At 37.5% G+C, this 55552-nt stretch overlaps 1 protein-coding gene across 8 annotated transcripts; it reads left to right on the top strand.

Annotated features, from left to right (window-relative positions):
- Positions 1 to 16032: 16032 nt before the first annotated feature.
- LOC130974376 (NAC domain-containing protein 83-like) lies at positions 16033 to 37629 on the top strand. Of its 8 annotated transcripts, none has more exons than XM_057899238.1 (4): positions 16033 to 16546; positions 16616 to 17162; positions 22348 to 22837; positions 22921 to 23220. In XM_057899238.1, exons 1-3 carry the CDS (start codon positions 16360 to 16362, stop codon positions 22610 to 22612), a joined length of 999 nt encoding a protein of 332 aa, XP_057755221.1. In that variant the 5' UTR covers positions 16033 to 16359; the 3' UTR covers positions 22613 to 22837; positions 22921 to 23220. The 8 variants fall into 8 exon arrangements, with proteins under 8 accessions (XP_057755221.1, XP_057755222.1, XP_057755223.1 ...); XM_057899239.1 differs by lacking the exons at positions 22348 to 22837; positions 22921 to 23220 and adding exons at positions 17348 to 17385; positions 17481 to 17808 and having other exon boundaries at positions 16039 to 16546; XM_057899240.1 differs by lacking the exons at positions 22348 to 22837; positions 22921 to 23220 and adding an exon at positions 37461 to 37629 and having other exon boundaries at positions 16040 to 16546.
- Positions 37630 to 55552: the final 17923 nt, after the last annotated feature.

Genomic DNA, 55552 nt, shown 5'->3' with positions numbered 1-55552 from the left:
TAGAAAACCCTAGAAAATCCTAGAAAAACCCTCGAAAACCCTAGAAAACCCTAAAAAACTCTCGAAAACCCTAGAAAACCATAAGAAAACCATAGAAAACCCTATAAATCCAAAGAAAACCCTAGAAAATCCTAGAAAAATCCTCGAAAATCCTAGAAAATCGTAGAAAACTATAGAAAACACAAGAAAACTCCTAGAAAACCCTAAAAAACCCTCAGAACTCCCTAGAAAATCCTAAAAAACCCTCAGAAATCCCTAGAAATCCCTAAAATATCTAAGAAAATCATAGAAAATCCTTGAAAATCCCTAAAACCAAAGAAAAACCTAGAAAAACCCTAGAAAATCTTAGAAAATCCTAGGAAAACCCTCGAAAATCATAGAAAATCTTAAAAAACTCTCGAAAATCCAAGAAAATATTAGAAAAACCCTAAAATACCCTCGAAAACCCTAGAAAAACCCTAGAAAAACCTAGAAAACCCTAGGAAATCCTAGAAAACCCTAGAAAATCCTAGAAGAGCGTAGAAAATCATAAAAAACCCTAGAAAACTCCTAGAAAAACCTAGAAAATCCTAGAATACCCTCAGAAAATCCTAGAAAACCCAAGAAAACCCTAGAAAACCTTAGAAAATCCGAGAAAAACTCTCGAAAACCATAGAAAACCCTACAAAACCCTCAAATCCTAGAAAATACTAGAAAAATCCTAAAAAACCCTCAAAAACCCTAGAAAAACCCTAGAAAATCCCAATAAACCCTAGAAAACCCTAGAAAACCCTAGAAAATTCTAGAAAACCCTCGAAAACCATAGAAAACCCTAAAAAACCCTTGAAAACCCTAAAAAATACTAGAAAAACCCTAAAAAACCCTCGAAAACCCTAGAAAAACCATAAAAAATCCTAGAAAACCCTTCAAAAACCCTAGAAAATCCTAGAAAAACTCTCGAAAACCATAGAAAACCCTAAAAAACTCTGGAAAATCCTAGAAAACCCTAAGAAAACCATAGAAAACCCTATAAATCCAAAGAAAATTCTAGAAAACCCTAGAAAAACCCTCGAAAATCCTTGAAAGTCGTAGAAAACCATAGAAAACACAAAAAAACTCCTAGAAAAATCTAAAAAACCCTCAGAAATCCCTAGAAAACCCTAAAAACCCCTCAGAAATCCTTAGAAATCTCTAAAAAATCCAAGAAAATCATAGAAAATCCTTGAAAATCCTAGAAAACCCAAGAAAAACCTAGAAAAACCCTAGAAAATTTTAAAAAATCCTAGAAAAACCCTCGAAAATCATAGAAAACCCTAAAAAACTCTCAAAAATCCTACAAAATACTAGAAAAACCCAAAAAACCCACGAAAACCCTAGAAAAACCTAGGAAACCTTCGAAAACCCTAGAAAATCCTAGAAAATCCTAGAAAATCCTAGAAAATCTTAGAAAATCCTAGAAAATCTTAGAAAAGTCTAGAAAACCATAGAAAAACCTTGAAAACCCTAGAAAACCCAAAAAAACACTGGAAAGCCTTAGAAAATCCGAGAAAAACCCTCGAAAACCAAAGAAAACCCTAAAAAACCCACGAAAATCCTTGAAAATACTAGAAAAACCCTAAAAAACCCTAGAAAAACCATAAAAAACTTTAAAAACCCGTAGAAAATCCTAGAAAAATCCTCGAAAACCATAGAAAATCCTAGAAAACCCTAGAAAACCCTAGAAAAACCCTAGAAAATCCTAGAAACGCGAAGAGAACCCAAGAAAACCCTAGAAAACCCTAAGAAACCCTAGAAAACCCTAGAAAACCTTAGAAATTCCTAAAAAAACCCTCGAAAACCATAGAAAACCCTAAAAAACTCTCGAAAATCCTAGAAAATACTAGAAAAACCCTTAAAAACCCTCGAAAAACCTAGAAAAACCCTAGAAAAACCTAGAAAACCCTAGAAAAACCCTCGAAAATCCTAGTAAACCCTAGAAAAACCTAAAAAATCCTCGAAAACCATAGAAAACCCTTGAAAACCCTAGAAACTACTAGAAAAACCCTAAAAAACCCTCGAAAACCCTAGAAAATCCTAGAAAACCCTAGAAAAACCCTCAAAAACCCTAGAAAATCTTAGAAAACCCTAGAAAATCCTAGAAAAACCCTCGAAAACTATAGAAAACCCTAAAAAAATCTCGAAAACCCTAGAAAACCCTAAGAAAACTATAGAAATCCCTATAAATCCAAAGAAAACCCTAGAAAATCCTAGAAAAACCTTCGAAAATCCTAGAGAGTCGTAGAAAACCATAGAAAACACAAGAAAACTCCTAGAAAAACCTAAAAAACCCTTAAAAATCCCTAGGAAACCCTAAAAACCCCTCAGAAATCCCTAGAAATCCCTAAAAAATCCAAGAAAATCATAGAAAATCCTAGAAAACCCAAGAAAAACCTAGAAAAACCCTAGAAAATCTTAGAAAATCCTAGAAAATTCCTCGAAAACCATAGAGAATCCTAAAAAACTCTCAAAAATCCTAGAAAATACTAGAAAATACTAGAAAAACCCTAAAAAACCCTCGAAAACCCTAAAAAAACCTAGGAAACCCTAGAAAACCCTATAGAACCCTAGAAAAACCATCGAAAACCCTAAACAATCCTGGAAAACCCTAGAAAACCCTAGAAAATCCTGGAAAACCCTAGAAAACCCTCGAAAAGCCTAGAAAATCCTAGAAAACCCTCGAAAACCCTAAAAAATACTAAAAAAATCCTAAAAAAAACCCTCGAAAACCTTAGAAAAACCCTAGAAAATCCTAGAAAACCCTAGAAAAACCCTCAAAAACCCTAGAGAGTCCTAGAAAACCCTAGAAAATTTTAGAAAAACCCTCGAAAACCATAGAAAACCCTAAAAAACTCTCGAAAACCCTAGAAAACCATAAGAAAACCATAGAAAACCCTATAAATCAAAAGAAAACCCTAGAAAATCCTAGAAAAATCCTCGAAAATCCTAGAAAATTGTAGAAAACTATAGAAAACACAAGAAAACTCCTAGAAAAACCTAAAAAACCCTCAGAAATCCCTAGAAAATCTAAAAAACCCTTAGAAATCCCTAGAAATTCCTAAAAAATCTAAGAAAATCATAGAAAATCCTTGAAAATCCCTAAAACCAAAGAAAAACCTAGAAAAACCCTAGAAAATCTTAGAAAATCCTAGGAAAACCCTCGAAAATCATAGAAAATCTTAAAAACTCTCGAAAATCCAAGAAAATATTAGAAAAACCCTAAAAACCCTCGAAAACCCTAGAAAAACACTAGAAAAACCTAGAAAACCCTATGAAATCCTAGAAAACCCTAGAAAATCCTAGAAAAACCCTAGAAAATCCTAGAAGAGCATAGAAAATCATAGAAAACCCTAGAAAACTCTTAGAAAAACCTAGAAAATCCTAGAATACCGTCAGAAAACACTAGAAAATCCAAGAAAACCCTAGAAAACCTTAGAAAATCCGAGAAAAACTCTCGAAAACCATAGAAAACCCTACAAAACTCTCAAATCCTAGAAAATACTAGAAAAACCCTCAAAAACCCTAGAAAAACCCTAGAAAATTCCAATAAACCCTAGAAAACCCTAGAAAACCCTAGAAAATCCTAGAAAACCCTCGAAAACCATAGAAAACCCTAAAAAACCCTTGAAAACCCTAAAAAATACTAGAAAACCCTAAAAAACACTCGAAAACCCTAGAAAAACCATAAAAAATCCTAGAAAACCCTTCAAAAACCCTAGAAAATCCTAGAAAAACCCTCGAAAATCATAGAAAACCCTAAGAAAACCATAGAAAACCCTATAAATCCAAAGAAAACCCTAGAAAACCCTAAGAAAACCCTAAGAAAACCATAGAAAACCCTATAAATCCAAAGAAAACCCTAGAAAACCCTAGAAAAACCCTCGAAAATCCTAGAAAGTCGTAGAAAACCATAGAAAACACTAAAACTCCTAGAAAAACCAAAAAAACCCTCAGAAATTCTTAGAAAACACTAAAAACCCCTCAGAAATCCTTAGAAATCTCTAAAAAATCCAAGAAAATCATAGAAAATCCTTGAAAATCCTAGAAAACCCAAGAAAAACCTAGAAAAACCCTAGAAAATTTTAGAAAATCCTAGAAAAACCCTCGAAAATCATAGAAAACCCTAAAAAACTCCCAAAAATCCTAGAAAATACTAGAAAAACCCTAAAAACCCACGAAAACCCTAGAAAAACCCTAGAAAAACCTAGGAAACCCTCGAAAACCCTAGAAAATCCTAGAAAATCCTAGAAAACCCTAGAAAATCCTAGAAAAACCCTAGAAAATCTTAGAAAAGTCTAGAAAACCATAGAAAAACCTTGAAAACCCTAGAAAACCCAAAAAAACACTAGAAAGCCTTAGAAAATCCGAGAAAAACCCTCGAAAACCAAAGAAAACCCTAAAAAACCCACGAAAATTCTTGAAAATACTAGAAAAACCCTAAAAAACCCTCAAAAACCCTAGAAAAACCATAGAAAACTTTAAAAACCCCTAGAAAATCCTAGAAAAATCCTCGAAAATCATAGAAAATCATAGAAAACCCTAGAAAACCTAGAAAACCCTAGAAAAACCCTAGAAAATCCTAGAAAAGCGAAGAGAACCCAAGAAAACCCTAGAAAACCCTAAGAAACCCTAGAAAACTTTAGAAATTCCTAAAAAACCCTCGAAAACCATAGAAAAACCTCGAAAAACCTAGAAAAACCTCGAGAATCCTAGAAAACCCTAGAAAAATCTCGAAAACCCTAGAAAATCCTAGAAAACCCTAGAAATCCCTATAAAAATATTAGAAAACCCGCGAAAACCATAGAAAACCCTAGAAAATACTAGAAAAACCCTAAAAAACCCTCGAAAACCCTAGAAAAATCCTAGAAAATCCTAGAAAACCCAAGAAAAACCCTCAAAAACCCTAGAAAATCCTAGAAAACCCTAGAAAAACCTAGAAAATCCTAGAAAACCCTAGAAAAACCCTAGAAAATCCTAGAAAAGCGTAGAAAACACTAGAAAACACTAAAAAACGTTAGAAAACCGTAGAAAAACCCTAGAAAATCTTAGAAAATCCTAGAAAAACCCTCGAAAACTATAGAAAACCATAAAAAACTCTCGAAAATCCTAGAAAATACTAGAAAAACCCTAAAAAACCCTCGAAAACCCTAGAAAAATTCTAGAAAAACCTAGAAAACCCTAGAAAAACTTTCGAAAATCTGAGTAAACCCTAGAAAACCCTAGAAAACCTTAGAAAATCCTAGAAAACCCTAGAAAATCATAGAAAACCCTAAAAAACCCTTGAAAACCCTAGAAAATACTAGAAAAACCCTAAAAAATCCTCAAAAACCCTAGAAAAACCCTCAAAAACCCTAGAAAATCTTAGAAAACCCTAGAAAATCCTAGAAAAACCCTCGAAAACCATAGAAAACCTTAAAAAACTCATGAAAACCCTAGAAAACCCTAAGAAAATTATAGAAAACCCTATAAATCTAAAGAAAACCCTAGAAAAACCTTTGAAAATCCTAGAAAGTCGTAGAAAACCATAGAAAACACAAGAAAACTCCTAGAAAAACCTAAAAAACCCTTAGAAATCCCTAGAAAACCCTAAAAACCCCTCAGAAATCCCTAGAAATCCCTAAAAAATCCAAGAAGATCATAGAAAATCCTTGAAAATCCTAGAAAACCCAAGAAAAACCTAGAAAAACCCTAGAAAATCTTAGAAAATCCTAGAAAATCTCTCGAAAACCATAGAAAACCTAAAAAACTCTCAAAAATCCTAGAAAATACTAGAAAAACCCTAAAAAACCCTCGAAAACCCTAGAAAAACCCTAGAAAAACCTAGGACACCCTAGAAAATCCTATAGAACCCTAGAAAAACCCTCGAAAACCCAAGAAAATCCTGAAAAACCCTAGAAAATTCTAAAAAATCCTAGAAAACCCTCAGAAATTCGTAAAAAACCCAAGAAAATCGAAAACCCTTGAAAATCCTAGAAAACTCAAGAAAACCCTAGAAAAACCCTAGAAAACCTTAGAAAATCCTAGAAAAACCCTCGAAAACCATAGAAAACCCTAAAAAACTCTCGAAAATCCTAGAAAATACTAGAAAAATCCTAAAAAACCCTCAAAAACCCTAAAAAACTTTCGACAACCCTAAGAAACCCTAGAAAAACCTAGAAAACCCTAGAAAAACTTAGAAAATCCTAGAAAATCCTAAAAAACCCTAGAAAATCCTAGAAAACTCCTAGAAAAACCTTGAAAATCCTAGAATACTCCTAGAAATCTCTAGAAAACCCTAGAAAGCCTCAGAAAATCTGAGAAAAATTCTCAAAAACCAAAGAAAACCCTAAAAAACCATCAAAAATCCTTGAAAATACTAGAAAAACCCTAAAAACCCTCGAAAACCCTAGAAAACCCTAGAAAAAACCCTCAAAAACCCTAGAAAATCCTAGAAAACCCTAGAAAACCCTAGAAAAACCCTAGAAAATCCTAGAAAAGCGTAGAAAACCCTAGAAAACCCTAGAAAATCCTAGAAAAACCCTAGAAAACCTTAGAAAATCCTAAAAAAACCTCGAAAACCATAGAAAACCCTAACAAACTCTCGAAAATCCTAGAAAATTCTAGAAAAACCATAAAAAACCCTCGAAAACCCTATAAAAACCCTAGAAAACCCTATAAAATTCTAGAAAAATCCTCGAAAACCATAGAAAACCATAAAAAACTCTCGAAAATCCTAGAAAATACTAGAAAAACCCTGAAAAACCCCTCGAAAACCCTAAAAACCCTAGAAAACCCTAGAAAAACCCTCGAAAACCCTAGAAAACCCTAGAAAACCCTAGAAAACCCTAAAAAATCCTAGAAAACCCTCGAAAACCATAAAAAACCCTAAAAAACCCTCGAAAAAACTAGAAAAACCCTAGAAAATTCTAAAAAACCCTAGAAAAACCCTCAAAAACCCTAGAAAATCTAGAAAATCCTATAAAACCCTAGAAAAAACCCTAGAAAACCCTAGAAAAACCCTAGAAAATTCTAGAAAAGCGTAGAAAACCCTAAAAAATACTAAAAAAACTTAGAAAACCGTAGAAAAACCCTAGAAAACCTTAGAAAATTCTAGAAAAACCCTCGAAAACTATAGAAAACCATAAAAAACTCTCGAAAATGCTAGAAAATACTAGAAAAATCCTAAAAAACCCTCGGAAACCCTAGAAAATCCTAGTAAACCCTAGAAAACCCTAGAAAATCCTAGAAAACCCTCGAAAACCATCGAAAACCCTAAAGAACTCTCGAAAGTCCTAAAAAACCCTAAGAAAACCATAGAAAACCCTATAAATCCAAAGAAAACCCTAGAAAATCCTAGAACAACCCTCGAAAATCCTAGAAAGTCATAGAAAACCATAGAAAACACAAGAAAACGCCTAGAAAAACCTAAAAAACCTTCAGAAATCCCTAGAAAACCCTCAGAAATTCCTAGAAATCCCTAAAAAATCCAAGAAAATCATAAAAATCTTTGAAAATCCTAGAAAACCTGAGAAAAACCTAGAAAAACCATAGAAAATCTTAGAAAACCCTAAAAAACTCTCGAAAATCCTAGAAAATACTAGAAAAACCCTAAAAAACCCTCGAAAACCCTAGAAAAACCCTAGAAAAACCTAGGAAACCCTAGAAAAACCCTCGAAAATCCTAGAAAACCCTAGAAAATCCTAAAAAACCCTCGAAAACCATAGAAAACCCTAAAAAACCCATGAAAAGCCTAGAAAATACTAGAAAAACCCTAAAAAAACCCTCGAAAACCCTAGAAAATACTAGAAAACCCTAGAAAACCCTACAAAAACCCTCAAAAACCCTAGAAAATCCTAGAAAACCCTAGAAAAACGTAGAAAACCCTAGAAAATCCTAGAAAACCCTAGAAAATCCTAGAAAAACCCTAGAAAATCCTAGAAAATCATAGAAAACCCTAGAAAACTCCTAGAAAAACCTAGAAAATCCTAGAATACCCTCAGAAAACCATAGAAAACCCAAGAAAACCCTAGAAAACCTTAGAAAATCCGAGAAAAACCCTCGAAAACCATAGAAAATCCTACAAAACCCTCGAAAATCCTAGAAAATACTAGAAAAACCCTAAAAAACCTAGAAAAATCCTAGAAAATCCCAGTAAACCCTAGAAAACCCTAGAAAATCCTAGAAAACCCTCGAAAACCATAGAAAACCCTAAAAAATCCTTGAAAACCCTAAAAAATACTAGAAAAACCCTAAAAAACCCTCGAAAACCCTAGAAAAACCCTAGAAAATCCTAGAAAACCCTAGAAAAACCTTCAAAAACCCTAGAAGATCCTAGAAAAACCCTCGAAAATAATAGAAAACCTTAAAAAACTCTTGAAAACCGTAGAAAACCCTATAAATCCATAGAAAACCCTAGAAAAATCCCTAGAAAATCCTAGAAAAGCGTAGAAAACCCTAGAAAACTCTTAGAAAACCCTCAGAAATCCCTAAAAAACGCAAGAAAATCTTCGAAAACCCTTGAAAATCCTATAAAACCCAAGAAAACCCTAGAAAAACCATAGAAAACCTTAGAAAATCCTAGAAAAACTCTCGAAAACCATAGAAAACTCTACAAAAACTTTCGAAAATCCTAGAAAATACTAGAAAAATTCTAAAAAACCCTCGAAAACCCGAAAAAACCTTCGACAACCCTAAGAAACCCTACAAAACCCTAGAAAAACCCTCGGAAACCCTAGAAAATCCTAGAAAATCCTAGAAAAACCCTAGAAAATCCTAGAAAAACCCTAGAAAACCATAGAAAACCCTAGAAAACTCTTAGAAAAACCTTGAAAATCCTAGAATACCCCCAGAAATCCCTAGAAAACCCTAGAAAGCCTCAGAATATCTGAGAAAAACCCTAAAAAACCAAAGAAAACCCTAAAAAACCATCAAAAATCCTTGAAAATACTAGAAAAACCCTAAAAAACCCTCGAAAACCCTAGAAAACCCTAGAAAAACCCTCGAAAACCCCAGAAAATCCTAGAAAATCCTAGAAAAACTCTTGAAAACCCTAATAAACCCTAGAAAACCTTGAAAAATCCTAGAAAATCCTAGAAAAATTCTAGAAAAACCCTAAAAAATCATAGAAAACCATAGAAAATCCTAGAAAAATCTAAAAAAACCAAGAAAACACTAGAAAAACCTAGAAAACCCTAGAAAAACACTAGAAAACCCTAAAAAATACTAGAAAATCTTAGAAAAACCATAGAAAATCCTAAATAATCCTAGAAAACCCTAAAAAATCGTAGAAAAACCTAGAAAACCCTAGAAAATCCCTCTAAAACCCTAAAAAACTTGAGAAAACCCTAAGAAAATCCTAAAAACCCTAGAAGATCCTAGAAAACCCTAGAAAACCTAAGAAAAACCCTAAAAAATCCTAGAAAACTCTAGAAAATCCTAGAAAAACCCTAGAAAACCCTAAGAAAACTCTAGAAAAATCTAGAAAACCCTAGAAAAACCTTCGAAATACCTAGAAAACCTAGAAAATCCAAGAAAGTCCTAAGAAAACACTAGAAAATCGTAGAAAAATCTAGAAAACCAGAGAAAAATCCTCGAAAACTCTAAAAAACCTATAAAATCCTAGAAAAATCATAGAAAATCCTAAAAAATCCTAGAGAACCCTAGAAAATCCTAGAAAAACCAAGAAAATCCTAGAAAATGCTAGAAAATTTTTAAAAAACCCTAGAAAACCGTAGAAAACCTTAAGAAAACCCTAGAAAATCATAGAAAAATATAGAGAACCCTAGAAAAACCCTCAAAAACCCTAATAAACCCTAGAAAGCCTTGAAAAATCCTAGAAAATCCTAGAAAAATTTCAGAAAAACCCTAAAAAATCATAGAAAACTGTAGAAAATCCTAGAAAAATCTAGAAAACCCAAGAAAACACTAAAAAAACCTAGAAAACCCTAGAAAAATTCTAGAAAACCCTAAAAAACCCTAGAAAATCTTAGAAAAACCATAGAAAATCCTAAAAAATCTTAGAAAATCCTAAAAAATCCTAGAAAAACCTAGAAAACCCTAAAAAATTCCTCAAAAACCCTAAAAAAATCCTAGAAAACCTGAGAAAACCCTAAGAAAACCCTAGAAAATCCTAGAAAAACCTATAAAACCCTAGAAAAACACTAGAAAACCCTAAAAAACTCTAAATAATCCTAGAAAAGCGATAGAAAATCCAAAAAAAATCCTAGAAAACCCTAAAAAATCTTAGAAAAACCTAGAAAACCCTAGAAAATTCCTCAAAAACCCTAAAAACCCTAGAAAACATGAGAAAATTCTAAGAAAACCTTAAAAAAAATCCTAGAAGATCCTAGAAAATCCTAGAAAACCCAAGAAAAACCCTAAAAAAATCCTAGAAAACTCTAGAAAATCCTAGAAAAATATTAAAAAATCCTAAGAAAACCCTAGAAAATTCTAAAAAAACCTAAAAAACTATTTAAAAACCCTTGAAAACCCTAAAAAATTCTAGAAAACCTAAGAAAACTCTAAGAAAATGCTAGAAATCTCTAAAAATCCTTAGAAAACCCTAAAAAATTATAGAAAATCCTAAGAAAAACCCTAAAAACTCTAGAAAAATATATAAAATTCTAAAGAAATCCTAGAAAACCCTAGAAAAAGTCTAGAAAATCCTAAAAAATTCTAAAAAACTAGAAAATCTTAGAAAACCCCTAGAAATCCTAGAAAATACTAGAAAACACTGGAAAACACCAAGAAACCCTAGAAAAACCCTCAAAAATTCTAGAAAACCCTAGAAAATCCAAGAAAAACCCTAGAAAAACAAAGAAAATCCTAAAAAAACCCTAGAAAACCCTAAAAAATACTAAAAACCATAGAAAATCTTAAAAAATCTTAGAAAAACACTAGAAAACTCTAGAAAAACCTCAGAAAACGCTAGAAAATCCTAGAAAACCTTAAAATACCCTAGAAAACCCTAGAAAATTCTAGAAAACCCAAGAAAACCCTAGAGAAAAATCCTAGAAAATTATATAAAATTCTAGAAAAATCTAAAAAATCCTATAAATCACAAAAAAAACCCTAAAAAATCTTAGAAACCCCTAGAAAATCCTAGAAAAACCCTAGAAAACCCTAAGAAAATCCTAAAAAATCCTAGAAAAACCTAAAAAACCATTTAAAAATCCTCAGAAACCTTAAAAAATCCTAAAAAATTTAAGAAAACCCTAAGAAAACCCTAGAAATTCCTAGAAATCCGTAGAAACCCTAAAAAATCATAGAAAACCCTAAGAAAACCCTAGAAAAACATAGAAAATCCTAAAGAAATTCTAGAAAACTCTAGAAAAAGCCTAGAAAACGCTAAAAAATTCTAAAAAACTTAAAAAATCCTAAAAAATCCTACAAAAATCCTAAAAAATTCTAGAAAACACTGAAAAACACCAAGAAAATCCTAGAAAAACCTAGAAAATCCTAGAAAAACCCTAAAAAATCCTAGAAAACCCTAGAAGAACATAGCTGAGCCTATTACTTCCATTTTTCACACTTCATTGACAATTTTCTGGACATTCTCTTCCCTACACCAGCATTCCTGGTATTTTGTGAACCTGATTTTGTGAGCCTATGCACCACTGCATTCGAAAACTTCAGCTTGCATCCCATCCCGACTAAATCGTGGTCAAGCCTCTCCTTTACTAGACCATTATATATCGTTGGAAAGCTTTGGAGGTTGGCTTTCTAATGTCACTAAAACTGTGTCATTTGGACCTCTACAGCTCAATTTATGCTCGTTGGAGTGTGAAGAGGTCAGGGTTGACAACATCCATGAATTCTCTTTGTATTTGTCTTTAATTCTTGGTTCCTCCATGTGCTGTTACTTCTGTTTTTGTAACATTTCCCTACAAGAATCATGAAACCAAGAAAATCAAAGCACTAATAGAATAGCCTTGAAAATCATATAATTACCAAACAAAAATCATAACTTTTCTATAAAAAATGCCAATGAAAAGTGCTTAAGATGCTTACGCATCAGGGTAGCAAACAAGCCAAAACCCGCTAGACCGGCCCGCATAATTCGTTTAAAAAAGCGGGCCAGGCTACAAATTTGAGATCTCCGTAATAAAAAAATCTGTTTAACTCGCACCACCTAACCCATGAGTTTTGGCGGGTTTCGGAGGATAGGGCGGGCTTACTTGCCAGGTCGCCATTTTATTTTTAAAAATCTAAAAAAATACCCAGACCCATATTAATTAAATTTAGAATATTACTTTTGTTAACTAAATACCCATTTTGGTCTCTGAGATTCACGCGATTACTCATTTTGGTCCTTGAAATTTAAAATTACCTATATTGGTCCTCCAGATTCAAGTTCGAGCACGAATGTGGTCCCTTGACTATTTTCGGCGATGATAAGGCAAACGAAGTGCTAAGATGACACCCTCCCTATCACGCTAGTTGCTGCAACGGTTAGCTGATGTGACGAGAGTTGTATTTGTATCCAATTTAGTCACTGAAATCCTAATTATCTTATTATTTATTTGAGTTATAATGACAAAGTTTCAATAAGGGGGACTAAATTGGATACAAATACAACTCTCGCCATATCAACTAGTCGTTACAGCGTCCAACGTGACAGGAAAGGTGTCATTTCAGCACTCCATTTGCCTAATCATCACCGGAAAGAGTCGAGGGACCATATTGGTGCCCAAACTTGAATCTGGAGGACCAGTATAGATAATTTTAAATTTCGAAAACCAAAATGAGTAATCGCATAGATCTCAGGGACTAAAATAGAGTATTAGTCTACTTTTATTCTTGTATTTAGAATGTTTGTCTGTTTTATTTTAAGTTATAATTTGAACTATATTTGATTGATTAGAGATTTGGACAATATTTAGTTATATATTTTGGATAATTGAAAAATGTCAATTCTATTATTTTTCTTAAAAAAAACTTGATTAATGATTACGTATATTAGATATTTAAAATTATAAAGACTTTAGTTATTGTGAATTTAAAAATTATATATTTATTAAAATATTTATAAAATTATATATTTTATTAATATTTAATAATTTTAATAATTTTTTCAAGAAAAAAAGAAAAAAATTGGCAGGCTTAACCTGCTAATCCGTTAATCCCCCATTAGGCAGAGCGAGATAGAAAATTAGAATCACCTCACTAAGCAAGGTGAGATGGGGTAGCTCACTGGATGACAGGTTTTTAGTGGGATGGAGCGGAGTAACCCATTTGCCACCTTTATTTGGTATACAACTACTCATCATAATACATTTTTTTGTTTTAAGATTTATTTAATTTAATTTCTCTTGAGATGGGCTAATTATTTGGGTTAAATACTTTTTTTTGCTTGTAAAAGTTTATTATTTTTTATGACAAAAAATGAAAAAAATTCCTTTTATTTTGAAGATATATTAAATTTAATTTTTTTGTAATTTTATTGTATAAAGTACACATGTATTTAAAATACTAATATAGATAAATTATAATACATATAATTTAAATAGGAGTGAATTACCAATCTGTCCCCTGTTTATTTCGCAGAATGATAAAGCAACCCTTGACGAATAAAGCAATCCACTTCGCTTCCTGTCCCATACTTCCGTGACATAAGGCGGTCTCTATGGGTGAATCTCCGGTAACTATGAACGGAAAACGCTGAGCTGTCACGGTGAGCGTGTGTTAGCTTGCTGATGTGGATGGATGCTGCAGACGTGGACACCTCAAATGGTCAGAGGGTTAATTGTCCCCATCCACGTCAACCAAAACAAACTCTCTCTTCCATCTTCGCTCAACTGTTATGCTGTAATGGAAGAACCGCTACCACCTCCCACTTCCGCCATCTCCAACCAACCTCCCGCATGGGATCCAATTGCTGTTGTCATTTTTTATCACCAATGGTGTTGCAATGAGTAGCACTAGGAATACCTCAAACCTGAATTGGCTCAGCTCCATTGCCACTACGTTTGTTATTGTGTTTATCATCGTAGTTGAATTTGTTCACGGTAAAGTCTCAAACCTGACGTCATTCTTCTCTATGGGGATGAAGGGAGTGTTCAATGCTGCTGCGGTTGTGTATTGGTCTTATACAGGCTTCGACATGGTGGCAACTATGGCTGAGGATGGTGGAGGTTGGTTGGGGATGGCGGAGGTGGGCGGTGGTGGCGGTTTCTCCATTCCAGCATAGCAGTTGAGCGAAGATGGAAGGAGGTCGTTTTGGTTGACGTGAATGGGGACAATTAACTCCCTGACCATTTGAGGTGGTTGGAGATAATTAACCCCCTGATATTTGAGATGTCCACGTCTGGAACATTCATCCACATCAGCAAGCTAACACACGCTTACCGTGACAGCTCAGCGTTTTCCGTTCATAGTTACCAGAGATTCACCCACAAGGATCGTCTTGTGTCACGAAAGTATGGGACATAGATCGAAGTGAATTACTTTATTCGTCAGGGTTTACTTTGTCATTCTACGAAATAGACAGAGGTCGGGTTGGTAGTCCACTCTTTAAATAGATATATGTTAAAAGATATATTGAGGTTAAAAGGAAAAAAAACTTTAAAAAGATTAAAATTCTTAAATTCTTAATAAATTTAATCTGAATTAAAAATTATAAAGTGCAAAAAATTTTAGTCCAATACTATTATTATAATACAAGAGTAATATAATTTAATATTCTAATTGATATAATAAAATATAATTTTTTTATTAGTATTTATATTTTTGTATGTTTATTTATTATTTTATTGTAATTTAATTATTTTAATTAAACTACAATAAATTAATTAAATTACTAAACTAATAAATAAATGGTTGTAATAGTTCGATCACATATTTAGTTTGATTAATTCTATGATATTTATAAATTGTTGTATAAATTTTATCTAACTGATTCTATAATATTTATAAATTGTTGCATAAATTTTGTCTAACTAATTTTTTATAATAATTTTTTATTTTTTAAAAATAATTATTTTTATATTTTTTAAATTAAATACTAATTTTTAATTCTTTTTTAATAAATTAGACCTCAACTCTTTTTTAATCAATTAGACCTCATTTTTAGGCACAAATTCACCCTTCAGTTTTGCTATGTTCACTAGAAAAGAAGCTGCTACTGAAAAAATTCCTTTGCCTTTTGGGCTGGTGGTCAGGTCACTTCCAGGCTCCAGCTGGAACCCATGACATAAGCTGACTTCACCAATTGCCTCACTTTCAATTTAACAACACCATTTAATTATCTATTTTTTAATATATATATATATATATATATATATTTTTTAATCTCAGCTCTGAAATAACCAACATAATCCACAAGAAACAATGAAATAAATACAGGCGAATTGAAAACTGACATAAAATTCCACCCCTCTTTTATTTATTTTTTATATATATATTCTTTGGGTTCTGTCTGTGTTGACTGTTTAGAAAGAACGAGCGGTGTTGTTTGGATAAAATCGAAACTGATTGGTGCTGGCATCTTGGGTTGGAACTAACTAACCAGTCTTGTTTCGTTGTGCAATAACCAATAAGTGAATAGTTTTCGCAAAAGCCAAATGAATAATATAAACCATGGTTAATATAATGTCAAACCAAAAGGGAGGTTGAGTCTGGTTTACGCCAAATGTGTCGTCTTATTCTTCCCCCTCCTTCCTTGCTTGCTTGCTTCTTGTCAGACCCATTACTATAAAAGAAGGCACACTTCACCCGTTTCCATGCCATTTTGCTTTCTTTATCCTTTCCTTCCAATCTAATAATAATAATAATAATAATAATAATAATAATAATAATAATAGATTAAAATTATTTTTAATATGAAGATGAATATAATATTTTAATTAAATATTAATATTTAAAATATATATAATTATATAAGATAATTTTATTTTCGTATAATAAAAAGAGCAATGTTAGGAGGCCAGCAATTTTTGTAATTGTTAGCCATCAACTAGCCATCAATGATGATTTGATGGTGTGAGATTGGTGTGAAATTTCATCCAATAGCTCACCTTCCTCTGCTGGTTACATGCTGGCCAAAATTCAATAAAACTGCTGGCCCCTAGACTTTTCCAAAAAAAACAATGTTAGGGGCCAGCAATTTTTGTAATACTAACCTGTTTTTTTGTTTTAATTTTTCTTTTCTGTCTTTCTCTCTTCCTTTTCCTTGCCCTCCTTTTGTGCTTTTGTTATATTCTTCCTCTTTTCTTCTTTTGCTTGTGGCTCTCTACTTTGATGGGCTAACATAGGGAATTGGAGGCTGCACGAGTGCCTTCAGTCTCTTCGCTGTTTGTCACCCAAGCGGACAAACATAAATACATAGTCTTACCACTGACCATTTTGGGGAGCATAGAACAGAAAAGGATGGAGGGGAGAGGAAATAGTTTTGTGAAGAATGGGGAGCTGAGATTGCCTCCAGGATTCCGGTTTCACCCGACGGATGAAGAGCTGGTGGCTCAATACTTAAAGCGCAAGGTCTTCTCCTGCCCGTTGCCGGCCTCTTTCATTCCTGAGGTTGATATTTGCAAGTCCGATCCATGGGATTTACCAGGTATGACTAGTTGACAACTCTTTAAATTTTATTTCTCAAGCCTGTTTTCCTCATGTACACATACATCAGGTGATTTGGAGCAAGAGAGGTACTTCTTCAGCACGAGGGAGGCCAAATACCCCAACGGGAACCGATCCAACAGAGCCACTAACTCGGGCTACTGGAAGGCCACGGGCTTGGACAAACACATCGCAACTTCAAAAGGCCACCAACTTATTGGCATGAAGAAGACTCTCGTCTTTTACAGAGGCAAGCCTCCTTATGGATCAAGAACAGATTGGATCATGCACGAGTATCGCCTTGTCTCCCACTCCCACCTGCTTCCCATGCAAAATTGGGTTCTCTGTCGCATATTCTTCAAGAGGAGAGCACCGGCTAATGCTAAGAATGTTCTACTGGATCACAATTCCCATTCGGCATCAGCATCAGAGGCCTTCACCATCAGCCATGTGGGCAGCAACTCTAAGGTGGTTTTCTACGATTTCTTGGCACAGAACAGGGCTGATTTGAACCGCGTGCCCCCTCCTGCTTCTTCGACCTCTGGCACCAGTGGAATCACCACCGAATCCGATGAGCATGAAGACAGCAGTAGCTGCAACAGCTTTCCTTTTATCAGGTGAAAACAACCTTAAATATAATTTTACTTGTTACTCTTGTCTTAGTAATTGGCTAGCTAGCTAGTGCACTTCCACACATGAACTGTGTGCACGCTGCGCTCTGCCTCTATCTTTCCCTTTTCTGTTTAGGTGTAACTAATTAATTAATTAACTATCGCCTCTTCCCTTGATGGAATGGATGTAGCAAGCATCAATCCCGCAGGAAACCGACCGGCATTAAAGGTAGTCTAAATCTGAATTTGAAGAGTATCCCGTTCTACTCATACTAGTATGCAATACAATTCTAAACTCTTCCATTTTTCCGTCTTTTCTTCTAGTTGGTACTAGTAATGCTCTCACCATGCATTGTTCTTTCACCCTACGGAATAAAAAGAAAAGAAAAGAAAATCAGTCTACTGATTTCCCTTTTGAAGAAGGTGCTTTTACAGAGAAAAAGTGGGAGGAAAGAAAAAGATGAAAAACAGGGAGAAAAAGAGGGTGGAACCGATTGTGGAATCTAACGATTGTGTTTTAACATTTAAGGAGAACGACCAAATAACGAATAAGAGCATATTATCTTTGCGAAATCAGCATCCCACTTGTTAATTGCACTTATTCCCCTTTCCCTATGGGTTAACTTTGCCGAAAGGGAAAATAAAAAATTGAATAAATGACCAAATTAATTTTAAAAAATTACTTATTTTTTAAATTAAAATTAGTCAATGAAAGAATTTTTATTTAAATTTATTTTTTAAAAATTTTAAATTAGTCATGATTAATTTTTTTGTTATTTTATTTATTAATAGTGTTAAAATTTATTAATGTGATATATTAAGTGATATTCTAAATTCTTAACACACATTTGAATTTTATTTGACTATTAATATTATTAGTTTTAACTATATATTGAGATGTTATTTAATTATCACATTGGTAAATTTTAACACAATTAATAAATAAAATAATAAAAAAATTAACATAATTAATTTAAAATATTATTTTTTTTAAATTATTTTAGAAAATAATTTAACTGTTTACTCGTAAAAAATTACAAGCAAAGTCGATTCTTTATGGATCCAACTTGTGGTAATTGATGTTCATATACGTCTCCAATTAGCCGCCACTCCCTCGGTTAAAAAAAAATCGGTGCGAAAAATTACTCTTCAAAGACGACAAGCTTATTGGTTAAGCTTCTACATCATTGTGTTAATCGTGCAATAGGTGCCCGGTGGATTATGTTAGCATCTAAAATGCAAATATATAATGGTAAAATAAGAAACTAGTTGTACCGAGTGAACAACGGTAACCATGTATAATACGTGTGTAATTGACACTGAAAATAAGAGTAAATTTTCATAATAGTCTTTAAAATTTGTATGAATATTTAATGTAGTTTTTAAGATTTTAAATTTTTTATAATAGTCCTTTAGATAGAGTTCTGAATATTTATAGTGATCTTTGAACATCTTTTTAGTCATGAGTTATTAACGGAGCGCTTACGTGACGTCGTTTTGTCACGTTGGATGGCACCAAAACATCGTCGTTTTGGTTTGACGCTTTTGTGTGTAAAAACAACGCTATTTAAATGACATGTAGTATGACAAACAGTTTTGTCTCCAACACAAACACTTCACTCGTCTCTTCTTCTTCCACCCTCCCACTTTATCTTCGTCTCTTCATCAATGCCGTTGCCATAGGGTTTTGTTTGCTGGGTTGAAAAGTTGAGAGAAGAACTAATCCGACTGAAGACTCTTTTAGTTGTTCCTCTCCTCCACCAGAAGCACGAGGTTCTGACATCGTGATCAGACTCAAGGTAACCTTTTTTTTTTATCTTGGATTTTCAATATAGTGTTGTTTCTTCATGATATGCAAGTTGTTAGTGTGGTTGAGATTTTCTCGTTTTGTTGTCATTGTAGTATCTAGGATTTAAAGGTTGGTTGAAATTTTGTGGTATTGCTCTATTTTACCCTAATGAAACAGGGATATGATAAACGATATATATAGAATTGAAAAAATATGTGTTCTTATGGTGTTGATTTTGCTTTTTTTATCATGCATTAGTAGGTCAATAAAATCTACTTGTATTAAGTGAAAATTTTGAATTTCTTGCAGATAGAAGAGAGGTTGGACATCATGTTTCATCATGGGGTGACTTCAAAAAAAATGCAGAAGAGATAATGGTATATTTTTCAAACAACAAAGCATGTTTAGGTGATCTAGACGCCGATACTCTAGATATCTTTTACATACGAAACTACTATAAGAAGCTTGGGTACAATGATATAAAGCATTGTTCATGGCATGTTCCTGAAAAAAGCTTGGAGAATGGGTTGAGAAATGTAAACAATGACAAGAAAATAAGAGAGATAGTGAATCTGTACCCAATATGCATTGCGAATTCAGCTCTAACGAAAACAAGACATCTCCAAGGAAAACACAACCATCACACTCAAAAATCAAAGTTCACACCACATCCAAAGTCACACAGCCACCACCAGTGTCAAGGACTCCAAACTAGCCCAAGATGTCTACACACAACACTAATCCTCCTAAGACAACTAACCCTCCCAAGACAACCAATCCCCCCAAGGCAACAAAGCCCACCAAATTTGTCCAGCCCATCAAAACCATCTAGCACACTAAACCTACCAAATCCACCAGAATCAGCCAGCCCACCAAGGCCAGCCAGTGCACTAAATCAAATAAGTCCAACAAGCAAAAACTATCCAACAAATTCAGTATATCCAGGAGACCCTATACAAGGTCTGCTGCTAGAGAATTCAAGAACAAAGTCTTTAACAATAAAATTTTCTTTGAAGTGTATCCTAACTCCTCTGATAGTGAAGAAGATAGCCTGTTTAGACCAGGCCCTGATGAAGAAAGTTTCTCTAATTCTAATGCTGCAGAAAATGATGTCAAGACTGAGAATAGGATTAGAAGAAACAAGGTACAGACAAACACGCAATCCAGAAATGTTAATCCACTGTCTAAAGGAAAGGAGAAGATATTGCTTGAAGACGATGGTTTGGTTCAGGAGGTGAGCGATGATGAAGTTGATCTTGGATTTGTCAGTGGTTTTGCTTGTCGGTGGTTTTACTGAAGGTGCAGAGGATGGACTCGACCTAGCTGTTGACTCAGATGGCACCAATTCTTGGCACTCGGAGGAGATGAAGACTCCTCCAAATTCAGAAGATGAATTGGAAGAAGGATATGATTCTGAAGAGGCATGTCCTATGTTTAGAAATGGTGCAAGGTTTGGGGAGCTGCATCTTGAGGTTGGCATAAGTTCGGAACCAAATGGGAATTTAGAGAAGTTGTGAGGGAATATACAATTCAAGAGGATAGGAGTATAAAGCTAGTTAGGAATGATAACATAAGGTGTAGGACAGTTTGTAAGGTTAAACAGTGTCATGAGTGGCATATGCATCAAGAGACCATGAGAACATGTGTTGGTAAATTAAAACCTTTAACGATGATCACACATGTCCAAGAGAGAACAAAAATAGGATTGCCAATAGGAACTAGGTCTGCAGCAAGCTTGTAAAGGTGAGAAAATATGCTAATTTTAGATACTGCGAGGCTACAACTTATTTCAAGATACGATTTGATTTGACACGAAACAAGAAATCAGTCTCAAGGGCCTTGATGGATGCTAGAAGTGTGGTGTATGGTGATAAAAAAGAGTAATATAGAATGGTTCGCGATTTATGGTATGACCTTGTTAAAAATCAATCCCGATTTTACTGTGCAAATATGTACCACACCATAACTAGATGGTAAAGTTTCATTTGATAACATGTATGTATGCTTAAGTGGCTGTAAAAACAGGTTCAAGGCTAGCTGCCGTCCGTTGATAGGCTTGGATGGTGCATTCTTGAAGACACAGTTTGGTGGACAGATTTTGTCAGCAGTCGGGTTAAATGCAAATCATCATATCTATGTAATAGCTTGGGCTATTGTTAGAGTGGAGAATACAAAGACCTGAAAATAGTTTCTTGAGTTACTACATCAAGATTTGGGCTACTACAAAGATAATGGCTAGTGCTTCATATCATATATGCAAAAGGTATGGAAACATGGTACATTTTGTACTAATTTGATTCTATGATATATTGATGCTTATAGGTTCCATTTGATATGTGATTGTACTTGTGCTGTTACATTTAGATTGCTATTAGTGTGACGATATGAATGGTTAGTGTGACTAGTTAGGGACTGTTATGGTTTATTATATATTGAATGTCAGGGACTTTTATGTGTATACTGGATGAATGTTAGGGACTTCTATGGGGAGAATAAGTAAATGTTAGGGACTTTTATGGTTATTGACTTGAAAGTTAGGGATCTATATGTGCATATTAGATGAATGGTTAGATATGTAAACATGTGATGATGTGTAAACTATTCTATGAAACTGGCAGGGACTAATATTGGCGGTGTAAGAGGTGATGCCTAATGTGCATCACCGTTTTTGCGTTTGGAATTTATGAAAAAATTTTAATAAGTATTGGACGGACTATAACTAAGGGTCTTTTGTGAGAATATGCAAGGTCAACGACTTATCAAGAGTTCAGGGATGGAATGGACAAGATAAAAAGACTAAATGAGGATGCATGGGCATATTTAGATAAGTGGCCAATGGATGCTTGGACCAGAAGCTTATTCAGTCATAAATCGAAGTTGGATAGCATATGTAACAATGCATGTAAGGTGTTCAATGCTAAGATCAAGGATGCAAGAGTTAAGCCCATTATAACATTGCTAGAGGAGGTAAGAAAGTTCTTTATGCGGACCATATCCAAGAACAAGGTAAAATTAAACAATAACACTGGAAAGCTCACACCGGTTATAAGAGTAGACTGGAGAAAGTGAGAAAAAAGTCTAAGAATTGGAAGCCCATTTGGACCGGAGATAACGAATACGAAAAGTTTGAGGTGCATGGACACTCAACTAACCATGTCGTGGACATAGGAAAAAGATTATGTACCTGCCAATTTTGGATACTTACAGGTAAGTTGATTATGTATAACAATTATGTTTGTATCCCAAGTAATTACATTAACGCTATATGACTAAGATGCATGGTTGATTTGATTGTTTGGCCTATGCAGGTATTTCGTGTATGCATGTGTGTGCTACCTTTTCTCATGTTAACAAGCAACCAGATAATTTCTGTCACATATGGATAACGATGAAATCATACAGGAAAACATATAATCATCACATTCATTCAATTCATGGTCAACCATTATGGGAGCAAGCAGAGGAATACAACAGACCACATGCACCTAAAATCAAGAAGAAACCTGGAAAACTCAAGATGAAGAGAAGGATGGATGCAGATGAGAAGAGTGGAGTAGGAACTAAAAAGCCTAAAGTTGATACAAAACTATTGAGTAACAGTGGAGATAATATACATCTAAAAAGGCAGTTGGAGACCTTTACCTGCAACTTCTGTGGTGAAAAATGACATACAAAGAGAGGTTACAAAAAGAAGAGGGTGGCTGATGCTATCGCTGCTACCGAACCGGCTGAGAAGAAGAAAAAAGATGGAAAAGATCCTACATCTGAGCGGCAAGTTGAACAGCCTCAAGATGATGGTGACCAAGGTGATGGGAAAAGCAATCATGTTGCACAACCAGTGGAGATAGAGATATCTTAGCCAATAGCTTCTAAGGCAGAAGATTCTCAATAGGTAGCTTAATATTTATATCATTAGGCTTTTGTAATTTAAGTAGACTGCTCATTTATGTGTAATACCAATTTTTATTCATATAGGATCCTGGTATGAAAAGGCATTCAAAGTTGTCACCAAGAAGAAGATCTTCTCTACTGGCAACCTCTCCAACAGTGAATCCCTTGCAGGGTGCATCTTCAGGAACATCAACAAAATTTGTCAATTTGATGAAGTTCGTCTCAACTCCAGGATTTAAGTCTCTAAGAAAAAAGAATTAAAGACTTTAGATAAATTTGTATAGGGCCTTCTGTTTTGTGTTATTAGGCTTTTTCACTAGACAATGACTAAATGGTGAATTGTGATCTTTTATGTTTTGTTGTGATGTCTTCCTTTTAAGGCAACTACATTTAGCAGCTTCATGTTACTTGGTTGCCCTTTATCTTTGTCACTGGCTGTTTTTTGCTAAACAATGAAATTTATCTTAATACACTTATGCTTTGTGGTTTTGAATCACTTTTATTGCCTTCTTCATCATTTACTGTTTTTAGTTCATTTCATGAACAAATATAAAAACAATAAATTTATAGTTAACATTGTTTTCATTCCATCAACAAACACCTTTTTTATATCTATTACTCATCCAATGAGTACAGAAAATCCACCACCAACTCATTCATCATTTATAATACAGGATAACCATCAACACTATCAATACAGACACAACTAACACCAACAACTGGGTAATCACTTTTTGCATCCAGACATCTTCCTCCAACCTCCAAAGCCTCCAATCAAAGCTCACTTTCACTTGATGATCATCACCAAAAGATTCTGATTTATCAACATGTGCATCATACCAATATCTGCCCACACAAACGCCCACACCATCTCTTTCCACTTGTCTGTAACTAAAAAACGATATAACATGTTCAAACTTCAGACAACAAGAGAAGAACAGTGAGGTAAGGACAATCATAACAACATAAGTAATTTTTCTAACTTACATTATAATTGGGACAACCATAAAATGGCTTGTTTGGATTTGAATCTGTCCCAGACCACCTGAGAACCGGTCGACAACCACAATTGCACCATTATGGCAGCCCCGATCTTCTGCTCTTGCTTGGCGTTCTCGTCCGGTTCCAACTAGATGGGGAATGAATAGAGCTTCCACCTACAGTGCTACCACCACCCATCATCGACATGAACAAGAACAACAACCAGAAGAATGAGAAGAGAACGATGAATAAGAAGAAGAGATAAACTTTCTGAAAATTTGGGAATTTAGGGTTAAATATAGAGGAAGGGACCAGTGTGGGTATAAATTGGAATGGTGCCAGCTAAGCTAGCCGTTGGAGCCATCCAGCGTGGCAAAATGATGCCACGTAAGCGCTCCGGTGATGACTTATCACAAAAATATGCCCAAGAACCACTATGAGTGCTCGAAGCTCTATCTGGGGGACTACTATAGAAAAATTGAGATCTTGAGAACTACATTGAGTATTCACGTGAATTTCAAGAACTATTATGGGGATTTACTATGAAAATAGAAATAAAGTGTAACCCTCCTTTGATCTTAGGGAAAAAATTCCTTATAAAAGCAACCGCGAAACATGAATCTCTAACTAGATTTCTTCCTAAAATATCAGCTCAATATACCTCGTAAGTGGTAAGTCTACAACAAGTTTCTAACGAGACTGGAATTCAATATCATGTTTGTTGGTTCAAAGATTAATACTAAAATTTAGTTTTTATCCTCAAAGTTTTAGTATTTCAGTACCTCCAAAAAAAGGGACACAGGAGATTGAAATTTTTGAAAATGAAGACTGAAACTTTAATAACATTTTATACCTAAAATACACTCATTTTAATTAATTAATTTTAACTTTATTCTTTGTGCAAATTAAATTAGAACTTTATTCTTATTTTAGTCTATATCTCTCAATCTCTATTTCTCAGTCTCAATCTCTCAATTTCTATCTCTCTTGCAAATGCTACCTTATACGACACATGTTATTTACTAATTAGTAATGTAATCCTTCATTTATTTGGGAGCTACTCTCGACCTTTCACTCTTTCTTCTTGGCTCATTACTTCTTGGTATTGCTACAACTAAAAACTCTTTACTTGGTATAATTTCAACTCATCCTTAAATGGGTCTTGAACCCCAGCTCTTCCCCTTTTTTCCCCTAACAAGTTTGCAACTATCTCCTTCTCCACTCAGGTTGTCTTGATATGTATTTCAAATATTTGTGATATAAAGAGATCAAGTATTATTTAGTAATTATTAGTTTATATTTTTAAAATATTCAATTTAGTTTAATATATTTTGATTTTGTTTATTTAGTTACTAAATTGAATTTATGTTATGAGTTTATGATTCTTCTTTATTTTAAGTTTTTAACCTAATAAAAGATTATAAATTCCTCATAAATTCTTGTAGTCGTTATTAGTGATTAGAGGTGTGAAACTTCCTTTTGGTTTCATAATGAAACCATGATGTGGACAAGTGAGGTTGAATGAGTAGATTCGTGATGAAACCATAATGAGAATAAGTAAGGTTGAGTGAGTTCCTCTCTTATTGTATTGAAAAATTGGGTAGAAGGTTGAAGAGTCTAGAAATGGCAATGGGTCTCCAGGGGGTGGGGACATGCCCGCCACCCCCGCCTTCAATATCACTCCCCATCCCTATGATGGGTAACGGGGACCCGTCCCCGCCGAGGAATCAAATATCCACGGATTTTTTAAAATATAAAAAAATAGAAAAAATAGAAAGAATTTAAAACTGCTCTTGTGTGGATGAACTTTCAAAGTATATCTCGCCTTAAAGGAAATCAAATTTGTCTCTTCATCTCCAAAGGATGTATACTTCGACAAGAAGAACACGGAAGGTGTGTACCTGCAAAAGACACTCCGACGCTCAAGTCAGTAAATGTTTAAGAGGTATGAGAATTCTATGATTATAGAATGTTAAACATGAAACAGAACTTATCATGTGTGTCTCTAAGACTAGATATTGAAGGTTCCTTTTATAAGGATAGAATTAATAAATGATATTCATGTTATGACCGTTTGGTCATTAAGATGGAAATTGTTCTGAGGGTTACCTGAAACTGTAGGTCGATCTCGGATGAGATTTGTGGTGGTGGTCGGAGCTGACGTGTCTGACTTGTTGGACTTGACGGTGCAGCTGATCCTTCGTCACCGGAGGGTGGTGGTACCTGCAAGAGACTCGATCCGATGCTTAAGTTAGCATGAGCTTTAAGCAGGTTTTTAGTAGAATCAGAGTATGAGTTATACCTGGGTGCTCTAGTGTATTTATAATAGTGTGGAATGACTTTTCATAAGATAAGATAGTTATCTTATCTTATCTTTAAGTGAAGTCATCTTATCTTTAAGGGGAACCACTTTTATCTTTCTAGGCTTTAGTTGCCTTTAGATTTGGGCTGGGTTCCTTCGTTTGGGCCTTCTTTGGGCTTCTCTAGTGGTTTGGCCGAACTCCTTTGAGAAGAGGTCGGGTAATCCTGACCTGAAGAGGTCGATCGACTTGTCTTTAATCAGCCCGGGTCGTACATCTCGACCCAGGGCAAGAACAGTGCCCCTACTTGAGCTCGGTCTTTCCTTTAAGGTCGTGTCTTTGCCAGACTTTGACCCCTTTTTTGGGAAAGTCGAGCTTGAGCATTTTGTCAATTTTGTTGTAGAGCTTCGATTTAGTAGCTTGGATGTAGAGCGTTTTGTCTCACTTCTTTTTAACTGGAACGCGCATTTTACATTTTCTTTGAAACGTGCGAAGGTTTAAATACTCATTAACTCTTTGCCGTTTCCTTTTACTTCCCTCTTTGTATCTTCATTTGAATTTCACAACCTCTCCTTTCAGTTTCCCTTCTCCGTGCTTATCGTAACTTTTCCCTTTCTCTTTGCTCTTCTGTTTCTGCACTTTTGCGTTTTTCCCTTGCTTTGAAGAGGCGATCATTTGGCGTTGGTTGCTCCAATCTTTGATCAGTTATCGTCCCCTCCTCGTTGTAGGTTGGTTTTTCTTTCTTCTCACTCTCTTTTTTACTTTTTACGTCTGTTTTTTTTTTCTCTTGCGCTTGCTTGAGCCAAAAAGGCTTGACTTTGCTTTGGATTTGTGTTGGAGAGTTTGAATCTTTCTGTGTTGTCATGTATGATCGTGGCTCTAATGCGTGTTTTGATGCTGTCTTCGACTTGTTTGTTTGTTTCAATCTCTTTTATCTAACTTTTTCATGCGTAGGTCTCTTTCTGTTTGTGGATTTGGAATAATGAATCTGTTTGATTTGAAAAAGGTTGCACCTTTGATGATTTCTACTTTGCATGTTTGATGTCGATAGTTCCCTTTGCTGATAAACTGTGAAAAGATGGTAACTTTGATGTCTTTTTGTGATTTTTGACTTTCTCTCCGGAGTGTCGCTGTTGAAGAAGGGTTGTCTTCTTGTTGGTAGATGTCGGAGCGTAGACTATAGATTTTTCCTAAATCTTTACCCTGTTACTGCCTCCAAAGGATGCCCCTGGACTTTGGTGTTAGTCCTGGGGTCTCCTTTCGTTGCTGTCTTTGACTTCTAACAGTTGTATACTTTAGTTTGAGTTATATCCATATTTGTCCGAGCTGTGTTCTTGATTTGCCCGAGCTGTTGATTAGTAACCCGTTTTTCTTTTTCTTACTGTAGGACTAGTTGACCCATGTCTTCTCACAAAAATATTGTCGAGACGTCTTCCAAAGTTCCCGAGGGCATGTCTGACTGGCTGGACTCCCTCGTCTTGATGTGTGTTTCGGTGGTTAATTCTGAATACTGCGTGCAGCTTAGGAAACATCACAGGATTTGTAGTAGTAGAGATTAGGAGAAGAACTATGAGTTGGTAGCGCCTGACCCTGACGAGAGGGTTTGTTTCCCTTCTCTGACCCAAGGGGAACGTCCCTTTTTCTTTGCTTATGACTACTTTTTTAACCAAATGAACATTATCATTCTTTTTTCCTCCTTCGAGACCGACTTGTTGTGGTCCTGTAATGTAGTTCCATCCCAACTCCATCCGAACTCATGGGGCTTCATTAAGATTTTTCAGTTGTTGTGTCAGGAATTAAATGTCAAGCCTTCTCAAACCCTCTTTCTTTTCCTCTTTGTTTTGACTAAACCTGGGATTTCTGCCAAAAAGAAGGCTTCCTGGGTTTCTTTCCGGTCCGCCCAAGGAAAGAAAGTGTTTTCTATGTATGGCGAGTCCTTTAGGGACTTTAAGAACTATTATTTCAAGGTCCGAATTGTTGATGGTGCTCGGCCTTTTTTCTTAGAGCCGAATAATGAACCTGCTTTCCCCTTATGTTGGCAGAAGAATGTTGTAGTATCTAGGTATTCGTGGGAGATGCTAGATGAGGTCAAGCAGGCCTTTGTGAATGTGTTGGAGGAGACTTGGGGGCAACTTTCTCATCTCGACACAAAGAAGTTTTTAGGGAACCCCTCACTTCTCCAAGATGAACTAGGTAGTTTGCCGATTTCTTTTGAGTTCTTCTTTGTTTATTTGTTTGTTTTGCTGATCTGTACCTTTCTTTTTCGTGACTTGATTTTGCTGGCTTCTTTTTTAGAGATGTTGAAGAATGCAGATTCTATGAAGGCCTTTAAGAAGGCGAGGAAAGCGACCGCGGCTCAGAACATTTCGGCCCGGGCTGCAGGGGAAGGTTCTTCTCAGGTTCCCCCTAAGAAATTGACTTCTGGCAGTCCTGGGCCAAGGAAGGTTATCCCTACACCTCAGGTCTATTTGGTTGATCCTCCTCGATCAACTTCTGGTGCTACCTCTTCTCCCACTGCTGGCCTTCCACCAAAAAGACAGAAAACTATTGAACCTTTTGATTTGGATGCCCCCGACTTTGATGTTGTGGGGTTTATCGATCATTAAATTGCTCCTTATAGTGTTATTCCTACGGATGATGTATCCATTCTTCGCCATCTAGACTTTATCACCCGAAGTAGCGTTAAGATGGCACACATGGGAGCGGCCTTATCCCGGACTGCTCAGGATGTTTCGGTTCATGCGACGAAGGCTTTTATGAAGAAGGCCAAGTCGGAGTATGATAGGATCAAAGGTTTGAAGGAGGAACTTGAGGTAAAGGTGGCAAAGCTGGAGAAAGATTTGGAAAAGGAGAAGACTCGGGCTACTGATGTCGTGGCTTCTACAACTCTGGCCGAGGAGATGGCGCAAAAACATAAGGAGAGCTATGTCCGGATTTATGGTGAGTTGATGGAGGTCAGGGAGAGGTTGGAATCTGTTCAAGCTGATTATACCGAGCTCCAAGGCCATCTCGTGGGTAGTGTGACTACCGCCTATGAGAATTTGAAGGCTCAGGTTCGAGTTCTTGCTCCTGAGCTCGACCTGACTCTCTTCAGTTTGGACAATATTGTGGAGAATGGTAAGATCGTCCCTGCCCCAGATGAAGATGATGACGATGTAGACCATCCTCCTGCGCCATCAGCCAAAGCCTCTGTTGCCCCGACTTCTCCAACTCCTGCAGCTGAGGTCGGCCATCCCGAGTCGGATCCTGATGTTCAGATCCTGAACCGGCCGGATGGGACCATTGATGCTGTCCCACTCGCGACTTATCCTCCTTCGCCTTGAGATGTCGCCACTGGGGAATCTTTGAATCCTTTGTAGTTTCTGTTTTGTTTTTGTATCTCTGTGGCCCAGCCTATGGGTCTTTGAACTCTAGTCTTTGTAGTTGTTTTGATTTTGACATTTTAGTTGCTTTTGTTAGCAACTTTATTTAGAAAAACAAATGCTTTTGAACTCTTGAGGTCGTCTTTCGGGTGGCCTTCTTGAGTCTTTATTATTAGTAGCTCTTGTTTCTTCCTAGTATGTTTGTTTGCAACTTTTTGGCACTTCTGGGAATCTTTAGAGTGTTGGAGTCTTGCTGTCCGACCTCTTTTGATTTCTTTTGTGTTTGTTTGTTTGCTACTTTGGCCGAAGTGACCTTTGAGGCTAGCTTCATTCGACTATTCTTTTTAGTATTCTCATGGAATACTTGTACATTGATTTTGGTGAGGTCGTGGCTTTTTGGATCGAGTTGTGTCCCTTCTAGCGCACGCCTTCTGTTGGTCGGTTTCTTTTGTCGAACATTCTTGAGTTATTTTTAGTAATCCATTTTTAGTCGGACCTTGCCTTGTCTCTTTTTATGGATTACTTTTTATAACTTTGTAGCTTTAATCGGCTTGGGCCGACTTCTTCAAGTCGGTCACCTTCCAAGTTATTTCTAGTAATCCAATTTTAGGGCTGGCCAGGCCTCTTTTCTATGGATTACTTTTTCATAACTTTTGTCGCTTTGATCAGTCCGGTCCGACTTCTTCATGTCGGTCCGTCTTACGTTATTTTTAGCAATCCATTTTTTCTCAGACCTCGTCAGGCCTCTTTCTATGGATCACTTTTTATAACTTTTTGTCGTTTTGGTCGATTGGTCTGACTTCTTCATGTTGGTCCGCTCAAAGTTATTTTTAGTAATCCCTTTTTATGGGTTACTTTTTATAACTTCTTGCATTAATTTGTTTTTACCGCTTTTTTATCTTTGCCGATTTTGTAGAAATCGGGCGGTGAGTTTGGTTCTCACTTGGCCGCCTTTGTCGGAGTCGGGCGGTGAATTTGGTTTTTGCCTTGCCGACCTTTGTCAAAATTCGGACGATGAATTCGATTTTCATCGTGGTCGGGTGGTGAATTTTTTTTCACCTTGCCGACCTGTAACTTCGTAATCGGGCGATGAATTTTTGCGTTCAGATTAATGCGTCTTGGTAGAGAGGCTTTGTAGAGAATCTGAAAAGTTTTATTCAAATAGAAAAATATACATGTAGGCAAAAAATATATACGTGTGGGTGTTTACCCTTCTAAGTCAGGTAACTTTGCAGATCTTGGCTTGATGCCTCGTTAAAAAATCTTTTCAGGAAAAAGAGTGCATCTTGTCCTAAGATCTTTTTAGTACCTCCTAGCTATAATACCTTCTTAGGTTGCAGGCATGCCATGACCTTGATAGCTCTCGCCCCTCGAGTTTGGACACCCTATAGTAGCCTTTTCCTAGTACCTCCGTGACTCGGTAGGGTCCTTTCCAGTTAGCTGCTAGCTTTCCTTCTCCTGGTCGACCTGTTCCGATGTCATTTTGGATTAGGATGAGATCGTTGTTGGCAAAACTTCGCCGAACTACTTTCTGATTGTATCTTGAGGTCATTCGACGTTTTAAAGCTTCCTCCCTGATCCGAGCTCTCTCTCGAATTTTTGGAAGTAGGTCGAACTTTTCCTTTTGATTTTGGGAGTTGACCTCTTCGTTGTAGTGGATCATCTTGGGGGATCCTTTCTCGATCTCTACTGGGATCATTGCCTCCATTCCATAAGCTAATCAAAAGGGTGATTCCCTTGTTGTGGAGTGTGGAGTTGTCCGATATGCCCATAGGACTTGTGGGAGCTCTTTAGCTCATGCTCCTTTTGCGTCCTGTTGTCTCCGTTTTAGCCCGGCTAGTATGATTTTGTTGGCAGCTTCTGCTTGTCCATTAGCCTGGGGGTGTTCTACGGATGTGAATTGGTGTTTTATTTTCAAGTCAGCTACCAACTTCCTGAAACCCGCATCTGTGAATTACGTTCTTCTCTGAGACCTCTCTCATACTTAATACACTTCCACTCCTCATATTCTGCAAGATTTCCTTTGCATACCTTCGAAAATTGACCCAAGTCCTCGAATATCTGGGTGTACTCAGCCATTGTCATGCTTTCCTGCCTCAACTGCAGTAATTCCAACTCTTTGGCAGTGCAGCCGGATGGAGGAAAATACTTCTTGTAGAACTCAGTACGGAAGTCAGCCCAAGTGATCGCAGTGCTTCCTTGTTTCAACAACTAGCTCACTCCCTGCCACCAATGATATGTATCCCCCTTCAGCATGTAAGTGGCGAACTCCACTTGTTGTCCTTCAGGGACATGTTGCACCTACAGAGCCCGTTCTATGGCACGAAACCAATCATCTACCCCGGTCGGGTTGATGGTTCCAGAGAATTTGGGTGGATTAACTTTAAGAAAATATGCCGAAATCTTTAGCCTATTCCCTTCGGGTATGCTGTTTTCCAATCCATTTCCATAACCATTCCCATTACATTCCCCTGCTGTCATTCCATTCTTTCCACTGCTTTGTTGGTTGCAGCGACGGAATCGCATACAGCTGCAGCCATTGCATTTATAGATTCTAATAAGGTGGCCAGGTCAAATGCTGGCTCGGAACTAGGATTCGATTGATGAGGGCTACGTTTATTTGCAGACATTGAGGTTTTATTAACACCAAACGATCAACGTTAAGGAGATCAATATTAATATATCCAGTTTAAGTGCTAACATTTTCAAAATGAATGCTCACAGACCTTCATGCAAAATGTGTCTCAGAGATACCCTAGCAGCATGGAAATACACAAGCAGAGCATGCAGTGAAGCATGGTCAGTCCATCTCCAGGCTCTATCAAGGACGAACTGCTCTGATACCATTTGTAACGATCTAGCTTCTAGCACGTCATGACCAATGCTAGCCGTCAGGAGTTACTACACGGCTTTCTCTAGAGACTCTAGACCTTATATTAAATATATACATATGAGCCTGTAGTGCTAGTCGAGATTGCGTGTCAGATATATAGATATAACAAAATAGATAATGGTTAAATAGATAATATATACATGATGCATAGAAAATATAGAAAACATAGTAATATCATACATATATGCCCGAAGGCTCATTTAGTACATCATAATTCACACCAGATTATGTCGTTGCTTATTCATTAAAATATTTACAGACTCCATATTTATACTAACAGGCCTCGACTTACAAGAGTCACTCTAGTCTGGGACCCATTCTAACTTGTTTATATAGGTATTTAGAAAAGCACCTAGCCCTCTAAAAGTCTATACAAAGCGAGGGCAAAGACAACTACTATCACTGCTACTATTATAACTACTACTGGTCATCAATCCCTAGTACCTAAAGAAACACGAAAGTAATGTGTGGAAGTAAGAGAATTCACTCTAATCCTCTGGTAATGCTACTGCTGCTCGCTAGTCCCTAGGCTGGAAACTCAAAGAAGATCTCGTCGGCTTGCATCTGCGGAATGGAAAAGTAAGAGGTGAGAACCTAAGGTTTCCAGCAGGGTACTACACAGGAATCCTATGGGGTTCCACAGCCTAAGTCTAAGACTTCACGCAGTTAGGTCGGTAAGTCACACAAACAAGTACAAGCACAAGTATATAGAAGAATAGTAACTAAGCACGAAATACAAGAAGCAGAGATAAAATACAATCACATGTACAAGTAAGCAATCACAAACGTAGAGAATGCAGCAAATAAGTATGATGCATGTCTGGTCCTATGCAGGCCATGAGCTCATGCGTCGGTTGACTACCCGCAACCCGATGTTACCTAGGAACTAGTCCTAGATATAGTTTCCCGATTGCGTCCGTTCTTGTATACGTGTCGATGTGTTTAAGCATACTACCAGTCCGTGACAACAGGCAATCGTCGCAAAGCTTGACACCATAATATACGCACAAAGAGAAAACATAGTTTTAGCAATCAGCGGGTAAATACCCGCCTCCAAACAACCTCTAGCACCTTGGGGTTTACAATTCTTTTTCCGCGGCACATCTCAATAAACTTTATTTCTAAGGGACTTCTCTACCCTTCTTTTTAAATAAAACTTTTGTCCGGTCATTTCTTAAAATATCACAGTCTTGTCACATATTTTACCATTTTGTCCTTGAAATTTTTGTACATTTCAAATTTTACCCTTTTTGTATATAACTTCGTTTTTCTAGTTTTCTTTAGACTTTAAGTGACACTTTCACCACTAGTGTTATTACTTCACCATTTTACCCTCATACTTTTTTCTAATAGAACTTTCTTCTTCATTGAGTTAATTAACCATTTTTAATTTGACTTTATGCCTAAAATTACTAATAATATGCCTCTAAGTACTATAGTTTTACCGTTTAACCTGATTTAGCGTCAAAATATTACTGGGTTAATCCTAATATTTTTCTATGATCAAATTATTCATAGTACTTTTAATTAATGCCAATTCTACCCTTAGGGACCTAAAAGATCATTTTATCTTTTATTAATTTATTTACTTATTCTAGTTATCACTTTTTACCATTTTACTTCTAATTTTTACTAAAGCTTTTATTTAGGCCAGAAAATTTATTGTAATTAAAATTTGATCCAATTAATTCATATAATTAATAAGTTACCCCTAATGATACTAAGTTCAGAATTTTATTTATTTTTTATTTAAATTACATTTTTAACTCTCTTTTTATCCAAAAATGACCGACCATAACACCCTTTTCACTATTACACCTTTGTTCTATAGGATTAAAATATATTTTATAACCTCTTTTTAACCCTTATACACGTGAACTTCATAATCATTTAGTGGTTGAATTTTTAGGGGTACAATTTTTTATTTTTATCCACTTTTAGTAACTTTTAAAGCTGGAAACTTAAACCCCAAGTGCTCCAAATATTTTCAGTGGTTTCATAATATTTCTAGAGGTAAATAAGTTTCATATATCATTCAAATAATATTCCAGAATAGAGAAGCATCACTGAATTTTCAGAATTAAGAATCAAGCACAAAATCACAACAAAATGGCTCATATGAAGACCGAAAACAAGCACAAACATAGTCTAACTAATCCTAACCCTTACCTCTTATATAATTCAGTTATTAAACCTTTCACACACTTTAAAATGTGTACACAATGGAAGAAGCACAGCTAACGATGGTGCAATTTTGTTTTTGGCCGAAAGTGTCGCAAAAACGTCAAAATTCAACCACTTTGAGCTCGAAACTCCTTAACTCTTTAGGTGTGCTCCATGGGTACTTAAAGAGGAGTTCTCTATACATAAAGGAGAGTAAGGATTTATTATGGTTACTATTTATTTTTAAAAGAAAAAGAAAAGGTGAAAGAACAAGAGTTTACCTAGCCGAATTCGGTATAAACGCAAAGATTGGCGAAAATGGACAAGAGTTTGTGATTGTATGATTTGAGTCCTTTAAGAACACTTGAAGAATAGTGTATGAATGGTGAGATAAAAGGCTAAAAACTCAGGTAGTGTGTGCATAATTTTTTCTCTTTCTCTCTCAAGAATTTTGTCAAAAGAGTGTAAAAATGTGTAAAGTGATTTGTGAATTTTGTGGCAAATGCTTCCTTAAATAAAAAAGAAAAGTCTTAGTGAATTTATAATGGTAAAAGGGGCTGGAATTTTCGTGATCAAGGGCTGAGCTTCAATGAATAAGGGACGTGAAAACGAGGAAGCTTGGTCAGCGCTTACGTGTCGAGCTTATCTACGATTAACCGCAGTTAGTTACTTGAGGTTAAAAACACAGCAGAGAGGGATGAAAGGTTGAGATAGTCTCGTCCCAGAGGTTGAGAAGGAGATACAAGTTACTTGGATGCCAAGTAAGAAGATTTGAGGTCTCTAGGAGTCGTTTGCGGAATACTAGTCAGAAATCCGGTTCAGAGTAAATTTTACCGTGTGATAAAATAATTAATGATTACTATTTATTCTTAAAGGAGTAAATCATGAATGGATGGCTAATATAAATTTTGAGGCACATTTATTTGGGTATAAATTATTTTGACCATTGATTCCGAGGTTTTCGATTACTAGAGTTCTTCTCGACGCACGCAAAATCGTCATTAAAAGTGAATTCCCGGCTCAAAAAGTCTCTAGTGAGGAAAATAAACCAATGATAAGCTAATATTTGTTATTTACTAGTCAAACTTGACTTAGGAGTATTAATTACCCTCATAAAGTCAATTTTGACTATATTATTGGCCTTTTTTCTTTTCAATTTTTCATTCTTTTTTATTTTTATTTCTTTTCTCTTTTTTTTTTAAATTTTTATTTTTTTTTTACCATTGGGCCAACCTCACTATTTCTTATTGGGTCATGATTCAAAATTTTGCGAAATAAATTTTAAAATAGGCAGAAAAGTTTGTTTACCGAAAAACCGGGTTTTTACACTTGCAACGAAGTTATTTCCTCTAACCGAGAAGAAATTCTAAGCCGACGGGTTTTGCTACATCAATATGTGCTGATAATTTCTGCATAATTCAAAACTTTTTCTCTTCCTTCTTGTCATCTTTTGCTGCTTCTTCTTTTTTATCTTCTTATTTCATTTTCTCATAATTCTTTTCGAATTCAGCTTCGCAACTTCCTTCACTTTTCGCGACGATCTTGAGAGATTTTTGAGAGCTTTTGATCCTTGTTTGAATTTTGAGCGTTACGATTTTGATTGAGTGAGAAGAATCGTTTGCGATATTCAAGAGTTAGAGAAGCGTATGTTTGCACGTAATCTATATTAAGAATTGTTTTTGTTAAGTTTGGACCAACTTGTATGAACTTGTATATCAAAAAGACTTGTATGTGTAGCAGTTCTCTAATCAGAATTTGTTAATAATTTGGTTTTAAAAAAATAAAATTAATTGAATTTGAAGAAATAAATAAACAAAGTTTTTAAGGAAAATAAAAATCTATGTTATATTGAGAAGTTATATTTAAATTAAATATAATTTTCAATTCTAATTTTTTTAAATTCCAATCAAATATATCTAATTTAAACCATCAAATTTTAATTTTTAACATATATATTTAGAATTGTATTTATTAGTTTAAATAAATTAATATTTAATTCTAAATTACAATTTAGTATATCTTTTATAATAGTAAACCATTAATTAAACTATAAAAATTTATTCCTACTAACTATAGTCTGCTTTACCCACACACATATATGTAAAGCCAAAAAAATTACGATCGAGTAAATTCCATCTTTGGCTATCAATTATAATATGTACACCCGATTTTCGTGCCCCACAAAAAATTGAATTTTGAATAATAGTATTGTTATAATTTTTTTAGAATTATTATTGTTTTGTAATTTGTTTATGAGAAATTTCTATGTGTATATATGTGTATATACAAGAGAATTCAAAATCAACTTACAAATTTAAATTCCTAAAAAGTCAAAATTAGGTTTGTAAAATAGTCTCTTTTATCTGTTAGGCTAATTTAAATATGTTAAAAATTATATTTTAATTATACTAAACAATATAATGGTGTGTGCTTGAACTTTTATCTTTTATAATATTTAAAAAATTTATTCACTAAATTACTTATTTCTTTAATTACATTTATGCGTTTTTATTTATTAATATATTTTAATATTTTTAATTTTATTTGATTTTTTTAAAAAAATTATTATGTTTTAAACATATTTTTAATTTGAACAGACTTCATAAAAGGTCAAATTTTACTATTTAGTACTAGAAAATTTTATAATAAATTACAAGTCAGACTCATGTTAATAAATTTTAGGTGAATATTATGATATTTAAAAAGTGGTGTTTATTTATTAAAAAAAATTAAAATTATTATTTAATTTAAAAAATATAAAAATAAATAATTTTTAAAAAATCAAAATTTATTATAAAAAAATAAATTAGACAAAATTTAAACAAAAATTCATAGACACCATAAAATTAGCCTAAATTTTATTGTAGGCCTGACTTATAAAACTTGAGTTGACCTTATCTTTTTTCGCCATTAAAAATGTTGAAGGGAATGGATGAAGGGTGGGCGAGGGAATAAAGGTGGGGGACCAGTTGCCTCCAAAACGACGGGCAGCCACGTAGCACTGAGGGTCGGTGACAAAATGGTACATTTAAGTGAGGCCCCATTTCAAGATTTCCTCAATCTTCTTGTCTTTCTATTTGCCTAGTTGGATCTGGTGAGTTTTAATGTGCACTTGGTTAGATGAGATAAACGGTACACTTGGTACTTTTTAGTTGGTGATTTGATATGAAGTGAGTTATTTTATGACCGATGAACTGAACTGCAGATCTTTATCGACATAGTTACTTTGTCTTTGGTTTATGTTGCAATAATATAAATTTGTCATACTTAAATATAAAATATTTTTTGACATAATTTTTAGGTTTATGTTGTACTAATATAAATGACATATTTTTTGAAATCCATAACATATAATTTGTCATCTTCAACCTGCTAGATTGGAGGAGTCTTTCACCGGAGCCCTTCAGCATCCACCTCCCATTCGCCCATTCCTTTACTACATCCTAATCTGATCCGTTCGAGGATCCGAGCTACCGAACATTGGCGCCGTCTGTGGGGGAACTAGCGTGAATGAATTTCCTGTTGAGCCCGGTCGATGAGCAAGAGGAGGAGGGATCTCGCTTGATGAGCAGGATAGCCTGCATGGCTTCCTCTCGAGAGCGCACGAGAATCCCTTCTCGTAGAAACGACCCTCCTTTCAGCTCTCATGAAAGGCGTCCCTTCGGGGATACGGGTGATGACAATGCAAGGATTATGCAGGAATTGCGCCACCGAGTGCAAAATCTTGAGAGGAAGCTATCGGCCAAGGATCGCTACTGACCAAGCCCGAGCTTCTCCCAAACCCGATTCCCCCGAGGAGATTGGATGCACGGGGAAGAAGTCCTCGGAGGAACCGTACCAGGCGCAGAACATATGCTCGATCTCCCTCAACTCATGATGAGTCAGTGGGTAAAGACGAGAATAGAGAGAGGCTGAGAAGGCGACGAGACCCCATAATCATCGGGGCAACCCCTTTTCACCCCTCCATCCTCAAGGTCCGGCTACCGAAGCACTTCGACAAGCCAATGGACATGAGATACGATGGAACCAAAGATCCTCAGGAACATCTAACGGCCTTTGAGGCCAAGATGAACCTCGAGGGTGTTGGCGACGCGGTGAGGTGTCGTGCCTTCCCTGTGACTTTGGCAGGACCGGCTCCGGTGGTTCAACGCGCTTCCACAAGGGTCTATTACCACCTTCTCGGACATAACTCATAGCTTTTTAACACAGTTCACCACGCACATTGCCAAGGCTAAACATCCCATTAACCTTTTAGGGATCACCCAAAGAGCCGGGAAGTCGACCAAGAAATTTCTCGATAGGTTCAACGACGAATGCTTGGAAATCGACGGCTTGACTGACTCAATGGCCAGCCTATGTCTGACGAACGGTTTGCTAAACGAAGACTTTTGGAAGCACTTTACCGCTAAGCCTGTATGGACCATGCACGAGATCCATAACGTGGCGAGGGAATACATTAACGACAAGGAAGTGAGTCAGGTGGTGGCGGCCAACAAACGGTAGCTAGCTAACCCCCTTCCCCGCTACCCCGGGCACGGAGATAAACCAAGAGAACCCGCCAAGGAAGGGGGACCAGGGAAACCTTACAAGCCGTTCTCCCGGGTGGGAAAGTTCACGAACTACACCCTCCTCATGGCTCCCATCATCGAGGTTTATCAACAAATCGCTGACAAGGGCATTCTATCAAATCCCTGGCAGTTGAAAGATAGAATAGGTGGGAACAAGAGCCTGTATTGCGATTAACACAAAGGGTTTGGCCATAAAACCCAGTATTGTTTTGACCTGAAAGATGCCTTGGAACAAGCCATCCGGGAAGGAAAGCTAACCGAGTTTTCCGGTTCATAAGGAAACCCAGAAGAAGGGAGCGAGAACGTTCCAAGGAGGATCGTGGCCGAGTCTTGAAACAGAAACAAGGACCTAGCGAGGACACTGACAACGCCCTCACCGTGGAAAACGTGGTAATCGGGAGAGATGCGCCCCATAAGTCAAGGTCCGCCTCCAAAAAAGATGCCAAAGTCCTAGCCGTGTCGTCGGGGACCCATGGCCCCCAGCCTAAGGAGCTTCCGAGGATATCGTTTGGACCTGAGGACCAGTGGAGTCACAACATCCAGGAAAATCCCCCTATGGTGATTATAACAAGGGTTGGAACAGGGTTGGTCAAGCGGATCCTTGTGGATACTGGGGGCGACTCCAACATCATGTTCAGGAACGTGTTCGACGCCCTAGGACTCCCGGTTTGTGTTGGTGAAGGAGAAGGAAAGAGGATGGTAATGGCGGAGTTTGTAGTCCTAAGAGACTCCACAGCTTAAAACGCCATCCTAGGGAGGAAGATGATCAATGAATTCACTGCTGTGATATGCACCAAGCTTCTTTTAATGAAATTTATCACCGACAACGGGTCCGTCAGATCCCTCAGGGGAGACCTGAAAACCGCGGTTGCATGTGACAACGCCAGCCTCTCCTTGAGAAAGAAATCGAAGGAAGCATCGGGGGTCTTTTTGGTCGACTTAGACGTCAGAGTAAATGATAAGCCGAGGCTGGAGCCAGAGGGAGATTTGGAGAAATTCCGGATCGGGGATACGGAGGACAAATTCACCTTTGTGAACAGGAACCTCCCTCATAACTTGAAAGAACCCCTCATAGAGGCCATCAGGGCAAACGGCGACTTATTCGTCTGGACCCCAGCCGACATGCTGGGAGTGGACCTCGATTTCATGTCTCACCGGATTGCTGTGAAGCCAGATGCCAAGCCCATTGCTTAGAGGCAAAGGAAGATGTCCCAAGAGAGAGCTAACGAGGTGGCCAAGCAGACGGACAGCCTGTTAAAAGTGGGGTTCATCAGAAAACTCGAATACTCGATGTAGTTGTCAAATGTAGTCCTTGTCAAAAAAGCAAATGGAAAATGAAGGATGTGTGTCGACTATTCGAACCTCAATAAGGCGTGTCCCAATGACTCTTTTCCCTCCCAAATATTGATGCCCTGGTGGATACGGCGGTGGGATATTGGTTCCTGAGCTTCATGGATGCGTACTCTGGATATAACAAGATACCAATGCACCGACCTGACGAGAAAAAACGGCGTTCATAATGCCAGGGGGCACTTATTACTACAGGATGATGCCGTTCGGACTGAAGAATGCAAGAGCGACTTACCAGAGGCTAATGAATAAAGTATTCAGCAACCACATCGGGAAGTCAGCTGAAGTCTACGTCAACGACATTTTGGTGAGAACCAGCCAACCAGAGGACTTATTCGGTGACTTGGAGACCATCTTCACATCTCTCCGTAAGCACAACATGAAACTCAATCCGCTCAAATGCGCCTTTCCCATGGAAGCTGGGAAGTTTCTCGGCTTCATGATAACCCAGAGGGAGGTTGAGGACAACCCTGACAAGTGCGAAGCCATTCTGCGAATGACAAGCCTAGGTTGTGTTAAAGACGTGCAGAGATTGGCCGGAAGGCTCACGACCCTATCCCGTTTCCTCAGCGCGTCGACAACCAAAGCTCTACCCTTCTTTAACCTCATGAGGAAAGGGATAGCCTTTGAATGGACTCCAACCTGCGAAAAAGCTTTCAACCATTTCAAGAGGATACTTTCAGCCCCCACTTGTCCTGGGTAAGCCTAAAAACAGTGAGATGTTGTTCCTGTACTTGGCAGTGACGGACGAGGCCTTGGCGACCGTCCTAGTCCAAGAAGATGACAAAACCCAACAGCCGGTTTATTTCATTAGCAAAGCGCTACAAGGAGTGGAGCTAAGGTACACCAAGCTGGAAAAGCTGGCTTATGCGCTCCTGACTTCGTCTCAAAGACTGAGGCAGTACTTTTAGGGGGACCAGATCACTGTAAGAACAGACCAAGCAATCCGCCAAGTTTTGCAGAAATCCAATCTAGCAGGGCGAATGATGACATGGGCAGTCGAGCTATCCCAGTATGATCTGCAGTACAAGCCTAGGCATACAATCAAGGCTCAAGCAATGGCATATTTCCTAGAAGAGATAATGGGGGACCCCCACGAGAACCTGGGCTCACGTTGGAAGCTCCATGTCGACAGAGCCTCCAACCAAGCGTTTGGGGGAGCAGGGATAATCCTTGAAAGTTCAGCGGGGGTGATATATGAACAGTCTATCAAGTTTGATTTTCCGGTCTCGAATAACCAGGCAGAGTACGAGGCCTTGATAGGAGGCCTACTCTTGGCGAAAGAAGTCGGGGCAACGCGAATTGAGGTAAACAATGATTCCCAAATTGTTACCTCCCAAATCAATGGGATCTACTATGCTAGAGATTCTTTGTTACAAAAATACTTGGAAAAGGTTAAAAAATTAAGTGGAGACTTTGAGGAGATTGTGGTGTAGCATGTCCCAAGAGAAAGGAATGCATAGGCCGACTTCCTATCAAAGCTGGCAAGTACAAAGCTGGGGTTAGGAAACCGATCTTTGAATCAAGGAGCCTGCGGTGACCCTATGTGTGTCCCAAGCGACGAGCATCATCTCATGGATTGATCCAATCCTTAGCTTCTTGGAGGACGGGAAACACCCCAAGGACGAGATGACGACAAAGATGATAAGAAGAGAAGCGGCCAAGTATGTGACAATACAAAGCCAGTTGTTCAAGCGAGGGCTGAACCAGCCCCTGCTAAAGTGCCTACATCCCAATCAGACGGACTACATCCTAAGCGAAGTCCTCGAAGGGTGTTGTGGCCACCACATTGGGGGGAAAGCCCTGGCCAGAAAGCTTGTTAGGGGAGGTTACTATTGGCCTTCCATGATGGCGGATGCTCAATAATTTGTGAGAAAGTGCAAGAAATGCCAGGAGAATGCTAACTTCCACAATTCACCAGCAATGGAGTTAAATTCTATGCTGGCGTTGCAGCCTTTTGCCTAGTGGGGAGTTGATCTATTAGGACAGTTCCTAGCGGGTCCCGGACAGGTCAAGTACCTAATTGTGGCAATTGATTACTACACCAAGTGGGTCGAGGCAGAACCGTTAGCCAGTATATCCTTAGCAAACTATCAGAAGTTCATGTGAAGACAAGTGGTCTCTAGATTTAGAATCCTAGAAGTCTTCATCTCGGACAACAGGATGCAATTCGCGGACAAGAAGTTTGGAGAATTCCTCTCAGGATTGGGAATCAAGCAGAAATTCTCTTCAGTCGAACATCCCCAGAGTAATGGCCAAGTAGAAGCTGCGAATATGGTCATCCTTCATGGCCTGAAGAAACGACTTGACCAGAAGAAAGGTTCATGGGCAAATGAGCTCGCCTCGGTTTTATGGTCATATAGGATGACGCCTCAGTCCTCTACCGGGAAAACCCCGTTCCAACTTACCTATGGAGTTGACGTGGTCATTTCGATTGAAATTGGAGAACCAAGCCCGAGAATGCTCCTGGGAGGCGTTAAAGAAGCAGTAGAAAAAAACCTAATTAATGAAATAAGAGAGATGGCTCATTTGACAGAAACGGCATTAAGACAAAAGGTAGCTTTCAGATGCAACGCCAAAGTGCTGAAAAGGATTTTTGAGCCAGGCGACCTGGTGTTGTGGAGGAACAGCATCAGATTACCGACCCCAAGAGAAGGCAAGTTGACAGCGAATTGGGAGGGCCCATACAGGGTAAGAGAAGTACTTGGCAAGGGAGCTTACAAGCTAGAACGCTTGAATGGGAATGAGGTACCCAGGACATGGAACGTGGTGAACTTAAAAAAGATTCTACTCTTGAAGGGTGACCCGGCGATTTAATGGGTTTATCCTCTTTCGTTCAATACTGCTCATTTCTCTATCATTTAGTTTGTGTTATTTCGTTTGCTACTTTGTTACCCCTTTTGCTACCCTATTTATTTCGATCCATTATAAATACCATGGACATTGCATTATGAGATTTTGTTTATTTTAAATGATATCTTTTTCTTTTCACGGCTAACCGGGACTGATCACCCCGGGAGCCCTAGTCAGTACAAAAGTTCCATAAGAAAATATATGGCCTACTGGCCAACCGATAAAGCTAGGAAAGTTGCAAGCTTTCAAATATTTTCTAAAGGTAACTAATCGGCCTACGAGTAATACAAAGCCTACCGGCTGGGTAAAGAATAGAAAGTAAACATCTTCCAAAGGTAACAAATCGGCATAAGTACAACATAAAATTTGTCGGCCCAATAAGTCCAAATATTATACGGTCAGAGCAACACATCGGCCCAACAAGTCAAAATACAAACAAAGTTACAAGGAAAGATGACAACGCTGCAACTACTGAGGGGCTCCCGCCTTTTTGGGGATGTCCACAATCTTGCCATCCTGAACTTTCTTGAAGGCCCCAACCAAAGAAATGTCAAGGTCGGGAGCCAAGACAGCGATTTGGGCCTTGATCCCTTCCTCGATGGCCTTGATGACCTTCTTCGCGTCCCTCACAATGTCCTTATTCCTCTTTTTCAGAGCAACGACCTCTTGCTAAGTGGACTAGGCTGACCTCTCGATCTCACCCTGCTTCTCCTCCAACTCCTTAAGCTTTTTCTCCAAATCTTTAACCTTGGCCTCTGCAGCAACGTCCTGACCCTAAGCCGCAAACTTGTTGATTTTGGAGGCGTCCTCCTCTGCTTTCTTATCTTTCTCGGCGGCCAGGTCTTCAGGGTTTCTTCTCGGGCCTTCAGGTCGGAGATATCTTTCTGAGCGGCGCGAAGCTTCCCTTTTAAGGCCTGACGCTGAGAGAGGATGTGTTCCACCTTCTGGGCGATGGCGGCAGCTCGGAGGAGGCTACGGTAGTTCCACTTTGCCTGTGCGACAAGGTCTTCCTCGAAGAAGAAGTCCTCAGTTCTCGGAAGGAGATGGGAGTCAATGAAGCCTCCAACATCAAAGCTCCTCTCAATCATGGTCAGGGTCTTCCCAGAATCTGTTTTTCGCATCTTGGGGTTGGGGACGATCATCAGTTCAGGGTCATCCTCAGGGATAGCCTCCTGCTCTAGGATCGGTTCCTCCACAGCGGTGTGCGGAGGGTCCTTATCCTGGATATTCCCTGAAGGCTGAGAGTTAGCCTGATCTTCGGCAGCGCCCCAACCACTACCTTCACCGACGACGTCAGCACCCAGGATCTCAAAGTGAGTCGCGAAAGAATTGTCGTCATCACTCCCACCGAGGAAGTGGGCCACCAGGTCCTCCATGGTAGTCTTTCTTTCAGCCATGGCAACTATAAAATAAACACAAGTGAGGAAGTAAGGGGTTGGGTTATTAGTAAGAGGAGAAATAGAAAACGAGGAAATGACCTACCCACGTGGGCCCAACCGACCTCCCGATCCCTCATCACCGAATGAGGATTCAAATTCTTAGAAACTGATGAGCGGATAATTTGTATGTTTTTTGGCATTGTTTTTAATATGTTTTTAGTATGATCTAGTTAGTTTTTAGTATATTTTTATTAGTTTTTAGTTAAAATTCACTTTTCTGGACTTCACTATGAGTTTGTGTGTTTTTCTGTGATTTCAGGTATTTTCTGGCTGAAATTGAGGGACCTGAGCAAAAATCTGATTCAGAGACTGAAAAGGACTGCAGATGCTGTTGTATTCTGACCTCCCTGCACTTGAAGTGGATTTTCTGGAGCTACAGAAGCCCAATTGGCGCGCTCTCAACGGCGTTGGAAAGTAGACATCCTGGGCTTTCCAGCAATATATAATAGTCCATACTTTGCCCAAGATTTGATGGTCCAAACCGGCGTTCAAAGTCACCTCAAGAAATTCCAGCGTTAAACGCCGGAACTGGCACCTAATTGGGAGTTAAACGCCCAAACTGGCACTAAAGCTGGCGTTTAACTCCAAGAAGAGTCTCTACACGAAAATGCTTCATTGCTCAGCCCAAGCACACACCAAGTGGGCCCGGAAGTGGATTTTTATGTCATTTACTCATCTTTGTACACCTTAGGCTACTAGTTATCTATAAGTAGGACCTTTTACTATTGTATCTAAGGACTTTGGTAGCTATCTTCATTTTATGCTATCTTAGATCATTGGGAGGCTGGCCATTCGGCCATGCCTAGACCTTATGCTTATGTATTTTCAACGGTGGAGTTTCTACACACCATAGATTAAGGTGTGGAGCTCTGCTGTACCTCGAGTATTAATGCAATTACTATTGTTCTTCCATTCAATTCCACTTGTTCTTTGTCCAAGATATCACTTGTTCTTCAACTTGATGAAGGTGATGATTGACGCCCATCACCATTCTCACTCATGAACAAGGTGACTGACAACCATTCTTGTTCTACAAGCATCTGAGGCTTAGTGAATATCTCTTGGATTCCTGATTGCACGATGCATGGTTGATCGCCTGACAACCGAGTGCTCGCCTGACAAACGAGCCAACCATTCCGTGAGATCAGAGTCTTCGTGGTATAGGCGAGAACTGATGGCAGCATTCATGAGAATCCGGAAGGTCTAACCTTGTCTGTGGTATTCTGAGTAGGATTCAATGACTGAATGACTGTGACGTGCTTCAAACTCCTGAGGGCGGGGCGTTAGTGACAGACGCCAAAAGAATCACTGGATTCTATTCCGGTCTGATTGAGAACCGACAGATGAATTCCGCTATGCTGTGACCAGAGCATATGCAATTGTTTTCAATGAGAGGATGGGAGGTAGCTGCTGACAACAGTGAAACCCTACACGAGCTTGCCATGGAAAGGAGTAAGAAGGATTGGATGAAGGCAGTAGGAAAGCAGAGAGACGGAAGGGAAGGCATCTTCATACGCTTATCTGAAGTTCCTACCAATGAATTACATAAGTATCACTATCTTTATCTTTTATGTTGTTTTCATTCATCATCATATACATTTGAGTTTGCCTGACTAAGATTTACAAGATGACCATAGCTTGCTTCAATGCTAACAATCTCCGTGGGATCGACCCTTACTCACGTAAGGTATTACTTGGACGACCCAGTGCACTTGCTGGTTAGTTGTGCGAAGTTGTGTAATGCCATGGAATTGAACTACCAAGTTCTTGGAGTTCATGACCGGAGATTATGAGAGTTGTGAAAAGTATTGTTCACAATTTCGCGCACCAGAAACAAAAATCGCTAACAGTATGTTGGCGATTCTGCGGTTCTCTTCACTCATTCCCTCATAAGTTTCCTTTATCAAGTAGTTCGAGCCGGCTCCGAAACTCCAGTAAGTCGGGATCCGCCTCTCTCCCTCCAGGGTGAGCCAGAAAGGATGATGACCCGGGGCAGGCCTCACTTTGAAGAAGGTACTCTTGAAGTGATGAAAAGAATTTTCAGAGAGACCGAATATCCTACGACCTTGAACGGCCCGGAAGGACATGTATCCTTTCTTTGTCTTTCCCTTGCGGGAAGGGTTTGTCATCAGGAAGAGGTAGAGGAAGACGTTCACGGAGGCCGGGATCTCCAGGTATTCGCACACTAGTTCAAAGCACCGAATGGCGGAGACCTAGAGTGGCGAACATAGGCTTGTACACCCACAGCCAGTCGACCACCCGAGGGGAAGCCATATTTTTATGACATACCCTCTCGCAATTGCTGGGGACATAGACTTGGTAGTGCGCTTCCTGAGGACCACCCCCGCACAAGGAACCCGTGTCCCGAAGAGTCTGAAGCTCCTCTCTAGTTACCCTAGACAATGTGTCCTTCATATCCGATGTGACCCAGGCATAAAAATTAATAACATTCGGTGCTGGTGGTCGTGCCATACCTACAGTGGGGCACCGCTCAAGTTAACCCAGGAGATTGCAAAGTCAGAAGATAAACAAAATGTATCTACGACAAAGTACATCACTAATCCATGGCACCTACGTTAGTATCTAAAGCCTGGAATGACTAAAGTAAGAAATAGACACCAAAATAGTACCCCCTAGCAACTATCTAATACGTATTGCACAGATTCAAGTAAATGTGAATTAAAACGAAAAGGGAAAATGGCATGCATTGATCTGCAGAACAACGAAAACGGAACAAGTGCAGAAAAGTAATATATAAAGTAAGAAATGCTTACCGGAAAAATATGCAACAAACAGAAGGAGGAAAGCGAACGGAAGAAGGTAGGCAGAAGTGTGGTAGAAACTCTGCAGCCAAGAACAACTCAGAGAATGAAGCAGTGAGTGGAGGCAGAAGTGAAAATGAATGAAAGAAGGGGAAAAGGAAGTTTTGAAAGAATTAGAATGGTAACCGTCAAAGAAGAAGCGCAAAAAGGCAGGGGTATAGTAGTCTTTTCACCCAATCTTCAAGTCAGCCATAATGAGCATTAAATGTTCAATGCGAAAAACGAGGTAACGATTGACGTTCCCCAAAGAACAGACGAAGGCCACTCGCGCGTAGGGGGCATGACCCTATCACGAGCAGCCGACCTGTCGAGAACCGCACAAAAAGGGGAGTTGAGAAGAATGCGCCAACCACGGCGCTCACACCCATAGCTGGCGCGTTGTGGGCACTATTCCGGCCCAGCCCAACAGACCAGAAACCTCGGGCCGGACGTCCGACCCATCCGACGGGAGGTGACCCACACGTCACCCCCTCTCCTTCGCGTCAGCCTGAACAACTAGAAAGGAAATTTTCAAAAAAGAGGGTCTGCCTGTGTGGGACCCACACCAATACAGAATATATAAGGGGAGGGCCCTACCCCTCCCCAGAGGTACGTCACAAAATCCTAACCCTACCTGCCGTCTCTTGTACAGACACTAACTTGTGCGTCGGAGTCCTTGTAGGTGGCCCCATCTCATCTTCAACCCGCTAGATCGGGGGAGTCTTCCACTGGAGCCCTTCAGCATCCACCTCCCAGTCGCCTATTCCTTCACTACATCGTGATCCGATCCGTTTGAGTACCCGAGCTACCGAACATAAAATAATATCCAAAAATTTATATTGTTGATATAAATAATATCTAAAGATATAAACGATAAATAAGTCTTTGAATAATTTAAAAACGCAACAAAAATAATTAATAAATATTATATTTTTATAAGTGGTAAAAAAATTTATATTTAGTATATGATTTATCTATTTAATCCAAACTTTTGTGGTGACATTTTGTAGAACCTATGCACAATTACTCAAGAGGGGGGGTGAATTGAGTATTGCAATAACAATGAATCTTTTTACGAAAGTTAAAGACAATATACAAAAGTGTTATTGTACTAGTATTTTTCCAAGAGCTTAACTCAGTTGCTAAGCATTTATAAGGAGCTTTTACTTTCCAATAGACACCAACTCAAATAAATTGATCAAGCTTTTCACCAATCGGACTTAAGCCACTCCTTAAGTACTTACGAAGCTACTTTTCGATCACAATTTATTTGCTCAAAGGTAACAGACAATAATATTGAAGAGATGAGTTTGGAGAAATGCAAACGCTATTTAGAGTGGTTCGGCACAATCCTTGTCCTACGTCCACTTTCTTTCTCAATCGCAATTGAGAAGTTCCACTATTGCCAAGCTTCAAGGTGCTCACGCAAAACCTTTTACAATCCGAGTCCTTAGTTTCTAACACCTCACGGTATATGATCACCACTCGTATACTAACCCACTCCACTTAGAGATACCTTCTCTAAGATTTGCCTTGAGTACTTAGTATACCTCTTTGGTATCCTCACCGACTATAGTGTTTATAACTCTTGACTCAACCTTGGAGATCACACTCCAATTTACAAGGTGTACAAGAAAACAATTCTCAAAGAATTGTTGAGATGAAATGAGTACTCTCTAGAAGAGTGTATGATTACAAGTTTAGCACTATTGAACCAATTGATATTGCTCTCTCAAATTGTGTATTATATCACTTTAACAAATGTGTAGAATGAAAGAATATGAACAAGATAGTTTCCAAATACTCAAAATCGTGAAATAAGGCTTCAATCCATCCATTTATAGATTCCCCAAACCTTAGAAACGTTGGAGAATTAATGGGATGGAGCCTTTATGTCAAAACTAGCCGTTTTTTTTTTGTTTTTGAATTATTTGCATCGATGCATAACACTTTGCATCGATGCAAATGTGTCTTTGACGCTGAAATTTGAATTTTCAGCTAGGTTGCATCGATGCAAACATCTTTGCATCGATGCAACAAGTCGTTGCATGCTTTGCATCGATGCAAGATGAGTGTGCATCGATGCAAACCTTACAGAATGGCTTAAAATCACTTCAAAATGCTTAGGATTGATCTCAAACTTGTTGAAGTCAATTCCTATGCTTTTGTACCTTTGAAAACAAGTTTTTAAACCATTTGGCTAGCATCGAATTGCAAGATGTGCATCAAAACATTTTGTGAGTGTGTGTTGAGAGATTTAGCAATTGGTTCTTAACAAGAAGTTACCTAAGTCCTAAGACACTATACTTGTCTTCAAATGTTGTGGACTTGAGTTTCTTGTTGTTGTTGTGTTGCTTTCAACTCTTCATTCCTCAATGTTGAATGTTGGTTGATCTTTCAATCATGCTTGTTTATTCAAGTTGTTTGTTGGTTTGTCTTTCATGTCGTTTGTTGGTTTGTCATTCATCAAAACCTATGAATACAAACTTCACATACAAGCAACATGATTTACAATTTTCCCCTTTTTGATAATGCCAAACCAATTTTGAGGATATGCATTTATAAATGATTTTGAAAGCAACAATGATGCACTTTGTTTTATAGAAAGCTTTGGAGAAGACTTCACAAAAAATTTTGCAGGAGTTCCCCCTAAATATGTGCATTTGTTCCCTTAAAGGGTGTTTATCAAAGAAAACGATTTAGATATCAAAGTTTTTGCTTAGCGGAAGTCTTTTTGAAATCATTGTTTATTTCTTCTTTTCAAATCCTCAAACTTCTTCTTTTTCAAAAGTTCAAAAATATCCTCAAACTTTTCTTCCCCCTTTTGACATTATCAAAAAGAAAGGAGTTTGAAATGTGTCAAAGAAGCATGCATAAAACAATGAATTTTTTTAAGTTCAATTTCTCTATTAATCTCAAGGATGAGATATTCCCCCTTTCAAAAAGAATTTGATTTCTTTATATATATAATAAGCATGCATAATTCCCCCTAAAGAAGTGAAATATATCAAGGCATGCACATTAACTTAAAATAGGGGTACCAAGCCTATTTTGAGTTAATCACCAAATAAGCATACAAGCATTAATCATTAAACAAAATTATGAAGAAAATATCAAAGTATTTAAACCATAATAGAAATCCTTAGCTTACTAGGAGTTAGTTTAACAATTCATATAATCAAATAAACATAAAGCAATAAAAAGTGACTTGATGAAGAGGAGACAATCAATCTTGGTCTTCATCATCATCATTATCCTCTTCATACGGTAGGTGGATGCCGAAATGCTCATATAAGTCATCAATACGACGATCCAAGCGACCCGTGCGATTATCTACACGAGACACACGACGATTAAGTGCTTCAAGTTGCCTACCATGCTCTACTTCAATCCTTTGGATGTTTTGGTTGATGGATTGTAATTCTCTCATTACATCAACCAAGGAGGGTGGTTCTTGAGCTTGAGGTGCTTGTGGAGGAGCTTGCTCTTGAGGATCTTGTTCATCAACATTTCTTCTTCCCATTTTGTTGAGAAGATGAGTGTTGATACAAGATTGAGGTGGTACTTCCTTGGCAATCTCATTTGATACATCAATACCAACATAATCAAAGACTTTAGACCATAGGCAAAGGAATCCTAATCCACCATTCCTATCCTTCATCTTGAGCCTAATCATATGTTGTACTATAAAGTATGGCCAATTAATCTTAATCCCATTTATCATAGCCCACATGACAATCAAATCTTCATCATTTACATTCGCATGCCCGGATATTCTAGGTTGCAATACATAGGTGACTAGATATAACAAAGTTCTATGTTTCGCACTCATTGAATTGCAACTAATTTTGGAGTGAGCTCCTTGTACAAGGTTGAACAAATGCATGGCATTTTCCTTTGAATAACCCCATTCATCAATTGGGGTTTTACCACCTTGAAACAAGTCACCTTGATTTGGCAACTCCCAAATGGTGGCTAACTCATCACCATCTAGCCTATAATCCTTTCTTCCTATCTTGAAGAATAATGTGAAATTTGATTCATCTTCCTCATCAATCTCAATCATGAGTGTACTATAGGCTATGGCAACTAAATCCGGATAATATTTACTCTTAATTTGAACAAAATCCATGAGGCCTTGTTGAACTAGAATAGCCTTAAGAGTATCAAACTTATGAATGACAAGAAGGGTCGGATCCAAATACCTTGGAGGAATTTCCTTTCTTCCGGCGAGCCTTGCCTCATAGAATTGAAGATCTTCATTAGAAGCAAAGTACCTTGCCAAAGGATGATTATTTGGAGGTGGAACCACACTTGAGGAGTCTTTTGACTTCTTCATGGTTCTCTTGATTCTAGGCATTGTGGATGATTTTGTTTTATGGGTTTTGTAGAGGAGAATGTGGGGACTTCAAATATGTAGTTTGTTTGTAGTGGGTATCAAAGTTTTGTGAGTTGTATGGAGCTATATGTGAGCTTGTTTTGGAGGTTATGGAGGTTTGAATTTGGGGATATGAGTTGTGAGGTTGAAGATGATGAAAAAGTGGGGTTTTGTTGCTCAAAAATCCCAAATTCACGTGTTTTTGTGCAATTTGGTCGAGTTTGCATCGATGCAATAGGCTTTGCATCGATGCACATAGCACGTCGTGTGCTTTGCATCGATGCAGAGCTTGGTTGCATCGATGCAACATACATCATTTCGCCCAAAATCACCAAATTTTCATCCTTTGGTGGTTCTTTCTTCAATCCTTTGAGTTTCATTATGTATATACTCACTTAAACCATGATAAACTTCAATTTGTTGATCCTCCATTGTTTATAATCTTCAAATTCTTCAATCTACCTCAAGATTAATTACTCATTCATCAACTCATAAACCTACAAAACAATGGCTAATTGGATATCTCCAATGCTTAAGTTAGTAAGAGATACAAAAAAAAACAATATGAATACAATGAATTCAAACAAATCATATTAGATTAGAATCCAAGATACCAAGTTCATTTCGGATGTTAAAAAAACTTTCTTTACATAAAGGTTTAGTGAAGATGTCCGCTAGTTGTTTACTAGTTTCGACAAATTCAATAACCACATCACCCTTTTCAACATGGTCTCTTATGAAGTGATGTCTAATCTCAATATGCTTGGTTCTTGAATGTTGAACCGGATTCTTGGTTAAATTTATTGCACTAGTATTATCACATTTGATAGGAATGTGATCAAGCATGAGTCCATAGTCCATAAGTTGTTGTTTCATCCATAAAATTTGGGCGCAACAACTACCGGCGGCTACATACTCGGCTTCGGCGGTAGACAAGGCTACACTTACTTGTTTCTTACTATGCCATGAAACAAGAGTTTCCTAGCAAGTGACAAGTGCCGCTAGTGCTTTTCCTATCCAATTTGCAACCGGCAAAATCGGAATCGGAATAACCAATCAAATCACAATTGGATCCTTTCGGATACCACAATCCAACATTTAATGTTCCTATGAGATACTTCATAATCCTTTTTACCGCACTTAAGTGAGATTCCTTAGGATTAGCTTGGTATCTCGCACACATGCATACACTAAACATGATATCTGGCCTACTTGCCGTTAGATAAAGTAATGATCCTATCATGCCTCTATACTTCTTTACATCTATGCTTTTACCTTGTTCATCTTTGTCAAGGTAGCAAGTAGTGCTCATTGGTGTGTCCATTGCCTTAGCATTGTCCATTCCAAATCTTTTGAGCAGTTCCTTGCAATATTTGGTTTGGCTAACGAAAGTTCCTTCTTTTCCCCTTTCGAAACATCACCAATGACGTTGTCTAGAGGATGATCCTTTGAAGTATGCCAATCCTTTGGAAGTGCATTTATTTGTACTTGTGATGGTTCAATTTCTTCAACTTGAACGCTATCCTTTGTTGAGCTTGTAGAGGCTTCATTTAAATCTTTTTCTTTGTCTTCACCATTCAAATTTAGTGAATCAAAGTTTTCTACATTTTCATCAAAATCTTTTCTAGCACAACAACGGTTAGTTTCATCAAAAGCGACATGAATACTTTCTTCCATAGTCATGATGCGTTTATTATATACTCTAAAAGCTTTGCTAGTTAAAGAGTAGCCTAAGAAGATTCCTTCATCAGCCTTAGCATCAAATTTGCCTAAGTTATCTTTTCCATTGTTTAGAATAAAGCATTTACAACCAAAGACGTGAAGGTGGAAAATATTTGGCTTTCTTCCTTTGTACAATTCGTACAGTGTTTTCTTAAGAATAGGTCGAATGATAATCCTATTCATAACATAACACGCGGTACTAACCGCATCCGCCCAAAAGTACTTAGGAATATTAGCCTCATTGAGCATAGTTCTCGCCATTTCTTCTAAATGACGATTTTTCCTTTCAACCACACCATTTTGTTGTGGTGTTCTAGGAGAGGAAAAATTATGCTCAATGCCATTTTCTTCACAAAAAGTTTCAAAAAGATTGTTTTCAAATTCTCCACCATGATCACTTCTAATAGATGATATATGCAAATTCTTTTCATTTGAATAACTTTGGCTAATCTTTTGAATGCTCGAAATGCATCACTCTTGTTTGCTAGGAACAAGGTCCATGTAAATCGAGAGTAATCATCAACAATAACTAAAGCATAGTAATTGCCACCAAAGCTCATAGTCCTAGAAGGACCAAATAAATCCATGTGCAAAAGTTGTAATGGCCTTGTTGTTGAAACAATGTTTTTGGATTTAAAAGAGGCCTTTACTTGTTTTCCCTTTTGACATGCGTCGCAAAGGACGTCTTTTTCAAAACGTAGTTTTGGTAAGCCGATTACTAACTCTTTAGAGACCAACTTGTTAAGATGGTCCATGTTAGCATGAGCTACTCTACGATGCCATAACCAAGTTTCATCATTTTTACTAACAAGGCATTTCACATCATTTGAGGAAACTTCATTTAGATTAATCATGTATACATTGTCAACACGGTGCCCAATTAGCACAATTTCATTAGTGTCTTGCCTTTTTATCAAACAATATTTTGAATCAAAGGTGACTAAGTTTCCTTTGTCACAAAGTTGGCTAACACTAATGAGATTATGTTTGATACCTTTGACAAGTATAACATTATCTATGGAGGTAGAAGGATTTTTACCAACTTTTCCAACGCCGATTACTTTGCCGGTGTTGTTGTCTCCATAGATCACGTTTCCTCCGTTTGTAGGCTCTATTGCGGTGAATTTTGATTCATCGCCGGTCATGTGTTTGGAGCATCCACTATCAACATACCAATTTGTATCCTTAGCTCCAACACGTACCTACAAAATAATTAAAATTGGGATTTAGGTACCCAAGTGAATTTGGGTCCTTGATGGTTAGTATGAGCATAATGCCCATAAGGTGCCCATCTCGTATCTTGACTACGAAAGTTTATATGTTTAATTCTAGTAAAGCATACGGGTGCTATATGACCTACTTTATTACAATAATGACATATGACATTTGGATTATGCATCCTATGCATGTTTCTAAATGGTTGCCTAGGTTGTTTCCTAAATGCAACATCTTTTGATCTATATGCATTGTGATTATAATTTCTAAATGAAGCATGTTGAGGAGGATGTTTAAAGGCTTCATTCCTTTTAGGCATGCTTACCTTTTGGGCTTGCGGTTGCCTAATAGGAGTTTTAGCATTTTTAAATTTTCCTTTTTCAAAACCCAAACCTTCCTTATTATGAACATGCTTTTGGTTTTTCAACATTTTATCTAAGTTCTTTGAAGATTCATTGAACTTAGCTAAAGTGTTCTTAAGATTTGTAATTTCATTTTCATGCATTTTACAAGATTTGTATGGATCACTACTTGTGCTACACTTATCTTTTCCAAGATTGATATTCTCGTTTTTCAACATCTCATTTTGTTTTAAAAGTTCCATATTCTTTTTCTTTAGGAGAGAATAATCTTGGGTAAGTTTTGTGTACACCTCAAGTAAGGCATCATATTCATCTTGTAAATTAAAAGA

The sequence above is a fragment of the Arachis stenosperma genome, chromosome 4 (genome assembly GCF_014773155.1).
Source record: "Arachis stenosperma cultivar V10309 chromosome 4, arast.V10309.gnm1.PFL2, whole genome shotgun sequence".
Taxonomy (NCBI): domain Eukaryota; kingdom Viridiplantae; phylum Streptophyta; class Magnoliopsida; order Fabales; family Fabaceae; genus Arachis; species Arachis stenosperma.
This window is presented reverse-complemented; position numbering and strand designations above follow the sequence as displayed.

Excerpts from the sequence above, each read along its gene's own strand:
- LOC130974376 (XM_057899238.1), top strand. The coding sequence starts at position 16,360 with ATGGAGGGGAGAGGAAATAGTTTTGTGAAGAATGGGGAGCTGAGATTG. Across the intron at positions 16,547-16,615 it reads CGATCCATGGGATTTACCAG|GTGATTTGGAGCAAGAGAGG; the intron begins GTATGACTAGTT and ends CACATACATCAG. Across the intron at positions 17,163-22,347 it reads AACAGCTTTCCTTTTATCAG|GAAAACATATAATCATCACA; the intron begins GTGAAAACAACC and ends GAAATCATACAG.